A 67,346-nucleotide genomic window follows, 5' to 3' on the forward strand; every position below is an offset into this window, starting at 1 on the left:
CTGAGGTTTGGGAACAGCCAGCCACAGCCGAAGCGCGATTCATTAGCACTCGATACAGACCGTTAAACCCTTGCCGTGGGGCTTGCTGCCTCGGCAGCTCTGCCGGGAGCCAGCTGAGGCTGCGCACGCCTTGCGGGAAGCAAACTGCTGAGTCTGGCTCTGCCAAACCCTTCATCTGGAGCCACGATGCTGGGCAGGCCCACGGGGGCGATGGCTGTGCCCCCAGCAAGGGCTGCTGCCCTCCACCACTCCTTGTCTGCCAGCAACGTGGTAGGAAAACACAATGCAAGAAGCTGACTGTGGGAGAACTACTGCATTGCTCCCACTTGAAGGTCAGGACCCACCGCTTTGCCTTAGCAGGCATCAGACACTCACACTGCCCCCACTCCTTCACCACCCCCACAACAGGACAGGGCAGGCAAGGCTACGTTCACACAAGTCCAGTTTAAGACATTTTTATTCCTCTGCATGTTACATTTAGTGTTTAAGAAAATACAGGATCCCTTTTGACATTCATACATTTTTACAGGGGGAAAAATAGGTTTCTCTACGAGGGTGGTTATTAAGCTTGGGCATTCCCAGGCTGACTTCAGGAGGTCCTCGCCCCCCCCTTGGCTACCAGGCCAACCCCCTCCATTCCCAAGCATCAACTGCCCCAGTGCCCAGAGCCTAGGCCTGCAGAGCAGAGCTCGTGTCATTGCCTCAAGCCAAAAAAAAAAAAAAAAAGTAAAATAAAATAAATACAGTGCCCAGTATTTCCAGTTCCACTTTCCAATAGCTCCTACACTGGATACTGCAACGGAAGAGCTGGGGACAGGGAGTGACTAGACTGCGCACACAAATATCTAAGAGACCCACGTTAGTGTGTGTGACTATCTGTAACAGGGAAACAGGTTAATCCTGTTTGCTAGAAACCTAGAGGAAACATAAATAAGGGTTCCCCACACGTGCGTAGTCACAAACAGCTACTGGACAGCAGGCTGACACTGCCTCTGAGCGCTGCCATGTGGAGAGGGAGGACAGCGAGGCAGAGCTACTATGAAGCTCAAGGCAAGAAATCCACACGCTTCACGAACAGAACGCGCCTGCCCACGTGCAGCCCCTCGGCTCGGGGCAGCACTGCGAGAGAGGTGGCAAGCAGCAGCTTTCACTTGGCAGGACATATCTTTGCACTGTGTCCGGGCCAAAGGCTTCCTAAGGGCAGCGTCGCCCACATGGTCGTTACTTCTAGGCTGCCAGTGTGCAAGAAATTCAGATTTAAATGTTACTATAGAAAGCAGATTGAAAAAAGCAGCTGCTGGGGTAAGACCTCTATGACGCTAGGTGGGCTGCTACCCAGAGGCAAAGCTGAGGGCCAGGAGGGAGCGAAAGGCTCACTAGACGAGGTGTTAGACAGCGAGCGAGCTACCTCCCCTTGGCAGGGCTGCAGCACATTGGCACTAGCAGCAGAAAACAAAACAGATGTTACGAAAGCTTCTTCCAAGCACCAGCAGACTCCACTTGGTCACTGCAGGGAGAGAGACGCACATGGAAAAGAAGTGATACTCTAAGGCAAAGGCCTTTCTCTTCAGGACCTCGGGACACCAGCGCAGCTAAACACCCCCCCCACCCCGGCTGCTAAGTCCCTCACAAGCTCTCTGCCCTTCCCGCTAACAACAGCTGCCTAAAAACCTCCTGCCCGAGTCTTGCAGGCAAAACCACGCGCCAGCGCCCACCCCGCTCCGACTTCCCCCGAGCACCAGGCCCCAGGGGTACCCCACGCCCTTTCTGCTGCTGGCATTTCTAAAGGGCTGGTGAACGCTGTCCCAACCTTAGGCCTCGCACGGAGGGATATAAGGTATGAGCTGTACTGGAAGGGAATGGGGAGAAAGTGTCAACAAGAGACATTGTCGATCCAAGTGGTTCGAACTCCAGTTCAAGCTGAGGGGCGGTTAGCTGGTACCGGGAGAGATTTCTGGGAACTCCTTATAAATCTCCAGGATGATCAGTTTGTCCATCTGGCACTGCTGGCCCTCCTCCTCCTCCCCCAGGATGCGCTGCAAGATGCCCTGCAGGTCGGAGAGGCGGTGCTGGTGCTGCAGATAGGGTGTGGAGCGGATGATGGCGTGCATCAGAGAGAGATACTCCATCCTCAGCTGCCAAGTGGGAGGGGAGACAAAACACAGAGCACAATGAAAGATTTAAAGTGAGATAAACAAGCATGCCAGCCTCCATTACAGCATGAGCACAGGAACAGCTGCTGCTGCACCACCAGCCAGAGAGTGACTCCAGAGGCACCTGCTTTTCCTTAAGGCTCATTAGTAGCTATGGAAAACTCTGCTCTTCCCACAGCAACCCAGCGCTGCTCTTCACCCGCTCTCAAACATGGGCACATCCTCTGCCTTTTGCAATACCAAACCAGAGAGATCCCTCCTACTTCTACTACTCACAGAGGGTCCTTGTTCCCAAAGGCCTCTGGACAGAGGGGTGCAGACCACCAGAAGCCTGGCATATCTTTCTTCAAACGTGCCTTTCTACTGCTGTGTTCCAGGCAGGATAAATGCCTCCTTTCTCCTCAGCCCTCGAGGTTGATTTGAGCACCCAGAAACGTCACACCCACCCCAGGACTCCACTCTTGCCTGCACCAGCAGGCCCCATGGAGGGCCAGGAGAAACACCATTGCTTTGAGACTGTGCTCCCTTGCCAGTGCCTATGGGTTACTGCGAGCACCTTGTCTCCTGGGGAGAGATCAGCAATCTGCCGCACCAGGATGTCTATCAGGACCATCATGTCCGTGTGGTAGAAGATGCTGGCTGTATCCTTGCTGGCAAAGATGTCCTGCAGAAACTTCAGCACTGAGTGCGGTGGCTGAGGCTGATGCTTGAAGATACAAACTGGATCATCTGTGGGAGGCAGAGAGACTGTGCTAAGCCACACACTCCCCATTGCCAGCCCCCCTCCATCTTCAGTGCACATCCCTTCGTTAGATCCTACAGGCTTTGGAGACAAGGCTGCCCCTGGCCTCGGCCAGCCACTCCCTGCCTGTGGCTCGCCTTTGTGCTGGCAGACCTTAGCGCCTTGCACAAAGCTGCGTAATCAGGATGGCAGCTCTGCAGGGTACCAAGCTGGAGACCAAACTCATTAGCATTAGCATTAATCATTGTTTATGTTTCACCTACCATCCCAGGTGAGAGCTCATTAGCACATCACCTCTCAGTGCCTCCCCTTTTTGCTCGTCAGCTACCACTCATTTTCTCCCTGGTTTATCAAGTCTTATCCAATGACCCCTCTGAAAAGCCCATCGGAGCCTGTACCAGAAATGAGCTTTCACCACAGAGACCAGGCTAGTACCGTTTGAGAAGCAAGAAAAGAAACACTTCCATCTTCAAATGAGCCACCATATCCTGTTCTCTTCCAAAACACATCCCTGCAGACCTCAAGAAGGGCTCTGGGACACTGCAGCCCCCTCCCCCCCCAGCAGCTGTCATGAAGGTGGGCAAAAGAGAAGCATCTTCATTAGGTTATGGCCCCCCCTCTCCTTTGTTTCCCCAGCCCTTCGCAGTAAGGTGATCCCTGTGGTGAGTCTGGCAGGGAAAGGGCTAAACAAAGGCTTTGGGAGGAGGCCAGACAGAAGAGCACTGAGATGCTGGCTGCCCTCAAGCTGATATAGTGTGGAGACAGTGATTTGCAACCCCAAAGAGAACTAAAGCCAGAGTAAGATGAGCTGCAAGCATCACAGGGTGAGTTATTTACCAGCAAATCAACAAAATGAATCTCAGGCAGCAAAGCCCCTGTGCTCCAGAAGGTATTAGAAAGCACAATAGTGGCATGCGGCACAGGCAGAAATACCTGGCACTGCTCTTCCCGTGGAGATCTCCAGCTTTCTAGCAATCTGCTTTGCAAAAGCTCTACACGTACAGTGGATTTCACTCTACGCCTGGAGCAGACACAAAGCTAACCCTCTGCCGGCGATTCTGAAATGGGAAGTTCCACTCTAAGCAGCATTTCGGAAGGCAAGACCTCCCTCTGGATCTGTCCCCTGGGGTAGATGACTGCCAGCACGGCTGAGGTTTGTGTGCCAGCGCTGATGGAGTCCTGTCTGTCCAAGGACAGAAGTGGCCCAGGACCAGCTTTCCTCCCAGACAAGAGCTTGCCCACATTGCAGCTGGCCACGCTGTGAGCTGGGGCTGATCTGACCCAGAAGTACATGAAAATGGCAGCTCAGAGGCCTCTCCTCTCTTCCTAGATGCCACCAGCACCACTTTATTCTTTGTGCAGCTCCGTCCTCAGCAACGCAGCCTGTCACCCTCAAAAACTCACCAGGAAGCAGCTCATCCTGCCTGAGCCAACAGCTCCTCAGCTACATGCATCCCCGACACATCCCACCCCTTAATGAGCACCGGGCTCGTCTCCCTGAGTCACCATTAGCTGCACTCCCTGCCAGGCATGTAATAGTGCTGCACACACTCACCTCCCCTGTTCAGCAGCAGCAGCAGCTTCTCTGTGAAAGTCTTGACATTCGAGTGCTTGCTTATTGTAGTCATGATCACACTGTGTTCTGGAACTAAGAAGAAACCTGTTCAACACATCCCTTTGTTTCCTGAAGGCCACAGTAATAAAAAAAATAAAATGGTGGAGGGCTCCTATTTCACACTAGTACTCTAGGGAGCTTTGAGGAACCACAGTCCATCAGGGCTACGAAAAGTTTCAGCCCCACAGAGTGGGTGGGCAGGGAGAGAGAAGGTGAAATAAATCTGGAAACAATGCATGAAACACTCAGGACCTTGTGCTTTTTATGTGCACCTGCCTCACATCACATATGGGCTCCAGTCCTGCCAGCCAAATTCTGTGAAATACGTTGCAAAGGTTTTATGTTATCAAACATTACCTCTGCTCACAACCCTCTGAAGCCAAGGGCTCCACGCTCCAGTATCCTCTTACTTCATATCAGCAGTGCCCCACTGGAATTTATTGCCTTGCAAGCTCTCATCAGAAGGGATGGCCAGGTGCCAGGAGCATGCCAGAAGGGAAAAGTTCTTCCCAGCACTCAGCATCAGGCTGTGCAAGGGTAGAGGATGAAGACTTCTTCTAGGAAGTGTCCCCTAGCCTGTTTTGAGGGTGGTTTGTTGTTGCTAAAATATATTCACCCTGGCAGACTTTACACATGTGTGAGTGTGCACACTCAGAAGCACCCAAGCAGCACAATGTGGCTATTTCTGTGGCATGGGGTTGGCAACCCTATAACATTTTACAGGCTGAAAAGTGCTTTAGGATCCCTTACATTGAAGGGCATCAATATAATATGCTTTTAGGAGAGTTTTTTAACTAATGCTGCACCACTGAACTGTATGATAGATGAATCTTGCAGACAGAGGAATAAAAAATTCAATCCACTAATAAGCAATCTGAACATCATTTAACACATTCTTAGCATGAGAGAACAAGTCACTGCTCTTGGCTACACCCCAGGTGGGCAATAAGCCCCCAGAAACACGCTGCCTCTCATGCATTATTGCCTAATTACTGCGGCCAGGAAGTATATGGGTAAGTGTGAGAAGGGGTAATGAATGAAAGCAGCAGAGACTGTACTTAATCAGTCTCTGTGCAATCAACTTTCACATGAAATTAGAAACTTTCACATAAATTTTAATGAAGCACAACTCAAAGTAACAGGTAAATTACTGGACACGTCCTTGCTGCTTTATTCTCTCCTCTCTCCACAAAGCCAAGGATAAAGCCATGAAGCAGAACAAGACAACTGGAGCAACAGGAGATTTTGGGTTAAGAAGTGTCCTCTCTTAGCAGGACCTGGAACTACTCTCCAGTCCTCTAACCACAGACTTCAAAACTCACAGGCTGTGAGAGGGCAGATGCTCTCTCTAGGGACCAGACGTGTCTGTTCTCATGGAGCTCAGCAGGGGAGGGAGGACAGAGAACGAGGGCAATCAGGAGAGAGTGCAGCTCAGGCCAATGTTGAAGAGCCTGGCCCCAACACATGGGCATTGAATGAGGTTCAGGAGGTGCAGCTGGGTAAGCAGAAGGTTTCTCAAGACCTACCAAAGGCAGAGGACTTTCTTCTGGACTGGTACCAAGAAATGCCCGCTGAAGAATTTTCTCTCCCAAATCAGCTGTGTCTATGAGTTAACCCCACTCATGTTCTGCAAGTAGAGCCCAGCAACTGCTTTGATCCAGGTGGTGTGGAAGTACAGAGAGAAATCTGCCAGGCTTCACAGAGCTGCTGTGCCCCAGAGGGTCGGTTGGTTGGACATAGGCTCTCAGACTGTTTTTTCCTCTAGGGTTTTGCAAAATATTTAAACACAGTGTATTGCCAGAGGCTCGGGGAGCTGGAGAAGTTATCATAGCACCATGAAGACCCAGTGAGATTCTCCCTCCCCTCTTCACACCCTCACTCCAGACTGAAATCCTGCCAAGGCAGAGCAGCACCAAACTGACCTGGAATGTGGAGATTGAAGGCCAGAAGGACATTGACAAATAAGTCAGGCAGCTGGTCAGTGGTGTCTGAGGGCAGCCCGTCCTCAATCACATCTAGCAGGAACTGCACAAACTGAGAGTTGAGATGTTCTGCACAAGGAGAAAGAGGGGCATTTACAACACAGTGAAAATAAACCAAGCCACTTCTCTGTGCTGTTATGCTTAAAAATCCATCAGTGGAGCACCAGTGTCAGCCTCCAGGGAATTAACAACCCTGCAAGTAGACTAGACAGACCACTGAAGTGTCTTTGTGAGAGAGACAAGTGGCTCAGAGAACTATCCACAGTGCAGGGGAACACTGAAAGTTGGTCCCCCACTGGCAATTTTTTTTTGAGTAAATAAAACACCAAATCTTGCTCTAGCTGTTGCTACAGCATCACTGCCGCCAACGAAGGCTTCATGTAGGAAGAGATTTGTATTCTTGACCACTGGTTTAATCCATGTATTTAAAAAAAGTAATCATCCAGATCATTAGTAATAACCCATTTTTCAATTTAGCTATTAGGAAAGCTCAGGAGCTCATGCAAATAAGTCCACCTGCAGGAAATAATTGCCAGGGTTACACGAGGAGAGAAAAGCAGGAGGTGTGGAGGCTCATTCCACAGTCTCTACTGCACCAGCTTAAGCCTTCTATGTGTTTACCAGGGTGTTAAGGTGAAACTGCTGAGGAGATGCTTCTAAAAATCTCTACTGCATTTCTAGGAAAACTGAACCCAGAGTTTCCCAAATATGGGGAACACAACATGGCCTGGGGAAGAAGCAGGCAGGCAGGGCTTCCTGGCTGAAGGTTGGAATGAAAGGGCAGAGGATAAAACAGGCAGATCTGGCACAACGTTTGCAGTTCCTTATTGACTGCAATACCCTTAATCATTTCTACTTTCCCTAAGAGCCTGAAATACGCAGGGCTGCACCACCCTGTTAGAAGGGACACCAGGAAGAGGCCACACTCTGCAGCTGACACCTTTAGTGGGTGTTCACGGAGCGATCTGGGCTCTCAGCCTCATCAGCAGACAGAGCGTCTCTGAGGCAAGCAAGAGGTGCGTGCTTTCACACAGGGCAGAGGTAAAATAAAACGATGCTTAGTCACAGTGATGGGCAAATCCACCTCTTCTGCAGCATGGCATCAGTCCTCCACTGCTCTAACCCAGATTTGTGCTGCGCTCTGGAAATCTGGCATCTCAGCCCAGTGTTTCTGCAGCCAGGCTCTATTGACAAAGACCAGACCCTACTCTCGCCCTGCTCGTGCTGGGCTCTCCCCTAGCTGTCCTTACCTTGGCCACCAGAAAAGGTCCCTTCCCTGTGCCTGCTGGCACACCCCAGATGGCCCACCGTCATGCCTGCTGTCCTACCAAGTCGTAAGCATAAGCTGCTCTTACCGTAGTGATGATATGGCAGGGGCTCCCCCATGGAGAACATCATTGCCAGCACCAGTGCAGAGTAGCACATCTTTTGATGATCTGCAAGGTAAAGGTCCTGCCATTAGTTCTTCTGAGGAAGCAAAACACTGCTCCTCAGCTGCAGCTGGGAAGTCACACATTCAATACAGACATTTAACACTGATTAGATTGCTTCTCATTCCTGTATTTACTGAGCTATAAGGTTGTTTTTCCCCCTGTTTAAACATACCACATGCCTTCTGTGCCATGTGTTTCCAAAGCAATTTAAAAATAATCACAACAAGAATTCTCGATTTTTTCCCCCCCCTTCCACTTAAGAGAATCTGGGCAAACTCGGTCTGAATAATTAAAAACCTCCCCTGCACAGTCCCAGGACACATCCCATAGTTATGCAATTACTGAACCCAGAAAAAGCATCCATCTGGCCACCTTGAAATATTGTCTGTTCCAACCAACACCACCCCCGGACAGTTATGCTGCTTGTTACCATCTCTGCACCGCTCTACTTTCGCTACCTCAGCTCTGCCTGGAGGTGTAAGAGGTCTCTTGGGAGATCACTGCTCATGACTCGGGCTGTGCATCTGCCCACCTCCCAGGCCACATGCGTCTCCTGCATTAACACGTCCCGCAGCCTGCTAGTCCAACACAATTTTTGCTGGCAGCAGCTATACGTGAATATTCCCCAGAACCACAGCCAGTGCCTTTCCTGAATTTTAATTAACAGATACACCTCAACAGATATTTGCAGAAGAAAAGAAAAAAGTCATGGAATAGGATCTGTGTCATCATCAGATGTAGCCTCCATCCAGTTTAGCAAGTCTGAAGACGATCAGAAAAGGAGTATTATTTTTATAAAGTAGGCTACCACACATACTGACTAAATAAAGTTCAACTACATCTGCCAGAAAGAGCCTTGGGGCATTTGTTACAAGGAAACTGAGGGTGTATTTATAAAAAAACTGACCCAAACTACTTTTCCTTAGAGGAGAAAAAAGTCTCTTCAGTGTATGATGCTCCTCCCACAGTACTGCTTCCCTGCACAATACATGCTGGTTCCAGCACCCCCCTCCAAACCCTTTAAGACATTTCACTTTCTCTATACACAAATCGATCCATCTCTAAGCACCTGCACCCTGTAGTTTGGTTTTAATTGTGCAGGCTGATGTCTTCACTATCACTGAATACTCCTGGACTTGGCCAAAGGACTTGCAACACTTGGCAGCTCTCAGATTTACTGTTAATGTGGCAGGGGGAATGCTGGCGAATCAGCCTCATGCTCCTGGAAAGTCAACTCTGTGAGCAAAGCCTCTATAAACAAAGAACAGAGGGACTTTGTCAGAGCTCCACAAGATTTTTGAGTTTTCAAATCACAAATACTTTGAGTAAAAATAGATCATTTGAGGCTTAAGCAGAGATACTACAGCACTGACAAGATTAAGAGTGTAGGAGTGCACTCCAGACCATGTGGCAGCAAAGGAAAGTTGGAAACTGCTGTTTACTTTTGGTAAAGGAGGATATTCAGTGACTTAAATATAATTCATACTTATATAAGCTCTCAGTTATCGGGTATCAGTGATGCCAAAGCTCACGGTAGCAGAAAAAGAATCTGACAAACTGTTCACCACGCGATTTCTTTGTTCTTTCCTCCACGGCTTCAGGAGTTGGGTATCAGAGGCAGGATACTGCAGTAGGCAGACAGAGGAACCTGCCGTTCCCATGTTTCTAGAAAGGCTTTCATGAGCAAAACATTTTCTCTCATCACATCAGGAGCAACGAAATAATGATCTGAGAACCAGAAGCCAGTGATAAACTTGTGGTTGTAGCAAATATGGAGGAAGAGATTAATTAGGGATGAGGGAGGCGGGTAGTTTTACACATCCTTGGCCCATCTACCAAGGACTGCGTCCATTCATCTTGGCTGACAGCAGACTCCACTACTAGGTGGCAAATCTTGTCATATTTCCCTAAGGATGCTGAAACCAGTCAGAAAGCTGATCTCGGGGCAAATCCAGATTAACCCAGTACACTTGCTCAGCACAGACTACAAGTTTTTGGAGTGTCCAGCTGCAGCAAGACCCACCCAAGACTCACCATGCTGAAGAACAGAGTAATTGCCAGTCAAAGCACAGTTTTGGGGTGGGTTTTTTTCCCCCCCTTCCAAAGCAGCACCAGTGGCTGCAAGAAAGTAAATAGCACTAATACAACTCTCCTGAAGCAGAGGGACTCTGCTGACAACAGACTGATAAGCATCACTCAAGTGGCTGTGAAGGGCAGGAGAGATGCGTCTGTTTGCTCACCAGCCTGCATTTCCGAAGCCTGCTGAGGTACTGCTAAGAAAGCTGCTATCACGTATGAAAGGTATTTCTCAGAGGCCTTCAAAGACCTTGCTTCCAACCTCTAAACACAGCAGTGCAAAATCTGGGCACTGGGAGCAGACACAACTGTCTACAACTGAAGTGAAAAGAGCCCGACAGCTGCCTTGCATGTACACTGAGCTGCACCAAGGGAGAAAGTCAAGATTACAGACTGGATTATCCCCGTCTGTTTTCTTTGGAATTGTTCTGGCTAATTCTGCCTCGCTGTGGCTTATTATAAGCTCTTCTAACACTGATAGATGTGCAGGCCAGCCGCAGCAGAGAGAAGTGGCTGTCCAGAAGCAATAAGACCCAAGCATCTGGCAGCAGAACTGGCCAGCAGCCAACACGCCTGCATCAGCCCCAGGGTAAAGTGCCTTCCCATCAAAGGCACCCAGCATCCATGCACAGAGCTTCTGCCTCGGCTGCTCTTCAGTAACAAGCCAGGAGGGATCCCACAGAGCTGCTGCAGCCAGTTCAACGCTCCCCAGTTGCTTAGTGCTGGCATCGATTGCTCTGGCCCCTGCCATCCGCAGAAGGGATTAGCTATTCCACAGTATGTCACGGATCAGCTGCTATTCCCCAGTTTTTAGTACCAAAATAAGCTCAAGTCATTCTAGGATTCAAGGTCATGTTTTCACACAAGGTACGCCTGCCATTTGCTGGCAGGACATGGAGCAGTAAGCACCAGAACAGCAGGAGGGAACTACTAATGCCCTAAAACACCTCTGAAGGACAGACACGTTTGGGTCAAGGATGGTTACTTCTCTGCAGCGCTGCTGCAAAGGCCAAGAGGACTGGATGCCGCACAGATGACATTTGCACAAGCGCCTGCCATAACCTTAGCACAAGACAGGCAGCACAAGATCAGGACACTGATTTGGGAGGCTCCTGTAACCAGAAGTGGTCTGTCAGCAAAGGAAGAGCAGCATTTCACCCTTCGACTGTACTGCCCATGTATTACGGCAAGCAGGGAAAAAACCCCTCGCCTTGAGATGAGGCTAGGGAAAGAAGAGATTCTGCAGGTTGGCAGTTGCAGGACAGAGCAGAGACACTTTTCACCCACTTCCACTGCAAGGCTTTTTAGGTCCCCAAAGCAGAGCTATCACTTGCTGGGAGATAGGCCTGCTTCAACCAGAAGTGCTACATGGAGATCAGCAAAAGTGTGCAGAAGTAACCTAGCTCAGAGCTCGATGCTCTATCACGGCTGAGTTAGCTGTGCTATCTGGGAAGATGCAGCTCCTGGCAAAATGCCCTGGACAGCAATGCTGCCACCAGGCAAGGACTAACAAGAGTGACCAGCCCACCCTGCCTGCACGAGGGCAGCTCGGGGGACAGAGCAGGAGGCTGACGCCTGTTTGGGCATGGTGCAGAAGATACCCAATCTTTATGAATTAGTGATGGATGCACAATAAAGTTTATTTCTGACAGCACAAAATCAGGAGTAATGTTGCCACAGAAGCACAGTCATAGTCCCATAACCAAGTATTATTTGCTTCTTGGACAGTAAAACTGCAGCCTAAAGAAGCAGCTTCTCATGCATAACCAGGTAACACACCAACAGCATAAGAAGTTCATTGCATAGAATTGATAATTACTGGTAGCACAAAGAGAAAGCGTAGCCAACACAGGCGTAACGATCTCAGCCTCGCACCACACCACTAGTGCTTTGCCCTACCCTGAAACACTATTTTCCAGGCACTCTCCACCTTTGAAATGCCTGCACTTCAAAGCATCTAAGCAAAGAGAAGCACAAAGCCTTCTGCAACAGGCTTGATTTTCTCCTCCCATACCCCTTTTCCAGACACCAGATTATCCCCTTAGTCCTGTCCACCACACAGTCAGCTTGGCAGAGCCTGTGGTGGAACACTGGGGACAGGGACATCTATTATGCATGTCCAAGGTGGCCATCTGGGACATTTACTTGGCTCACATGAAATGGATGTGACGGTCCCTGTTCTGTGCAGGCTTGTCAATCCCTACACAGTCTCATCGCCAAATTATACTTCTCCACAGCTCCGTGATGCCCACAGCAAACCAATAGCTACAGATTGCAATCAGGGCAGCAAGGCTCTGAACACTGGGGCTCTTCTGATTTGATCCACATGTTCATCACTCAACATCTACTTTACTTGTGGGTCACAATTAGCACAAAACAATGGATTTTCAATATCCCTTTAAGGGAAAAAAGTAGTATGTGCCACTGCAAGCACTGGTGGCCTACAGGCTAACTGCAAAATGGGGAGCAAAGCTGCGCCTGCCCAGGCCCAGGCACGCATGGGGAGCTGGAAGGTAATGTCAGGGCTGTCTTACTACATGTTCACCTTGTTCTTAGGCTTTTCCTCAGCATCTGCTCCTGGCTGCTGGGAGATAAAGGACAGTGGGCTAAGCAGGAGCTCTGAGGAACAATGCTAGCAAAATCTGACCACACCACCACCAAGCTTTTGAACACATGGAGCTGAAAGGGCAGGAAGGACATTCCTGTTAATAGCAGGGACAGGTCATCCTAACAAATGGAGCAGCAGCATGAAGTAGAAGGAACATGAGGGCAAAGCCTGGGTATGGAAAGCAAAGAGCTAGGAAAAGCAGGGCGGTGGCACTATCCTGCAAAGGACCAGGACCACAACTTTGTTAACAGCATGACCATCTCCCTTGATACAGTGGTGGAGAGAATGTCCTTTCCTTTAGTCAGCACACATGTCATTCACCAGCAAGAAACACTGCAAAGATCTACTGTAAAGTGCTGAGAAAACCTGCATATAAGCAGCTGCAGAAATCTTCCTTGAGATCTGCAGGTGTCTCTTGTCAGCATCATGAAACGAAACTGGAACAGCTCAAAACATGCTTCAAGACATCTACAAGAATGCAGATCACTAATGGCACATTCAAGAGCTAGAGGGCCTTGCATCATTGGACTGAAACATCCCCTCCCGTGCATTCTCCATTTACAGCTGTAATAATCTGAACAACTTTAAAAAACAGACACCCTTCTCCCCAGAGCACTGGGCAGGTAGAGCAGTCAGGGGCTACCAGTGCTGCTGTAAATCATCTAATGGAAAGACACGTCCCTGGGGACCTGGGTACAGCAGCTCTGGCTCACCTTGTGTGTGAGTCTGCATGTCCCGGGCCAGCTCCATCGGCAGCACAGAGTTTACAAGCGTTGAGATGACTGCAGCATCCAAGTTGCACATGGCTCCAAAGCACTTCAACAGCAGCAGCCTTAACGGCACCCTGTGTTCCTGCAAAAACAATTTATTAGATCAAATGACGTCCCAAGCAAGGGCTTGCTCTAACTGGCTAGAAGTTCCTGCTGTTGGGAAGCTACAGACCCTCCCAGGATGATGGTGAACCCTGAAGCTCTACTAGCTTTTAACGACAGCGTAGGAGTCCTTTTACAATAACGTTCATAACTGGGCTGGCTACAGGCTGTTAGCATATGCGGTCAAATGGCAGGTGGCAGCCAGAGCTCAGATCTGAAATGTCCCACTTAATATGATACAAATCAACAACCTGTACCCATGTCCAGCAAACAAATTTAAATTTGCTGGGTAGCCAGGATTCTCTGAGCACACTGAGGTTTTGCAAATGCTGCTCTGAAGGATGTTTCCTGACAACATGGTATTTGCAAACTCTCTTCAGCATGTCATGGTTAACGATCAGGATGGGAGCAGCTCCTCCACTGTGAAGCTGTCAGGTTTGCACTGGGAGCAGAGGGTATAACCAGAAGGTTTTGGGACATACAGGGGTTCCAGCAAAGACGATGCTCAACCTGCAGCTCAGCTCCCACACAGGAGCTCTGGTGCTGGGGTAACCTTCATACTCCAGCCTCAGCCAACAACCCCAGGGTTGAGAGAGGAGTGAGCCAAGCCCTGCCACTGGGCACGACCAGCCAGGACAGGAGACCCAACTGCTTTCCACCTGGCCAGGCTTCCTTGAAATGGCAGTGAAAGCCAGCAGGCTCCATTAAACCTGCCTTCCGCCTTCCCACTGCTCTCAGATATGCAAGCTCTGGTGCCAAGCTCTGAGTTCAGACACACAAGTGCCAGATGAAAGCTAAATGCTGCTTTTAAAAGCCCTGATGTGCTGTAGCTGGGGACTTACGGACAAGATGGGGACAAGTTTCCAACCCCTGCAGAGTCCTACAGCATCAAATTCCAGGAAGGAGAGGGACAAAGCAACACTGCATAGGCATTGAAAGCAAAACTTCCGTTTCTTCCTCTGAATACTGATTTTCTTCCTCACTCCCAGGGCTTCTACTCACAACCTACTTTCCTAAGCAAAACTGTTTACTAATGCACAGGAGTGCATCAATTAAAAGAGGAGCAGTCACAGCCTGTCAGCTTTCCCAAGGCATCCTCGGAAATCCTTCCTCTAGACATTAGCGATGCCGATTCTGTTCCTCAGTGGAGCTAATAAAAGCAGCAAGCTTTACCCTTCACAGTGCTAGCTACCGCTTCGAAGTCTATAGCATCCTCTGCTCTTCCATACAGCTTGCATGCACAGCATTGACATTAGCCAGCATGCAAAAGGGATGAGCTGCAACTCCATTTAGTTCACAGAACTGCCCTATCCAGCAGGAACATCTTACATATATTCATCACAGCAACCCTGCTCTTTTACACCTTCATGGAAACCTCAAAAGAGGAGAGATTTGATGCATTCTGCCACCTTACCATCTGATAATATGCCACAAGGGACAAGACTGATTCAAACTCGTTCTTCTTGCACATTTTCTTGCAAACTTCTGGGTCTGCATCTGTCTGGAAGCAGGAATGAATGGGTCAGCAAGGTGCCTGCTGCAGGGACCTCGAGGGAGGCCAGCTGCTTTCAGATCTCCGTAGCCCCAGCCCAACCATCTCACAAAGAAACTGAAAGCAGAGCACAAAGACAGCTCAAGAACCACTCCCCTGCAGATTCTGCATCAAAGCGAATTATTGAGAAATGTCTCTGCCATACAGCATGTCTTGGGCTGAAAATGTCTAAAAAAACCCCACGACCCGAGCAGCAGCTTGATGAGTGCATCATGCAGTTGCACACAGCAGCTCCAACGCCGTTCCCACCCTGAAAAATATTGTGAGTCTCCTCCCACCCCTAAACTGAGAGGAAATGGTTGCACAAAATCCCCCTCTGCCTTGCCCTGCTGGCCCACAGCGAGGCGGCAGGCCATACATTGGGTGACACAAAGACACTGGCATTTGTTACACAAAAAATATCTGTTCTGCTTATGTCAGAGCTGGAGAGGAATATGAAACGGGTACCAGAGCAAACCCCACACCAGCACTCGTAACAGACCATGTCACTGTGCTGAGCGGCAGCTCCCATACCATCACACTCCCTGTACACGTATGGGATTGTATGTGCTAGTGACAGCACTAGGACAGTACTTCCCACTGCTGCTCACTATGGGGATGTACCTCTCCTATATGCACAGATGTGGTGAGATACTTTATACTTGCTCACAAAAATAGCTTTGAAGCTCACTTTCAAGACAACCAAAGAGTCTTCTTTGCATGTAATGGGCCTCATCCTGCACGTACTTCCCAGCCACAGAATACATTTTAAGTGGAAGACATTTTCTACAGGCCTAGGAGTGCAACAACACCCACAGCAAACTTCTAGGTTTGCTGCGAGACAACAGTTTTTCGTTTTGGAGGTGAGGGTTTATGTTCTCCTGTGATAGGTCAATACCACAGGTACCATGAAGAACAGTCCTATAACTTTTTTCAGAACAGCTTTGTAAGGTGGAGCGGAGGGCAGCTCAAGAGCGCTGCAGACCCCACACAGGAGGGCAGGGCCTCACATCGACGGTAGGGGATGCACAAGAAAACTATGCCCTCCGAAACAGCAGATCTGATGGCAACACAGGAGGTCAGAAAGAGAGAACTTCACTGGGACTGTCTGCTCCATCTATAGAGAAATTTACTCACCAGGATGCGAAGCAGCTCCTCCAGGTAGCAGCAGATGACATTCTCATCCTCGTAGAGCGCCCAGCTGCGCTGCTGAGCATCATCCTTGTGCCTGGCCAAATCTGCAAAGATCACCTCCAGCCGCTGCTCGTCATGGCAGATCTGCCCCGAGGGCAGCCCTGCACTCAGATTCTGCACAATAGCAAAACCACTGGTTAGTGGGGTCCTGACAGCTAGCTGTTGTTTGGGTGCCTGTTTCCTCTAATCTTTGTCTCAGGACTGGCAGCTGACCTCATTCAGTCAAGAGCTGGCAGTAAAAAGCCAACAAGTTTAAGACACATGTGTTATTTCAGCTCTCATACTTTTGGGGCCTCTACCCACCTCCTTGCCTTGCACAGCTAATGCAGTGAATGAATCAAAATAGGTGCCAGAACTGGTACGTGGTCAGAAAGTCTTTAAATCCAAGCTGCCACCATCCTGCTAGAGCATTAGCTGTCCTCTGAGGATGTTGAAGAACCCAAGAAACTTAAACAAAGCTACGCCCTTTTTCTTACTGCTTTTAGTAACCTAAGGCTGACCCAAGCAAACCAACATTCCCGAAGCCGTGGGAATTTGTACCTGAGTCTCTCCTAGACCACATAATTGTAACCTCTTAGCACACATACACACCACAAACTTCCCCACTTCCCCTCACGGCAAGCCACAGGGTGTTTGCAGAGCACCATGGGCTGCCTGCCTGCCCTGGGGAGGGCGAATGCTGCAGTAAGGGCAATGCTCATTTCCTATAAGAGGAGCTTAAGGCAAGAAGCCAACTCAGATGACCACAACCCTCTGCACATTTCACAGCACTTAAAGCTAAACTGGCCAGAGTACTACACTCAGCACCAGCTAAACCCTCACTCTCCCCTCCCAGAGGGCAGCTGGACAACACCGCATCTTTCACAAAAGCAGTCCAGTGCGTGCCAAGAGCATGGGGCAACCCAACCTCAGTGAACTCTATTATGCCCCCACAAAACAAAACACTGGTTTCCTTCTAGGTGCAGGCATCAGGCAGGTGTTCAGAAGCCCTTCAGAGGACACACTGTAGACTCTCAAAATCATCCTGAGAATGGGGAAAGCCAAACCAGTCTGGCACAGGCCAGAAGCGCAGCCAGGCAGCAGCTGAGCACAGCTCCAGGCTCACCCCCAGTAACACAGATGTGTCCTGGACACCAAATCACCACGCTGCACAACTGCCTCCAGGAAGGAGAAGTTCCCTTCACTGCCCCCTCCCTCCAGCCTGACAGGGGCAGATGTTCCTTTAATCCTTGACTCAGGAGCAAGCACTTGCACAGTACTCTACGTGCCAACTGCTCAATACCAGGTCTGCCATCTTCTGCAGCAAGGACAGGAGCCAATTCATCTTGGGCTGCTTTGGTTCTGCTTTCTTCCAAACAGCAGAGCTCAACCACTGCTCACAGCAGCTCTGAAGCTTGTAGCTACGATACAGACGACTCAGCAAATCTTACTGCACATAATCCTTTCTCAAATTGCTATCAACTGCATCCCCACCACTTCTACCTCATACGTAATCCTTGCCACAAAGGCTTCACTCTTCAGTTGTCTTTCCCACACTTTTCCTCTCCTTCGAGAGAGGGGGAGTATTCAGGCAGCAGTTAACCTGCCCCAACTGCTGCTGTGCTCTGTGATTTAGGATAAGCTGCTAGGGCCTAAGTAGATCATATGAACTACCTGGATTCCTGAAAGCAGGGCAAGAAGGGGGGACCAGCACATGGAACTGGGCTGATTACAGGTGACGAGCCCAGGCACCATTAAGAGAGATAAGGACTAATTTGCAGAAGAACTTAAATTATATACACAAGGGTTTGGCAGCAACAACAACAAGCAGCAGGAGACCAGCGAGGTGGAAGAGAACTGAGCCGAGAAATTCAAACAACAGGGAAAACCCACTCACTGAGACCAAACCCTTAACAATTTCTGGATTAAGCTGTCTTGTAGCACGCAGTGACAAGTTACGATCATTCAGTGCAAAAAGGCCTTTGTTGCTGCCAGCCAGGATGCCCTGCTCCTGCACGGTGTCTTCTCCTGGAAGCTTAGAGAAGACTTCGTCCTGCCCTGGTGCAGCTCCTTCCTACAGGCTGGCTGTGCTGCCAGGGGCAGCAAGCCTTTAAGCAGGTTTCACATTGCAAGCAGAGCAGAAGGATTTTGTACGGAGACACGAATCCATGTTTTGTGTCAGCGGCGACACACACAGAGTCTCAAACTCACAACACCAGCACGTGAGATTGCCAAGCGTGGGACTGGCACGCTTCCTGCACACCTTCCACCCTCCAGCCCTTTCTGGGAAAACCACTCCAGGTTTAACGGTAACATCTCGCCTGCTTTATTAGAGACAGGCTTGCTAGTAATTGGCTTTGGGGTATTTGGGGTGTGAACTAATTAGAACTTCAATTTAGTGCTTCAATTATATAATTAAAAAGTATTCTTATTGTTGCTGCTCATTACAGAATTTTTGTCAGGCAGGTTAACACAGGAAGGAGCATGCTGGTTTAACACAAGCCTCTGTATGCTCTTAAAATTTTGGGAAGCTGTGGACAGCCTAGGAGAAAACCAGGTAACTAGCTGTGAGAGAGGATGGCAGCTTTCAGGAGCTGAGCACAAACACAAGAGCATGTCCCACTGAATGGTGACTTGTCACAGAAGCAAATACATTAGTTAAGCAACTCACTTGATCTTGCCATCTCCTCTCCTTAGGAGGGCCTACAACACTGCAGTGTCACCTGCCTGTCCTTGTGTGTCCCAACTGCTTGGGAGAGGGTTCTCCATTTATGTACCTTACTCATATCCTCCTTGCCAGAGCACTGCAGGGCTGTCCTACCCAGTCCACTGCTGGGATGTCTTTTTGGATGAGCATTTTAATGAGTACTCGTTTTAATGATCACTATTCAGCCTCTTATCACTAATCTGCTTCCTCCAATCCTTCATCTGCAACCCTTATAACTCCACCAAGCATCAAGCTCCTAATGGACTTGGATGAGATCAATCCATTAAAAAGCTCTTCAATCCGACTGGTGTAACTACACCATGCACCGTCTCGATGCACTCTCAGCACCATTCTCAGCCCTCCCACCACCGGGGTCAGGTCTCTGCTTATTAAACATCTTGACAGCTACTACAACCTGCAGCCTCGTCATATGGTCATTTCCAGGAATCTGCTGGAGAACTCAATAAGCAGGAGGAGGTTTCGGTATTTCTAACACCACCACTTTGCATTACCTTGCTTCAAATAGTTCCCTCCTGCCAGCCCAGCAGAACAAACTGCTGCAGGGATTTTGTTCTTCCTAAGCAGCCCAAAACCATTTTGGGAACCTCATTGCACCCACGCTGCTCAGAGGCGATTGTGTCTGCCACGCAAGACCAGCTGCCGTCCTGCCGAGCTCTTCCTCACCTCTTCCCATGCCTCCCTCCCCACTAGCAACCAGTGCAGTGGGTACACACATGTACCAGCAGTTTCCTTCCTGATCAGCCCAGACCTGCCTCGGGCAAACCATCTAGCAGGTTTTTAGACACATTTCAGGGGGACTGTGCTGGGAATTCCCCTCTCCTCTGGGCAGCAAACCATTCCTACTACAGCACCATCTATAAAAACCAGGCAGCTACCACTGTTCGACACATGCAGACTGCCAGGCTCCTCAGCAGCCGCTAAACCAGATGAAGCATGGTGCAAGAGAGATGCCCGACTTCAGCTGAGCCAAGCTTCCCAGGGCAGGCTTTTCACATGCATTCTTTCAGCAGCAGCAGGTCCACTCCTGGCTGGACACCCGGGGACACAGCCCCATCGCAGGCTGGCTCTGCAGGGAGGCACTGCCTGCCGCGCACAGGCCTGCGGGGTGTCACGGGGAGAGAGGAACACCCGGCTTTCAACTACCACATTAGCTATGCTTCAGTAAGGTCTCTGCAGCCTTCCCTTTTCAGGTGTCCCGGCCATTTCCAGCCCAATGCGCATTTGCTCTGCAGCGGCTCTCTCTGGATGGGCGTGACCCATCTACAGCCGAACTGAGATGGCTGCACGTGAAGACTCTGGCACAAACCTTCACAAAGGCTCTTCTAGCAATTAGCGAGCAAAGGACTTGCCTAAGCACTAATGCATTCCTTCCACCCTCCAGATTCACTTTTGTTACAGTATTTCACTAAGGAGGAGCCCTACGTAGGCATGCTAACAGCTCAGCCAGAGGAGTCAGCCTTGAAAGCTCTCACCCTGCTGACCTTCCCATTGTCCCAGGCGAGCAGAGGGACAAAGCTCCCGCAGGGAAGAGCTGAGCCCCAGAGCAGCATTTGTGTCTTGTCAAAAGCAATCCTCCTTCAAGCAAAGCCGAATCGATGAATGAACGGGAACTGCAAGGGAGAGGCAGCCCCCGTGAATTTAGGGGAAGCAGAGGGAGCTCGGCCACACACTAGCCACGAGGTCTGTCAGGGCTCATTAGGCAGCCACCAGGCACTGGTGATGGGCAGCTGGGAGCAGGTCACAGCCCAGCACTGCAACGGAAACCTCCTCCAGAAATATGTCACCTCCCAGACCAACTTCCTAACTTGTTCCTCCATCTCCGACATGCAAGAACCATTCGACCCCACCCAGCAGCCTGGGCTGATCTATAAGACCAAACTGAATCATACACCTTTGTCGGCATTTTTCAAGCTTAAATTTGAGGCAACTAGAGATGGGTCTGAGTCACAAGTGCAACACAGCAACACTAATTTAATAAAAAGCAGATAAGTGATTTCTAAGCGCTCCCTCTCAAGGTGTAGCTAGCTTGTGTATTAGGCAATTTTGCTTGCCTCTCACTCAGTTTAATAAATTCTCAAATCGACCTCCCTAGACAAGATGTCTACGGTACTACCTCCTCCTCTCAGATGGGAGGTAATTCAGCAGAGCTGAAGGCAATCACATATCGCCAATACATACTAATCCAAGTGATTCTCTAGATGCTTGAAAACAAAGCAGCATCTGTATGATCTTTAGTTATGTCCAAATTTCAAATGAGTTCCCATGAAAGCCAGCTCCAGTTTAGACGGTCACTGCAGCAATGCCTTTGAAAAGAGGTTTCATTTCCCTCTGCACACCTTGCCCAGTCACTATGCTACTCATCAGGAGCCGGCTCAAGGATAAGAACAGGAACCATTTCCAAGGCCAGGTGAAATTCTGACACAGGGAAACCAATTCAGCACGTTTGCTCCTGCAGATCAGGCTTCCCCAAGTAGTATGGTACCTCTGAAACATTTTTTTTCCTAAGGTGTGAGCACCCCAGCACCCTCCTTGTCTTTGCTGTTCCCCCAGCATAGCCTTATGTTACCTCTTTAAAAGCAGGAGCATGATGCTGTCCCAGCAGAAGGGTCTTTTGTTCTCTTGAAAACACATGCCTGGGCAGACTCCACGCTGGAGGAATGGCAAGGTAAATAAGAGGGAAGTGCCACCACAGTTCAACCTTCAGAAGGCACTGGGGATAGGAGCAAGGTAATAGAGTCTGGAATTGATTTAGTAAACCAGTGATCTGACTTCAAATGAAGACTGGAATAGGAATAGAAAGAATATAACTAATTAAAGAACGTGATAGAAAGGGTTGAAGTAGGCGTATCTACTGTGAGCAGACCAAAGCTTTAAATCAAAGTTGATCTCTTGCTCTGTTTTAGAGGGTGAAAAAAAACCCTTGAAAAATATGCAAAAGAAGAGTCGACCACATATTTGCATGGATTGGACTGTAGAGGGATTTCAGAAGTTACAAATTAAAGAAAAAAAAAGCCCTTGACTTAGAACTGACAACTCAGCAACAATTCTACACAGAAACCCCTGAGATCGTGAAACGATTTGGTATGATGAACAACACAACGTCAACAATAATAATTTGTACCATTAAACCACGCGAGTGAAGTTACGGCAGTACAGCCACCCCACAACTATGGGTGACTGCCCTTTTATAACTGTGAGACCTGGTCTTCTACACCGGGTCAACCACCTCATCTGGAACAAGGCACCTCCATATCAGCAGAGCTACATCTTCCGCGTGGGACATTCAGGAAAAATACATATGCCAGCCACAACACTTACACCTGAGCACTGTGCAAGCCCACCCAGACTCTCCTGCATACCGCTCAAGATAGGTACTGAGATGTTACGAGATGGGTCAGGACCTTCTGCTGTCTCTCCATACAGTACCAGACATTTTAAGTCCCGCAGATGTCCTAGATGACAGATACCATATCAGTAAGAGCAGATCCATACTTGCCCCTGCACCAGCACCAGAATTTCTTCCCATCTTTTCCAGGCTGGTCTGCAACAATGGCCATGAAATTGAGGTTTGCAAATCCCCTCTGCAGAAACCTGGTACTAAATGACTTCTAGCTTATTGTATCCCGAGAACAGGAATTAAAGATAAAAATAATATTCAAATCTTGTCCAAGGTCCAAATAACAGAAAACTGAACTTAGCATGCGAGTCACAGCCAGAACATTTGCTTGAAACAGCTAAATTTTTTTTGCTGAATCTAGATCACACATTGACACCGTATTGTTATTGAAGTAGGAAGCAATTAACTGTTGGTTTATGGCCACAAACTGAGACTTGATGATTGCTTGTAGGACCCTCTATTCAGCGCAGACAGTTAGCCAGATTATGATTTGATCTAAAATTTGAATGCCATTAGTTTTCCATATTCAAATGCCTCTGAACAGTTCATTATAATCTTGCCATTAGCAATGGAACTCCAATCTTAGATCTTTATATGAAATGTACTCCTCGGGGCTGTATTTAGCAAGTGGGAGCTGAAATTTATTATCCCTCCAACTAAAGCGGAGGGCTGCCCAGGTGCACTTCACCATCTCAATGACTGCTGCAAGCAGCATGCTTTTATTTCCTTCCTTGTGTGTCTGTGGCAGAGGAAAGAAGAATACCTGATCATTTTGGTTTATTTAGAACAAGCTCAAGATAACGCTTTTCCTCCAGTGGCTGAAAAGCTACTCTTCTGTGGTTTCTTAAAAAAAAGCAGGGCTGAGGTGTGCGTTATGGAACAACAGAGGGGTTCGCATCTATGGAAAACTAGTTTTCCTCGATTTGATGAAAGACGAGGCCAGACACATAGAAGTTTTGGGTGCTCCATAGTCAGAGACAAGAATCCATAGTATGCATAGGCATGCTGAATCTACACAATGGACGTGCAGCACCATAGAAGAAAACAAGTCTATACAATGTGTTATTTTATAAAAGGTTTCCATAAAGAAGCACTTATTGCGAAGGCTGAGTTTTCCTCAGCTTCTATTTGTCACATTCATAACAGAAAATACCTCTTTAAAAAGTCACTGTTCATTTCTTTCCTCAATTCTATGCTGCCACAGTGGTTCTCCATGAGCCTTCATGATCAGTGGTCAACAACTCATGTCAGAGCTTTCTTGGTGCACCTCCATTCCCACCACTGCTTTGTCACCAGTGCTGTCCCTGGGACCTGGAAGGTTGCCACCTCCACGCAATGTGCTGATATGGTTCAATTCACTGCCGTTCATCTCCTCAAATGAGAGACCCACCCCTCACCACAGCCTACCACTGCTTCCCAGCACCAAGGGCCCTCTCATCTGATTTCACCTCATACCCCCAGCTCCAAACTCAAGGTTATGCCATACATCTGCAGCTCATTTGGGGAATAAACTCACCTGTTTTCCACTTCCCCACTACCAGTACTCAGACCTGGTTTAAAGCCCTGGTTCCCTTGGCTAGGCATTTACTCCATCTAGCACCTCTCTCCTTTCCTTTGGGATCTCACTGCACTTCTCACCCCAAACATTATGAGAGCTCATTAGCTCATAACAACATCTGCCTGATGCTAGGAGGTGGTTTGCAGCAGCCCTCAGCCCAGTCCTGCACGTGTTACCTTACTCTCCACCACGGAGATCAGAATCTGCTCCATGATGCTGCTGGTTGCTGGGACAGAGGTCTGGATGTGGCCGATGACCACGCCGATGGCCACGCGGGAAAGCTCGTAGCTGAGGTGGGTGTTCCTGCGCACCAGCTCGATCAGTTCGGCACCTATTGTCTTGGGCACGGATGCCACCAGACCACTGGGTTCTGCTGGTGCCGGCTCCACCACAGCCGCCTTCTTATCCTCCAGGCAGAGGGAGTTGAAGGCATCCAGGCTGGCAGGGGGGGCCGGGGCAGCTTTCTTCACCTGAGAAGTCTTCTCCCCATCCACAGTGTGGGACCTCTGGGTCCCCCCTTCAGCTGGTGGTGCCGGGGCAGCCCTCTTGGTCTGGGGAGATTTGCTGGCCCCATCCTTTGGGGAAGTCCCGTAGCGGGAGTGGGCCACAGAGCCGGCATCCAAATTACGCGTTATGGTGGTGTGGACACTCCGGCTTGGGACAGGGGGTGGGGTGTTGGCAGGACTGGAGGTGGCTGTCGGGAGAGCGGTCTCTGACGCAGAAGAAGCCGTGTACAAGGTATCCAGGGATGTCGTGCTTATAGAGGAGGCGCTAGAAGCTGACCCAGGGATAATTTCAATAGTGTCTGAAAGGGAACAATTAAAAATGCCTTAGCAACAGCATCAAAGGAAAAAAGAAAAAAGAAAAAAACAAATTGCTACAGTGCAGTCCATTAAAAGGCTCATTGTGCATGCGACCAGAGCAGTTTAACTCCTCTTCCTGCCTCACTTATCTCAAAGCAAAATTGTACCAGTTCTCTCTGGAGCTTTCCTGCACAATCACCTCTTTAGAAAGGGGAAAAACTACTCTATTGAGACGAATACCCTTCAAAGGGCTTAGTGTTTTACACAGGGGAAGGGAGGGAGGAACAGGACTAAGGGACAGAAAAGTCTTTTCCCCCTGGCTTAGTAAGGGCCTTTTTCTGCATTCAGGATCTAAGCCCTCACTTTTGAATGATGGTGCCTGCGAATTGCAAGACACCGAAGGCTTCACACTCCAGCCCATGCCTCCCTCTTGCACGAGCCTTCACCAACTGCACACCACAGTTAGCACCGATGGTGAAGGAAACATTTGGCTGACAGCACCTCTAGTCTCTCCCTTTCAGCACTCTAAAACCTTTGATCACGAGCTCCACAGCCCTGCTAGCATGCACCGCTTTCACAAGCCTCCACGTTATCTGCTCTACTGTATTTCTCCCCCGCCTCTAGTTTTGACTAGCTCTAGCAGTGGTAGCTGCCCCAGGAATATTATTTATTCCAAGGAATAAAATCCACTACAAGCAAAGAGATGTTAAGATTTTTCTCTCCTTTAACCTGGTCTAATATATATTTTTGGTAAACCTTATCCGTTCATTTCTAGGGGGCAGAAATGTATGCAAGTCTTTCCCTGACTATGAAAAGAGTTACTTGGGCAGACACCAGCTACCTTCATCTAGAGCTTCACGAGAGCAGCTGATGTTGGTGCTGGAAGTGGAGCGCACCCCACAGGGAGCCCAGCTCTCAGGGAAGGCAGTTTCCCCCACACTGGAGAAAGGACCAGTGGGACAGATACGCGAAACGCCTTTACTGCACCTCTGCAGGCAACTCCAACCCCTCCTGCTCCATTGGTCCTGGGAGCCCTCCTGGACTCCATCCACAACTCCATCCCAAGGCAAGCACAAGCTAGGCAGAAAACAGGGCCCTTCCCTTCCACAGGGGTTCAGCATCCCTCTTTTCTCCTCCTCCTCCTCACAGAGCAGCATTCACAAAGTCACAGCTCCTACCATTGCTTCATTAAATCAAGATAAGGAGTTGAAGGACAGCAACCTTTGTGACTTTATCAGGGAGTGTAGTGACAGGACAAGGGGGAATGGGTTCAAGCTGAAGGAGGGTCAATTTAGATTAGATGTTAGAACGAAATTCTTTACTGTTAGAGTGGTGAGGCACTGGAACAGGTTGCCCAGAGAGGTTGTGGATGCCCCATCCCTGAAAGTGTTCAAGGCCAGGCTGGATGAGGCTTTGGGCAACGTGGTCTAGTGGAGGGTGTCCCTGCCCACAACATGGGGGTTGGAACTAGATGATCTTTGAGGTCCCTTCCAACCCAAACCATTCTATGATTCTATGATTTCCACTACCGAGTGAAAAATGGCTCAATACCATTAAGTCAGCTGGTGCCAGCCCCAAGTTTCAATTAACTACCTGCAAGTCAACAGCTCTGCCCTGCTCCGCACCAGGGAACACGAGTGGGCTTGAGATGGGCTGTGTGTCACTAATGGTGTGACTGTCACAGCACAGGAGAGCACTTGGGCAAGCTGATAGCAGCTCAGCAGGATGACCGCTGCCTCTGCCAGCTCAACCGTGCTGAAAATGGAGAAGCTCCTGCCTTGGCCCCATGGTCATGACCAGCAGCTCCTCTGCCTGTGGGTGGCATATACACGGCCATGACCTTAGTGTTGTTTCTGCTCCTTACAGACAGCAGCCACCGATTTTATGAAAACCTCATCCGAGCACCGTACAAAGAAAGCACCTGACAGGCTGGGAGCCAAACGCAGACTTGGGCAGGTCCTGAAAGTGCTACCAGTGAGCTCCCCCTGGTGAAATACCAGGCTCCGCACCGCCAGGGAAGACTCCCTCTGCCTTGCTGGGAGACGGCCATGTGTCTGCGGGAGTGAAACACCCGCAAGGGTCTTAAATCACCAAGGTTATGTGCTGGCCTGATTAGCCACATGAGCTGGCAGAGAGTTTGCTCCCAGGAGACCACCACATTTCCCAGGGCCACAGGCACTGGAGGACCAGGAGGACACTGTACCCGGCATCCATCCATCCACAGGTGCCAGGCTGCCCAGACCCTCCTGGATCAAAGAGGTAATGATCATTAGCATTAAAACCTATAGGAAGCCAGGATATATATAAGGATGTCTTCCTACACACAAAGCAAAACCATCCAGGTACCATGACTTATATTGCCCAGTGTCCATTACATGCCTGAGATGTAGACAGCGGTTTGTCCTTACTTTTAACGGGAGCAGCGATCTGTGCGTTCTTGCGTTTCTCTGGAGGTGGAGGGGTGATAGGAGCAGCACGCCGGGGCTGTGGTGGGATCTATAAGGAAAGATTTCAGAGCAGTCAAAGGTTGACAATGAAGACATTCTCTGTTATGAAACCTTTCTCGCGTGCGTGTGTCGATTTGTCCTTATATCTGTCTCATCGTTCGGGGAAGTTTTCTCAGGAGGACGGATATTAATAGGCAGCTTCCTAGAAGAACAAAGCAGGACTCAAGCCTGCTTCATCCCCTCCCTGTGACAGGCAAAGCAGCCCTTGTTTAATTGCTGTGTTCAGCAGCACACAGCACACACGTCGTGTAGACCTGTCAAGCATTTACTCCTCCTTTATTCCAAATGCGATCCCACACACTCGCCGTGACTCCACATTACTCTCAATAGCTCCACAGAGGCTGCAAACAGAGCGCGTATTTAGACACTCTTCTGGAGAGATCCATTACATCAGCTACACGTACCCTTGCAGAAAGACAAAGCCAAGGACTGGAGACATGTAAATGCCTTTTCCATGCTTTCAGAGCTATTTGTGCTCATGCACAGAGGGAGAAAATAGGGCTAGACCCTCTGTGCAATCCTACGCTACCTATAGTAAGACCCACTGGGAAAAGCTTTTGCCAGGGAGTTGCATTAACTCTCAACATCTGGGATCTCTCCTGTAAGTCTCCTCCACTAAGAATGCTGAGCCAGTGGTGTATGAGCTACAGACCCAGATTCCTGCACTCATCTTTTCCCGTCAGATCCAGACATCATGATCACCGACATCACTTTCCACCGAGAATTATGTTGGTGTGGTGTAACCTCAGAGTTAACGCTGCTGAACACAGCGGCCAAGCTAGGTGGGAGCACATTGCATCGATACTCTAATCCTCACATCCCAGCAGCTCAGGGCCAGGAGATTCTTAGGGGTCTCTTAGGACTTCTGCTGCCTGAAATGCACCTCTGTTTTTATGGGATATTGCAATCGCTGCCTGTGGCAAAAGCGCCCAGGGCAGCACAGGAAGGGGAAGGAGATGATGGCCTGAATGTCTCGGGTAGCCCAGGTTGAAGCCAGCTGAAATCTATAGTGACATTCAGGCCATCACCCTGTGCCCATTTTTCAGGTTTGTTTGGCTCTGGAAGAGAAGTTTTTCTGTGACCTGTCAGTGCTGAACAGCCCTGTAATGCTGCACAGAGCGATGCCAGACCCCACAGTGAAAAACAGAGAAGCCCTTGAAAGGTCTCCATTTTAAATAGCTCAGAACAAGGAGAATGAAAAATGTACTTCCCCCCCGCCCCCCCGGATCCAGGAAAGGCAGAAACCTCCTCTGAAATGGGAGCAAAGATATTCCCGGAAATAAGACACCTTCAGGAGCCACCTTCAATCTTCAACACTTGTCTGGTGGGCATCGAGTCAAGACACAGTAGTTTGCACAGCTTACAAAGACTTTTTGAAAGGGATCTCTTGGTCCCTTTCTTCCACCCAGCACTAATATATCCAACCTTTCGCTATGTCACATAACAAGTTGCTGCTTTACAAGTGCCTTTAGCTGGTGGATTAGCATGAAATACTGCTGCAGACTCCCAGCCTGAGCTCTTCTGCTCTTGTCAATCCATCCCACATTGTTCTCTGGATAAAATGCTATATGATACTTGCATACAGCTTCAAAAATGATCTGTGTTGGTCCAAAAAGAGAATGCACAGCTGAGAGAGGCCAAACAGATCAGGAGAGGTCTCTGCATCGCATGGTTGGAAGGCTGGTCCCAAATCCGGAAAGCTCAGCTGTGCTAAAAGCAGAGCCTTCTCTGCAGAGCAACGGAGCTAACAGCACGAGTCGGAGCTGCTTGGCACGGCACGGCCACGATTACAGAAGCAGGGGGATTTAGCAGACAAGCAGGCTCAGAGCAGCAGCATGACATTATTTGGAGACATCTAGGGCTGGGTCATTCTGGAGTATTTCCATGGCTTCACTGGCCCTTCCAAATTTACCATGCAAGTTTAACACAGCTAGTACAGACGAGTGTTTAAATTAATAGATGTACAGCTAATGTTAGCTCAGAGCCCTGCCAGCCTCATTTAGACATGAATTTCCCCGCGCTGATGCCTGCCTGAGCTGTGAGCTGCCACACAGTCATGAGTCATTAGGGGTAATCAATGGCCATCCCCTCCCTCCACCTCACATCCCAGCTGCTGTGTGGGGCTGAGAGGATGTACAACATCAAACCCCCAAGGGAAGGAGAGGAAAGGGGAGAAAACATGTTCTGTCCAGCTGCTGTGGGGAAGGTGACCATGTAGGAGTCCTTGCAGCTCAGATGCCTCCTGTCCAGAGGGGAGAAGAAGAGGGACCTTATCAAGGGTCCAGAGAGAAGCACCTACACACATGTTGAAAGCCTCCCTTGCCCCAGGCCTCTACAAGGGGGCTGTGAAGTTCCCCAAATCCACAGATTTCACAGCGTGCTTCTCTCCTTTTCCATTTTGCAGTGACCGCTAGTAGAGACTCTGCTCCCAGCGCTGCTTGAGACCAGAACTGCCTCAACCACAACACTCCCATCCCCTTCCCAGCCAGGCAGGCAGAGACCACCACAACTTCAACTCTAACTCGTGGGCATTATGCTGGTATAGTAGGAACCTTTAAACAACAATAAAAAAAACCCAAACATAAAAAACCCAATAATCCCGTACCCACCACCTCCTCTAGGCAAACTCTGCCAAGCCAGACACACTGGTCTGCAGCAAAGGCTTCTGGAGACAAGCATCACAAATGCAGCAGGCTGACTAAAATACTCTGAGACCCCAACCTCCTTGCTCGGCAGCTGGTACGTAACTGCCCCAGCTTCACACCTCCTGCTAACTGCAGAGGAGCTGAAGAGAGGCTCAGCACGGGCGTCATCACTGAGTACTTCAGCCAGTTCAGCCCTGGGAGCAAAGCCACCCACAGGAAATTTGCACTTCAAATTTTACTTAAAGTCTTCAGATGCAAACATAGAATACCCCTGAAAATCCCAAGCAGTGAAAAGCACATCCCAAGACTCTGCTTCTCCAGAATTAGTGAGAGAGTTTAGATTTCAGTAGATTTCCTCTTAGGCAGCTGTATAACCAGTGGAAGAAAGCAATGCTGCTTCCTCCATTTCATATTTTCAAAGCAGACAGGAAACCCATTCACTGTTAAAATCTCAAGGAAATCCAAGCTGTTAAAATCTCAAGGAGCCCTTTCAGCAAAGGGCAAAGCTGGAAGCCCTTTGACTGCGTCCTCAGTGCCACCCAGACAGAAACTGTTCTTTGTCAGCCAAGGAATCTGTCTCGCTCCTTACTGGCAAGCAACCAAACCACAGACCAGATAAAGACAGACAGGGCATCGGCATGGAGAAGGGGCCATAAGGTGCTCCATGCTCTTAGCCTGTAAGGCACAGGCTTGAGAGCGCAGCTGGTTTGGCTGCCCAGAAAAGAAAACAAATACCAAAGAGAAAAATGGGGTTTGTAAGGATGCCGTGTCGTGCATGAGCCAGAGCTACCGTTCATCTCTGCAGATTCACAATTCTTCAAGTGTAAAACAAGCCTCATCTCCTAGCCCTAACACCCAGCTATACCCACACAGCGTAATTGGCCCCAACTGCTGCAGCCGTCCTGGGCTGCTGCTTTGAAGCCTGACTGGCGCTGCACAGTAACCTTGGAACTGTATGCCACTGAGATTAAAAAATCTGCTCTAAATAGTATCTCCTGCAATTTACCTTTAATTTATCATGACAAGGAACATTCAGACAAAGCAGGATCTTTGGGGTTTTTTATGTTTTGAGTGGTAAAAATAGGCAGCCGCAGCAGATAAAATGTTTAAGGACCAAAGATCTTTGGCAGATTTAACAAGGGGGAAACATTAAGCAGTGCTGAGTACTTGGAGGGAGTTCTGCTGCTCACGTCAAAATTGTTTTTCAACGTATTCTCTGGGGGAGGCTGCAACTCTTAGAAAGCTGTCAAGAGACAGTCACACAATCTAGAGCAGATCTCACACGTCTCCGTAAAACCACAGACCCTCAAGGATCCCAAAAAGCATCACGAGTGTAAGTGGCAGAGGGACTGTTCCAGACTTCTTAGAGACAGCATCACTTTACGTTGCAGTAATCCTAGGTAAGCAGCACAAACACTTGATTTGTGACCTCAGCTGCAAAGGCATTTTATTAAACAGGATAAGCGATGTCATACCACCAAAGGAGGAATTTAGAAAGCATCCAGCTGCTGTTACCTGATAGAGACCTTCATCCTCCTCCTCAAACTCAGTGTTTGGAAGACTGTGATGTCGCTCGTACCCCGTCCGGCACACCCCATTGGGCTGCCGTGCCACATCCAGATGGTGATCACTGGACGACTGCGTCATAACCATTCCCTGCGGGGTGGGAGAGTGACCTTTGCGGGACACTGTCTCCTTCCGGTGATGGATCAGTTTTCTGAAATAGAATGATGACATCAGGAACAGCAAAGCTAAAGGAAGGGAGTGATCGTGCTGCAACATTTAAATGATATTTTTTAATGATTTATTGCATTTGGGTTATATATACCAGAATGGGTTACATTACTCTGAACACCAACTCCAGTTTCATTAACAACTAAGGAAGCACTTCTGGGGGAGGAAGGAAGAGGCTTTGCAAGAGCCTATGATTTATTCATCAGCTCGCTCGAGAAAAATGCCTCTTCCTCAGGGGAGAGTCATATATTGCATTGCAAGCTTCAGAAATTGCCTGCACTTTAGAATCGCTGTTCAACTGAGATTAAACCAGTGTGCCTCAGCACAGAGCACGAGGTGTGAGAGAAAAACAGAAGTTCTCCTCACACGCAATTATTTGAGAGCATATTAAAGACCTTGTGCCACACGCCAACCACCTCTACAATTCCTGGCTGGTAGAGAGGAGAAAATGCATCCAGAAAGGTTTTGGATTTCTCCTTCAAGCCTACAACGCAGCTGAGAGTTTTCTCTCCTTTACACGCACAGGGATAGAGGGGCAAGACCAAAGCACTACTTTGCTGGACGTGGTTGACAGGAGCAGCCACATTGGCTACCAGCTCAAAGCTGGGAAGCTCTGAGTGCATCAGCACTTTGCAGCACAGGGACTCAAGTCAACAACGTCCAACTTGACTTCCAAGAATAGAAAAAGACCCAAGCATCACACACTGACTACCCTCCATCTGCCGGCTCTCCCAGACATCCATCATACTTACTGAAGGACATCTCTCTGCTCCAGGTTGTACTTTCCCCCATTCTTCATGGCTGCATTGTGCACAGCCTCAATGGCGCGGTCAATAGACTGGAGAACCACATCTTGTTCCAGCACCTGAGGAACACAACATCCCACGTGTTACTGCGCTGCTTCAGCTGCGGGTCTTCTGCACCAGAGCTTATGGCAGAAGAGACCACAGTACAGGAAACCCCCAGAGCAGGCACAAGCCAAATGGCCAAACAGCTCCCAGAGCCAGAACCCCATCTCAGCACCATCTCGCTTTTCCCTCCTTCCTCCAGAGGAAACATATTTGAAGCTGTGCTTCAAACTGAGTCTGCCCATTCAAGGTTTACAGTTGGAAAAGAAAGTCACTGTTACAAGCACTGAAGTCCAACATTCCCTACAGGGAGGCCAGGGACAGAGCTTCAGGGCCACGCAGCAGCCTTGAATATTCAGCCTGCTGCAGGGAGCTTTCGAGATCCCACTGCAAAGCCCAGCTTATCCCAAGCTCAATTATTTCTGGTCTTGCTGCCTTACTATGGAGCAAATACACAGCCATGAATGTTAGAGTTAAAATCTGGTGGCCTTCAGAGTCCATTGGCTCTGGCTTTGCATTTTTGCTCACTTTTTTCTTGATGTTTTTTATACTTGTTTTGCAACTTGAAGTGCCTTTTCCAAATCTCCACCCAAACTGTCATAGCAACATTTATTCCTCCTGCCAACCAGTTTAGCACTCGTTACTGCAGCTGAAATAAACACCAGCCTTGAAACAAGGAATACCAAAGACGTCATTCCCTGGGCTTACACAGGGGGCCGGGAGAGCTGTAGTGAAGGGGCACAGGGAGGTAAAGCAGGTTTCCACGCTTGGGACATTCTTCAAGGCTTTGTTTATCAACAATTGACATGCCTTCAGAAGAAAAGACCTTTACAGGACTAAGGTTGAAGGCAAAGGACATGCTACCGAGCCTTTGCCGTGGATCCGGCAGACTCACAGGTCTCCCACAAGCTGCTGCTGGTGCCTGCACCATCCATTCGTACCACCACTGGCAGCCTCAGCCCGTGCACGCAGGGGAGGAGTGGGAGAGGAAAGGAGAGCTTGGACTCCAGCACTCATTGCAGCTGTTTGAACACTAAAACCCCCTTCATCTTCGCTTGCTTTGCCCCCCTTCCCTGCATCAGGGTAACCATTTATCCAGCCAAGGAGCTGCTGGAATCTCGTCAAGGATGCACCTTAATTGGCCTTAGGGGGCTGCAGAGCAGCAGAAGGCAAGCCCTCCCCGCCGGGGCCCAAAGTGCCTGCTTCCATAGCACTGGCATGCAGTTTTCTGCTAACATGCTATGTATTATTTATATCCTGATTAATTACTAAACCAAATGTGAATTAACAGCTACCACAGACTGTGGGGAAAAAACCAACCTCTGATCAAGGTGGGGATGAGAGGCCCCCTCTGCAATACTCAGCTTCAAAAAGAAAAATTTAGGAGGGTTTTTTTTGTTGTTTTGTTTTCCAAAGAAAAAGAGATAGGAAAGAATGCAACTGGGGAAAACTTTAAAAATAAACCCAGGTACATTAAAATACATCTACCAAGTTTCTTAAAGTATCAGATCAAGGACAAAACCAACACTCGGAATCTAACTTTGCGATGAAGCCTCCAAGCAGCCCCACACGGCCTGGGGAACATTTCACCTCTAACTACAGATCTAAGTAAGGAAATGGAGCAAAGTGCATTTGAACACATTGAAAGGAGTGTTGGAAGGAGAAGGAAAGGCAAATTATTTCACAGAATGCAACTCATTTTCTGAGAAGAGAAAATTATGGCAAACTACGTGCTTTCTCCGGGAACGGGGAGCGGTGCAGAATCCCCAAGGGAATGCCAGTGCTGCTCTGAGCGCCGAAAGCCCTCCCCTCTGCACAGCCCATCCACCCTCGTGCTGCTCCCACATGAGCTCCCACCTCAAAATTCAACACAACTCCTGCTACATCCTCCAAACACCCACCCTGGTGCACTCCCTGGTCCCCCGCTTGTAGACCATCCACATTCACCAGCACCCCCTGCAAAACCACCACGAGATGCACCCCTTCGTGCTGCCTTCCCTCACCCTCCCCAGCGCACCAGGCTTTCACCCACACAGGTTTCAGCCCTTTCTCAGTCTGATCTTCCCAGGAAAGACCACAGTACACAGCGCTGAATCCCACTGAACAGCTCAGCATCTCTGCCCTCTTCCAGAGGGCACCTCGACATCGTCCACAGCCCACAGGAATCCACAGGCTGGAGCTGCTACTCGCTGTGCTATGTCATTTGTTACGGAGAGGGTGATTCTTTCCACACTAATGCAGCAGCATTGTGACAACCAGCTTTTAGCTGCTGTGCTCTTTCCTTTGTTTCCACTCCCCAACCCTCTATTAACAGGGCCCTGTCAAAAGGGCTGGAATAAAAAAGCAGCATTAACTTGCCACTTGCACTTTATGACATTGTTGATGCTGCTCATAAATCACCTCCTCCTCCCTTGCTCAGCTGAGCTGGTCAGGGCACAGGGTCTTCAGCACGGGGGCTGCCTGGCATTTAGGGTTTGTAGGACACCCAGCATTGGGGTTGCCCTGCACTATAGTCATGAATTTAAATAGAAATCAGTATCTTGGATAAATGATGCAATTAGAAGGAATCCACACGCTCCTTGGGTTAACCGAAATGGCATCACTTTGAGGATGACGGACAAAAAGCACATTGCAGTTAAAAGGAGCATGGGTTGCATGGGGACGAAAGTCAGGTTTGCCAGTGTCTCACCTACAACCTCCTCCCCCCCAGGACTCAAGGGATTACCTGCTCACAGCAATTCAGGATAACGCACACGCCTCGCCATTCGCCCCATGCAGTTTAGGGAGACCAGTCACTCTGCAGCACTGACAGGGGATTCCTGCCAGCATCCAGCACCGGCTCCTGAGGATGCTCACGGCTGGGACGCAGGCAGGCAGAGATCCTGAGCAGTATGGCCAGGCAGCGTATGCCCCCACTTTCTCACACGTTTGCAGGCAATCCTGGCAACGCATGGCTCTACAGCCTGCAAAAAGAGAGGTCACAAACCGGCACCAAGGTAACGGAGCAGAGCCTTTGAGCTCAGGCAGGAGAGATCCATGCTCAGAAGTCTGCTCTCGCCCCCGCAGGGCCCTGCACAGAGATCCAGCCCCTGCCCCCTCCCACGCTCCAGAATACAGAGATGAAACCCTGCTCATCACAGGCTAAGCTGAGGTTCACACGGAAGCAGGGATGCGCACGAAAAGGGCATCACTGTATGGCGTGCTGTCAGAGGAGACGTACCAAGTAAAGCCCAGGAATTCAGCTGGATTTACTGAGCCGTGCTGGTAACCGCATGGGTGGGGGCTGGCAGAGCCGCTGCAGCACGCTGGCTGTTAACTATATCCTTCACCAGTTACCAGCGGCACAGCCATGCCAGTGTCTCCCAAAAGGCGTGGAAGGCAGCAGGGACAGTGCAATGATGGTGCTGGAAGGTCCTGGCCGTGTGTGCCCGCCCTTACGGGGTGAGTGCAGGGGTCTCCTCGGTCGGCGTGGGGTGGCAAAGCTACCAGGCTGTGGCCCAGAGGCATCAAAAGGACACCAATTCTGCCCAACGTACTGTGAAAACAGAGGGATATTTTAGTGTGGTATTGATCCACATTCACATGGCCCCTCACCCCAGAAAGGAGTGGCCGCCACCCTCTCTATCAGATATTTCTGGTTTGATCAAATAAAACGCTGCATCAGAGAAACGCTGGGCTCTATAAACAGCCTGTCACAACCAGGCTGGCTACAGGGAGAGGCAGGGGAAGAGCAGAGCAGTGACCCCTGACGATCACCGACTAGACTGGCTGATGGGCCGCTATCAGAGAACCGGGGGCACTGTCGGCACCTTGCAGGCGAGCTGCCCTGCAGGAACAAGTTACAGCTCAATTAGAGCCACGAATATCAGCCAGGAAAAAGAACTTCTTCCTTTATAGCCCAGCGTAGGAGAATCACAGAAGCATCAATAAATCATTACTTCCTCTCTCCTTGCTAATAACATGAGCAAACAAAGAGTTTCCCCAGAGCCTGCTGCCAGCTTCCTCCTACCCCCATTCGCAGGAGGGGGGTCCCCACCTCAGCAAGGATAGAGCCAGACCTCAGCACTGCCCTGGGGTGCTCTGCACGCCCCCCACTTCCCAAGGCAGGTGGGGAAGGATGTCTTTCCCAAGGCCAAAGCCAGGCTTTCAAAAAGCATCCTTCCAGGATGTCTCAGGGGTAACTGAGCACGGCCAACACGAGGCACGGCTGTGCCCAGGCAGGGATGCGGTCACCCCCGTGGCTCACATTACTCTCATCTTCACTGCCCCAAGAGCAGCCTCCCCAAAGAGAGCACACGTGCACAGGACGTGTCGCACACCTCTGCTTCCCCCACATGCAGGCTGATGAGAGACACGAGCGTTTCGGAAAACGCTATCAGTGTCCTGGCTGCGCATGCAGCACGACCTCCTCTCCCGGGGCTATTGAAAATGTCATACCCCTCCCTCTTTGTTTTGAGTTCTTCCACACGTACCACCAGCGTTGTTTAAACGCACTCACACAGAAGAACCTGCTCAACAGTCTAGAATAATCATACCTTTCAGAAAAGCATTTTCTACACAAACAGGCTGACAGCTGCATCAGCACAGACAGGCTGAGCCACCCTGCGTGTGCGAGACTCCCACATTTATGAAAGTGGCCCATTAATGTATGGCAGGCTTTTCTTTGCCTCCGCAGGGGGCTGATCCAAGAAAACATGAGGTTTTTTTCTTCCTGCCTCCCCAGTTTTTAGTGATCAAAGGCGTTTGCTCTCCTGCATGTGCAGGAATCAGTGCCCTCGCTCCTGCGGCTGTTTTTGCAGCCGTGGGGGTGCCCAGGCAGGGCTGCTGATTTTCACCCTCATGCCATTGCTCCAACTCTCACGACACAACAACAAAAGACAGACAAAGTTTTTTGTCTCCAGTGACAGCTCAGTTTTCACACAGCTGCACTGACACGGACCACGGCTGAAATTAGGATATTTCTCCCACTGCCGTACACAGGCACAGGCTGGTTCTTTGTTACTCAAATCGTAGACAAACGTCACCTCTTAGGTCACATGCCATTCGTCCCCAGTCACCACCAGACTGTCTGCATGCTGTATTCCTTCCAGATTTAAATGATCACTGCAGCAATTTGCAAAAAATCAACTAGCCTTTGTCCATGGCAGAGTGATGTACCAGATATGAGTTCCCCCTTCTGAACCACACAGTTCAAACAAATGGGCTGAGTTTTGGGTTTTGCATTGCTGTGGGAAATTCAGCTCTTTTCTCTTCCCCTTTTTGCAGCTCCAATCAGAAATTTTTAGTCCCCAAGCTGTTGGCTAAGAGCTATGCATTAACTTATTCTTGTAGGCATCAAGATACTGTGCCTTGCAGCACTTAAAAACGCATGATAAAAACCCAAGTGAAACAATGGGCAACTGTCCTGGTTATTGAGCAAATACGATGAGAAAAGCTCCAAACAAATCTGCAGCATCTCTGACTCGCTAGCAAGCAAACAAAGACATGGCTGAGCTATTCTGACAAAGAGGCAGCCCAGAAACAGATCTGGAATTCCTGCTGATATGCTATAGTGGGTTTCTAATAGATCAGTGTGTTTCTGCTGTGTGCTGACAGCAGCCACTCGAGCGGACAGCCTGCACAAATGAGAAATGAAGAGAAAGGACAGCCGGGGAAAGGGTTTAAGTTGTGCAAATCGTGCTAAAGCAAAAGACAGACTTCCTGGCAAAAGAGATGTACTAACTAGGGACAGTACAGGCACGAGTGGCATTTGGAATAAACAAAACCCTGAAGGCAGAGGGATGCACAGCAACCAAACTTCAAACGATTTCTCTCCCAGCAGCAGGCAGCTTCGGAGTCAGAGACACACTGAGGGAACAAGGAAACGCATGCAACCCACCACTGCACGCTTGTACTTCCCAAGGTGGAAATGCTTCATCCTGCGTCTCTCCAGCCACGCTCAGACCCTGTTTACTGGCCACGATGATCAGAATCAGCCACCGATTCCTTCCCCTTGCAATCCTGCGCCCTCCAGTAACCAGAACACGTCTCTTAAGCCAAAACATGCTAAGAGGATAAAAGCAGAGACAGAAGTTTTTAAAATAAAGCAGTCAACACATACTTACATATCTTGCCGTTCTCTGCTGCCTTAATTCTTACTGCTCTCAGTGCTTCAGGGGACTTCTCTGGCTCAGGCTGTCCAGGTGAACAGCCACCAGACAACAGAGCTGCCCCTCGCTTTCGGGTTTACCTGTTCAGCATCCCTTTGGCACATAATTGTCAAGCCAAGTCAATATCAGACACGATCAATGCTGTGTCTGTGCAGGGGAAACATATGTTTCTACTTACATATATGTATACATAAATTATACACACACATCTACATTAGAGCTACCATCTACGCTGAATAAGAAAACTGCAGATAGCCTCTACTTTGATGAAAGCTCAGGGTTATGAACGAGGACATATAAAGGCGGAAGGAAAGATGCCGCAGTGAAGTGCTAGCGGTTATTCTAGCACTTTTAACACATTAGTATTAAAGTTGCCCAAAAAAGCCCAACAGAAGGGGTTGTGCCAGTCTTTGCACAGTCATCCTCAGTCTTCAGTCTGGTAGCCGAAAAAAATCGCTACAGATGCCTCTCTCAGCTCAGTGAGATTCAGTACAGCTCCCAGATCACTTGCATGCAATTAGCACAAGTGCAGAAGATATTAAGCATGATCATGTATTAAGCATGATCAAAAATACAACTAATTTCTAATTTCCCAGAGTGCTAGTCTCAACCCATCTTTGTTTTGATCCAATGAGCAAAAACATGGATGTGGGCTGAAGACCCAGCCACAGAAGCACTTTGCAGTTAATCAGGTTTGCCAAGCACTGCCAGGACAAAGGACAAGGACAGAGCCCAGAGGAAGAAACAAGCCTGGGAAACCATGCAAGTTCTGGCTCCTCTTCTGGCATTCAAGGAAGAAGGTTCAGTTTTCCCCAAAAATTTATTTCCATAGCAGAGATTATAGCAAAATGCTGGAAAGGTGACAGTTATATGAGAGGCAGGACCAAGAAATTAAAATTTCTGCCACATTCAAGAGAACTGCTGTCCCCTCCCATTCACCTCTGCACCGGCGTACGTTTCCAGCACGTGAGGATCAAGTAAGTAAAGTCTCCGGCAGTCAAGCAGAAAAAACTGCAAGTTGGCAATTCAGCTGATGCACAGACAGATGCAAGAGAAGAGCACATATGAACATGTCAACTGAAAGGGACTTTCCTCTTGCACACCACAGACTGGAACAGATTTAACAGCAGACAATTACGTGTTTGATAGAGAAGTAGTAACTTATGATTCATCTTGCAAGGGAATTTATGATTTATCAGCTTTTCTTCTAAAATCCTCCCTCTCCCATGGCCAACTTTCTGGCAAGGGACAGAAGGTGAAAAACTGCAGCTACGATGCTCGTTGGGCATAATTACCACATTGCCCAAACCCAAACAGGGAGAAATTGTAAAGCATCTCTTACTGACTTAACGGGAAAGGGGAGTGCTGGTGCCCCTTCCTGCAAAGCTGTCCCTGCGAAGATGAAAACCTGCCTTGTGTTACCATGAGCAAACCTGAGAACGCCTTGGAAAGTTCCTCCCAAACAAAGATGATTCCAGTCGGAAGGAACAAAGGCAGCTTGCTTGCTGCAGGATCACTTAACACTCTGGCACTAACAGACACACTAATTTTCCTGTGTCCTAGACTCTGCATGTGGAGTAAACACTGCCTCTTCTGCCATAAAGGGATACAAACCCCTCTGCACACCCCAAAATAAAAAGAAAGCCAGCAGGGCAGGAACAGAGACCACATTAACTCATACAGAAAACCCAGCGCTTTCCTCTGTAATGAGGATTTCTCTTTTTCAAGTTACTTGCGCATCCTATCCAAAATGCAGCGATGGGATCAGATCATACCTGCAACCTACTCCAAAATAAAGTGACCCCCAGACTGCCATATGGAAAAACCTGAGTATTTGTTACCAGGAGCAGATCGCTCCAAGCAACTGAGGAGTAACAGCAACCAGCAAGGCTGTCCCTCTGTTCAAAGAGAGCAGCTCCACACCTTTCCACGGAGCAAAGCTTGTTCCAAGGTGAAGGGATCACATACAAACAGTCCTTTTACCATCATCCCTTCATGCAACTCCCAAGCACGGCAGGTAGACCAAGATCCTTGAGGACTTCTGCCGCTAATGGTATTTCAGGCCAGGGACCCAAGAGAGCAAGCACACTTAAAGTTTCTCCAAAGTAGGCGCCCAAACCCAAAAAACCTAATTTCTATATGTTCCCATAATACGGATCTCACCGGCAATTTCTCTTCTGTCCACAGCCCCCTTGGGTCACAGACACAGGTATTTGAAATATCAGTACTAGAAAACCCCAAGATACGCAACCACCTCCTCCCCAGCATTTCCAGGCTGTGCAGACCAGCTCCCACCACTGCAGAGGAAACAGTTTCCCTGTGCTGGGCAGGTACTTCCCAACATGGGAAACCCAAACAAGTCTTCCACCCAAGCAGAACGGCATGTGCAGTCCCAGCAGCTTCCCTCCGGCTGCCAGCAGCCTTTGTGACTTTAATCTGGGTACAAAATACGCATTAAGGGATTTAAACAAGAAGTATGACAGCCAGGCTCCCAATAAAAGATAACCCTTGAATGCTCATTTGCTTTCAGGTGGGCCATTGTAAAGCTAACACAAGATGGAACACCTCCTTCTGAAAGAAAACAGGCATCTCCCTCCCCTACCACAGATTTTGGTAGCTATATATTTCAACACGTTCAGAGTAGCACTATCGAACAGGGGATGCTATTTAGGCTTTTGGCTTATTAGTGCTATACACAAAAGTTCAATGAAGTTTGGTGTGCTGGCTAATTATAGCAAAGCTGTTTAAAGACTGTTGAAGGTGCAGGGCAGCAGGGGAGGGTGTAGCAGAGGGGCTGAAATACTCCACGCGGGCCATGCTGTCAAGAGGTAGATCACGCTAATTGGCCATAGACAAAATACCCAAGTATGCCAATGTGCTTGTTAGCTGAGAGCTGCTCCTGCAAGCACATCTATTCCTGGTAAAGCAGATGTTTCTGCTGAAGCAGTCAGCACCCAGGCACTCATCGTGCTCAGGAAGTCAACACAATTGAGCTTTACTGGGACAACGATTAAAGCTAATGCTAACTCATGCCCAAAAATAAATGAAGATACTATTGCGATCTGTAGTGGTGTCTTACAAGTACAACTATTGTATGTGTGACAATAAAGACAGAGCAAAAAAAACCCCAAACCTCAGAAAATTGTGAACTAGAGACCCTGAGGCCTCCCGAGTTGCTTTTTGACTGGCAGACAGCGGAAGTGGACAGCACATGATTTTTCTGTACTGCAAAACTTAAGACTGACAGTTTCCATTGACCTACAAAATTACCTTGAGAATTGCAAGTTTAGCTATGTTTATCAGAGAAATGAGGCTAACTTGCTGTTATCTCTAGATTCAGTTCAAGAACAAATCCAGGGGTTTGTTTAGTGGGATTTTTTACCTTAAAAAAAGATTAAAGGGTTCAACTGGATTTGCTGACATTTCACCTACAAGGCAGTAAGAGGTGGGTCACAGAAGAAAAGCAATTCATTAGTGTCCCACACTATCTGCAGGGGAAAAATAGCCTACTGCTCAAGCTGCAAGTTTTAATCCCATCTCCTTTTGCAGCTTAGAGTGGCACAGGCTCTCCGGAAACATGAAGAAATGGGAACAGGAGGGGAACGTTCTCTTAGGACATTGTGCTACAGGCAGCAGAACAGCCATAATCCTGTTTTCCTCACTTCCCGAGGCAGCGAACAAAAAAGTGCATTGGTTGGACTGTTCACTCCTCATGCACAAAACTTTCAGCCCAACTCACGTACCTTATTACAGTATTGATTTCTCATGTCCACCTTTTCACATACCACATTCACCCATGTCAGCATCCACCTTGCTCAGCGGGATTGGCGAGAGTGAATTACTGTAGTTTAGGAAATCTTCCCAGCCCACCTCTAGTGGGACAAATCCCACAGGAGAGGATATGGCCAGGACTCAGCTCACCTTCACTTGACCCAGCTGGTGGCCCTTCCACAAAGGGGGTCCAGAGGAGGAACCTTCTGGTGCACAAGGCCGCCACGGGGCAGAGAAGGTGGTGGAAGCTGCCCGACAGCAAGTAAGGGGCTACAGCAACTCTCAAGCTGTGTGGTTTGCAATCCCTGTGCGTGCTCTCTGCCCCACTCACCAAACCCCTCCAGGTCAAGGATAATCATTCTTCACTGCTCCTAACTCCCCATGGCCCAGCTATCAGAGGTTCGGGTGGACCTCCACATCTGAGGAGTCACACAAGACCAAACATTGCCAACTGTGGTTTTGCTGGAAGATTTTTTTTCCTCACCCATTAATAGTACATTAATAGTGTTTAAAAGCTTTTAAAGTGACCAGAGCTTGATATCAGTTTGAGATCTTAAGCTTCTGAACGAGAGCTCAAAAATACAGGCAGTTCACCACGTGTTCATGCATGTAAAAATCTCAGATGTCAGCCTGTATCACTGGGCAACGCTTCTAAGAGAGCCCAAGACTACAGCCAAGATGATGCTTACCAAAACTGTACGCTGGAGGTGTTTCTTTCCATCCCTGATGTAAAGAATTATACTGTACGGGCCCCTTGATAAAGTTGCGCAATTATTTCAATGCTGCTGCTATCTCTTGTCATGAAGCTAATGGAAGACAGACACACAAAATCAATTCAAAAAACAAATTAAAGGGGACACATTTTTCAGTTTAAGTCAATAAAGGCGATTCTGAGGCAGACAAAAACTTCATTACTTAGAACCCAGCACTTCAAGAGATGCTGATTTTTTTATGTCAAATGGAAAAAGTCTTCAGCTACAAACACTTCGATTCAGCCAGGCTCAGGGAAATCCCTAAGCTTCTGCATTAAGTAGGTAATGAATTTTTATGATCATCATTCTTACTTGAGCTACTGGGTTTTCACGCAATTATTCTTTTTACATGCTGAAAAATGTGGGCTTCCCTGATACTTGAGCTTCTACCCACATATTCCTCAGGGACAGCTAAGCCTGGGCACAGAGTGAAAGGGACTGTAGACCTGCCTTCTGCTCTGTCACTCGGGTGTGATTTATGACCTGGGCATAGCCCGCTACGTTCAAACTGCGGTGGCCCTCCACCCCCTGCAAAGACACATCCTTTCCTCAGGAACGGAGGGAAAAAGGGCACCATCAAGCAGCCCGGAAAACCACAAATTCACTGAGTTTACCCAAAAAGGAATTGTCACTGCATCAGACTGAAAGGCCATGGAGGTTTGCATTTGTCTGCTTGGTGGAGAGCTTCAACTTGATCTCTTTAGGCAGCCATCTGGTTTTTACAGGAGCTGCCACGGTTCTTTGTACAACCATCACAGCACACAGACACCGCACTGAACTCGACTGATGGAGAGCCCTCCACCCTGAAAACCTGTCCACTACCGTTTCCATCTTCCACATGCGAGTGGGTGAAAGTCACCTGCGTGGTCCATCAAGGCTTTCTTCCCCCCTTTGCCGAGGACGCAATTTGGAGGCTGAGCCGTCGCTGGCAGGACAGGCAGAGGAGCTCAAGGGCAGAGGAGCTGGAGCAGGCAGCAGGAACAGCAGGAGATAACCCGACCACATTAGCAGCTGTGGATGTATCGCCCCACGCGCAAACCCCATGGACAAGAATTCAAGACCTTTTCATTGAGACTTCATCCCAGCTTCCAGACAATCCCCTCCTCCTTGTGGGCGAGTGCCTATTTTTACAGCTCTTGCCTCATTTTCTCTCTCATCCCTTTGTTTTTATTCAGTATAATAGAAGGTTTGGAGCTGGGGCATGCCCTCAGGTTTCCACACTGCAAGGCACTGTCCCCACTTGTACTAGAAAAACCAAGAAATAATTAATATCTATTACTTAGAAGAGATCTAATCTGAACCCCAAACCAGTCATTTAGCAAGAAGAGATCCACAGCCTGGAATTATCTAGCAGGCTTAGCCTGACAGCTTCATTTATTTATTTATTTTAATTTAAATCTCTTGAGCAGCTGAACAAACTAAAACATCAGCCTACACTGGCATTTCCAGACCAAAGGCACAAAAATCACCGTCTCACAGGCACACCGCCTCAGCAGGAAAGGGGGATGAAATGGCGTAGGTGGGACCCCATCAGCAGGACAGCATGGAGAGACACCTATTCAAAAGCACACCTCCTTGGCATGAAAGGCAGCCTGAGCCCGAGGAATGGGCTCAGTGTTCTCGCAGCTGGGGGACGCTACCCCTTCAGCTGTACCAGGCGGACAGGAGGAAGCTTTGCAACTCAGTAATCAAGAAGTAAGTGGCTTCCAAGGAGGAAGGGAGCAACAACTGCTTCTAAACAACTTCAACAGGCAAACAAATAACCAGGAAAAACCCATGAACTTCCCACTTCATTCTAAAAAGCCCACACTGCCAAAATTTTACTTCCCCTTCTTGCTTAAGCCTTATGCTGAAAGAGGCCAAGTGTTAGCGCTTTGTTCCCTTGCAAGGAACACAGACAGCTCTGCATTGCACATGTTAGTGTCAACAGAGCTTTGCCCAGAATAGTGCTCAACATCCCCATGGCAAGAAAATGATGGGGGGAGTGACGGGGAGCAGAGAGAAACAGATGCAGTCATGAATCGTGTCCTCTGTTCCACTTCTCACATCACAAGTTCAAAACACTTTTTTTTAAAATCAAGAGTTGTGCCCTCTGATAAATGTCAAGACAAACTAGGCTTGACAAGCCCCTCTCGTAAAGGTCCAAACTTTGTTCGTGAGCCATTGGCTGGGGAAGCAAAGCAATGCTCCTCCAGAAGCAGAACCAGGACCCACCACAATTCCTGCTGCAACTCAAGATTGGAGGCAATGAGGATGGTCAGGGTCCACAGAAACAATTTCCAGTGGACCTAAACGGACTCTAATTTCTAATGAGAATTTTTCCCTTAAATACAAGCATTTTGCAGCTCCAGATGCCAACTCACAGAGAAAACACCAACTGGGGTCCTCCCATAGTGCTGGCTTCCATTTCTCTCTGCTGCAGCGCAGGGACCAAATTGCTTCTCGCGCCCTATTACAGGAGCACTCAGGAGCGGCCCCAGCATCAAGCTCAATTATTTCTCCTGGGCCTTGTGACACAGATTTGTCACCCCCACTCACCAAGCCAGCTCTGGAAATGGCAGCTCCGTCCCCACCAGAAATTAGCACCCATTAGCAAAGCAGCCTGTATGCACAGCCTCAGCGAAGACAACAACAGCACGTCCGAGTGGCAGCGTATCTCCAGCCCAGCTGGACCAGTGGCTCTCCCTGATGGCACCGCAGCAGCCTCCACCACATTTACTCATCACCGAACACCGCCCGGTGCAGGCAGCCCTGCCCCGTCCTCCTTGGCAAGGCACCAGGCAGCATGCCATTAGAAAGATCAGACGTGAAAAACTGGGGCAAGTCTGCAAGAGCCCGTGAACCAGGGCTGATCTGGTCCAACAGCAAATGCTTCCAGCCCTCACAGCCCTTGCAAGTCCACATACAAATGCGCCTCTTTCGTGAAATAAATTGAAGCAACTGTTACTGCCATGGCCAAGAAGAAAGCCTCAATTCAAGTTTTTTTCTCTGGAACAAATGCAGTGCGCATGCATTTGAATTTAAAAACCTCCGCACACAGAGCTCTATTAGAATCTGTAGTCTGTAAAATTTTGGTTATAGCATTGACCACGTAGGATATCAGCATCTGTGAAGTCTAATTTTCTTGCAGACTATCTAATGCTATAGTTGCATGCTAAGGCTGCCTATACTTCCCTGCTTATAACCCCCTTCTGGAATTTATCTTTTTTCCAGCGCCCAGACTGACAGCTCATATGCTGAATACATAATCCTGGCTGGGAATGACAAAGTTTAAATCCTTCATGAGGGAGTGAAGCCTGGATGCTCTTAAAAATTCTGTTTGTGTTTATGTACATCTGAGCTATACAAGTCAGGGAAGAGAAAAAAAAAGAGAAGGCTGCCTTCTGTTCCAGAACCAGAGCTCTCCTAAGAACAGCCCCAACAGGCAGGTTCAGCTGTTTTCCATGCTTCAGCCACTGACAGATGTAAATACGCATTTTACACCATGGGATTTGACCTTTCCCCACAGGCATTAATATGCCCCAGACCTTGCAAGGGATCTTCTTAGGTCCACAATATAGTCTGCTTTTTGTGTACAGTCTACTCTGAGCACAGAGGTTACTCTTCTCTTGCAAGGAGAGTTCTTCACGTTGTTTTCCCATCATCACTAACATCAGCACATTTTTCTCCAAGGACAACCAATATGAATTCCTTTTCCCGGCCCTTCAGAGCCTTGTTCCCTCTGTACTTCACACAGAGCAACAATCACAAAAAAATAACCAATTTCCATAAACTTTCTGGTTTATTGGTTTCAATACAATCTCTCATCCTGCTTTTTGTTAAGAGTTCACCTGATGGGATGCTGGCAATCCTGCAAGGACATGCAAGAATGGGATCATGAGAAGAGGTACACAATTGCAAGCACAGAGCAGGTGCAGCTCAGCAAGCCAGAGATGTTCAAACATCACGTTTGAAGACATCTGCTAATCCCCTTCGGCTCAAAAAGTGCAGTTGAGGCTGAGCTGTTGGTGCCCTGCTCAAGGTGAGGATGGCACAAGACTGATCTTCTGAAACATCAGAAGACAGCAATGGCTGAAGGTGGGACACCATTCAGCATATCTGTTGCGTAGCACATCCACCAGCTTGACTTGATGTTAGCACTGTTATTTTAGAGGGACATACCTACTCTGCTGGGCAGTCATCAACAACTTACTTTCCCATGAGCTGACAGCAGTGTTGATCAGCTTAAATTTGCAGCAACTGAATTTCAATATTAATGAGAAATTCAGGTGAGCCACAACCCTCCTGGGTGGCCTCTTGCCCGTATCCTCACTTACAGGCGGGGAAGCAAGGTCTGGCGAAGAAAGCCACTTGCATGGAGTCGCATTGCAAGCTGGTTGCAGATTTGAACAGAATCCAGATCCCCATATGTGAATCACAGAAGCACCTTGCACAACAAATATACGCAATTCAGTCATTACTAAAGACTTTTTCCTGCAAATGGGGCGAGAAGGGTGTCTGTTTGCTGTCCTCCAGCATCAGCATCTTGCCAGCTATTTTGAACAGATGCTCCTAGTTCAAAACTGGCAGTTCTTCCTTTTGCAACGAGAAGTTGATCATCTTCCAGATGAAAACCAGGGAAGGAAGTCCAGCCCTCTCCTCCTGATGAAAAGCGCTTAAACCATACAGCAGGCAGCCCAAAAAAAAAATCACAAATTTGATCAGTAAAATTGCAAGGAAACAGCGGGTGTCACCTGTGCACCACAGTGAAATGCTCATGGCAAGACCAGTGCTAGGAAGCACGGGTGCAAATGACCTGGCAGACACTGCAACTCCACAGGGAGGCTGAAAACCAGATTCTGTCCACTGGCTCCGGGCAAGTGCCTCTCCAAAGGCCTAGAAGAAAATGGCACATTTCTTCTTGCTAGTCTGCTCCTTCACATCGCCCTTCCTCCAAGGCGGACAGAGCCACAGCCACATCGTTCAGGAGCAGACGTGGGCTCTCAGACATCTCCCTACTACTTGTTCACTTCTAACCAAGACAGCCTTCATGATGTTCAACCCTGAAACAGGCTTAGCATTGCCAGCCCAAGCAAACCCCCCAGGACCGCCCAAGCATCCACCAGTGCCACCCCACCCATGCTCAGCCATTACGCAGCTGCAGGAGCGATAAGCTCAGACCTCCAATATCGCTCATATGTGGGCGTCCGGGTCACAAAGGCAACTTTTATCTCATATCAAAAAGCCTAATTATTTTTAATCAGAGTAAAAGTGAGAAGAACGTATCTTCCCAGCCAAGCAAAAATAGAGGCTAGAGATCATTAATGTATTTCTACTTTAATCATTCTGAACCATGAAAGATTGCAGAACTTCTGGCTAAAATGTCAAGTCTTTAGCTACAGTAATTACAAATGTCTATAATTCCACTAACTGTGATTTAGTCTCAAGAATAAAACTTCATCTCAAAGCATTAGCAGCTCTGACATGATAGCAGCTCTGTTACTGCGACAGCCCAGAGAAAAATGCTTCATTCTTTCAGCTTCTTGCATGTGTCAAGAAACGCAGCCTCAGCTGCAAAGCGCTACCAGCTGCTTATTCTCCAAAATAAAACTTTATTTTTAGCCTAAGCGCTTATTCAGGATCTGTGCAAGTATTGCGATTAAGCTCTCACGCCCATTGTAAGCTCCATCAAATCTGCAGCAAATGACAAATAACGATGCAGGCTCCAGCGCAAGAGATGGTCTGTACAACAGTCTGCACGATCATCATCTTGTGTTCAGGAGCAACGAGAGGAACTCTGCCAGGGGTCAGGAGCACTGAGTTTAAAGCTGGATTTTATGTAGACAGAGAAGCTCTTACAGCAAAGCATAATTGCCAAAGCTCCATTTCCAGTGACTGGGGATTTGCTCTCAGAGCATCTGATCGTTTGATTGACACCGTACAACCAACTCCATGCTCCACAACCATCATTGTCTCCACACTAGCGTGAAAGGTTTGACAGTTCCTGAGCTACCACAGCTTGCTGCTTCCCCAACAGCCCTACGCTGGCACCAGCCACAGCGCATGCTGCTCCGTCACCAAACCAAGGCATTTGCTATCCTGGCAGAAAAGCAACCAGATTAGAAACAAAGATTTTTCTAGCATGCCAGTGAACTGAATTGAGAGGGGGGCCAACAGCGCAGGGGAATGCTGGACCGTGGGGCTGGGCGCAGGATGTGGGATCAAGCTCAAGGAGCAGCCGCGAGCTGTTAGACCCGTGCTTTGAGCCCTGGCGTGCCCCGGTCTGCAAGGAAAGCAGCTCCTACACTACCTCACTCTGCACGACACGCCTCCAATCCTGAACCACTGTCAATGCTACAGCCTGAGCTGGGATGAAGAGGTTTCCTGCAAACAGAGATTCACTCCTTTGCAGAGAACTCTCTTCTCTTTGCAGCTTGGGAGATGAAACACCATTCCTGTACCTGCTCAGCTAGGACTACCTGTATCCTGGCGCTGTGCATCTGCTCAGGCTGCAGGAGAATTTTTAAGTTGTTGCTAGGCTGCATGAAGGAGTCTCTTTATTTTTATCACATGCCTGTTTACTCTTGTGGAAAAAGATACAGCAAATAGCAATCCAAGGCATCCTCAAAATGCCCATTATGCTCTTGGCTGGGTCTGTTTTCTCAACAGAGGGTCCAAAGCTTCTTGGCCATCAGCACCTTCCCACCCAGACACCCCCCTTCTTGCTCCTCCAGAGGTGCAACACGAAAGTGTGGCAGACCAGAGAAGGGCTCAGTTGAACAGAGAATCTAAACCCACATTTCAAACAATTTTTCAGTTATTCCAAATAAATTTCAAGTCATTTTGAAAAGGCTATTAATAGTAACTTCAAAGCTGTTTCCTAACAGCTTAACAAAGCTGAGCAGCTGATTTGCCTCTTTAGTGCAGAAGTCAGCATGCTAAACCATTCCCACTTCACCAAGTGGGTTCCCCTGCAACTTAACACTTATTTTTGCACCCCCGACATTTATCAATACAGCATTTTACAGCTGCCATTCCCCTCCTCGACACGTACTATTAACACTTCCATTGATGGAGAATACTGCCTGGATCAGTACAGACAAGAAATGAGGCAAGACCAGTGATGAGAGCTGGAGCAGACTGCTGCTCCTGTACGTGGGTCCCAAAGCGAGCAGCAGACCACCGGGGCCAGTCCCTGCCTGGCTCCTGCACCGCTGGGAGCAGAGCAAACAAGCCTTCCTGGCAGGCCAAGCGTCACACGTAGTTTGGCATTCTCAAGGACAACAGCTCACTTCACGCTCCCTGTGCTGCTGTGGTACAGTCTGAAGCCTTCAGCCGAACCTGGAATAACTCCAGACTCCTGTTACAAAATCACACATTCCCTCATAACGATAGCAACATACAGGCTATTTAACCCAAAGGAAGGACCCTTATTATTTGCTAGACTCAGCATTTGTCCCTTCCTGGTGCCAAGTGAACCTCCTGCTCCTAAGGAAGCTTTCTAAATTGAATCTTTTACAGCTGCACATAAAGCTTTGAAAGGCCTGCTTTCTGGAGTGACTGACTCCAGAGGACACCCTAAGCTCCAGTTTAACCTCCACATTTTTCTGCCACTCATACATTGCTTAAGCATCAGCACGCAGCTGGAGACAAAAGACCAACCTTGTGCCGACAGGCACCTTTCCGTTCAATCAGAAGCCACAGCACTCCTGCCGACAGCTTTGCTGCAGCAGTGTTTGCCTGGCATTAGATATTAGCATTTGTCTCTTGCTCTGTCAATAGCTGGAGGCAATTATCCTATGTGATGTTACCGGCCAGCGCAACACTGGGTACGTGTTCTCACTTGTCTCGGCAGCAGCACCTGTCAGCCCCCTGAGTTTGTTACGGCTTTGCTCGCTATCACTGTGCCTGCCAGCATCACCGCTCGAGATCTCCGCTGTGCGTGTGCAGGGCTGGGGGTCAGCCGGGTGAGAGGCCGGCATCTTGGCAAGCAGCTCACTCTGCTTGCGGTTCACGAGCTGCCCCTGTTCAGCAGCACATGGCTCGATCCTTCCCTCTTGCTGCTCAAATGCTTCAGCTTCTATCCCCAGAATGGCACTCGACTTGAAATGACTCTTAATAACCCACAACGGAGCTAAAAGGGAAGTCAGAAGAGTAAAATCAGCAGGAATGTCAGCTGAAGTTGAGCATTTCTAATTGACCCAAATTAACTTCACATCATCTGCACCTTCTGGTGCCCTGGCTTGGTCCTAATTTGTTTCTTAGAGGCATTACGTGTTTCTAAGAAGGATTTGTTGGTTGGGTTCCCTCCCCACCTAACCCTCTTTTAATAGCAACACTGAGCCACAAGGATTTCAGTAAAAAATTCTGCCATATTTGCAACAAAAAGGCATCAGCCAAGAATAAGCTTTAAATAATAAATGGGAATATTTTTTTTCCTCTAGAGAAGCTAAGGTATGAATTTCCCCCATCTATGAAAGCTGAGCAAAACCAAATGAAAATAGAGAAGAGCTCAGAAGAACGCTAATGCTCCTAATAGCGGATGGCAGCAGCAACAGCAGCCCGAGCCTCTCCCATGAGCATCCTCTCAGCAGCCTGCTGCAAGGGGCTTTCAGGAGATTTGCTGCTGTTGGCTTCAACTGTTGTGCAGCCTATTGCTCACCTGGAACCTGACTGCACTGCTAACGAAGCCCAAGCCTTACCTTTACAATGGTGACTCCTGTTGGCCACTCTCTCTCCCTGCTAAACACACTAGAACTAATCATTAGCCATGCTTTTTTTTCCCCAGTTGTGGTTGGGGCAGCATTAATTGTCACCCAAATCGCTGTCACTAATTAGTCTCAGTGCCCTTATTAAATTGAGACTGGGTGGCAAATTGTTTGCACTCTCATCCTGGACATTCGCCACACGGTCCCAAGCAAGCCTTCAGCGAGCAGATGTCTTCTCCCATGAATAAAAGCAGATTTTTTACTTCAGATCAGCTCTTTGGAGCTGGCAGGATGCAACAGCAGAAAGTCACAGACACAGAGCATTACTGCAGCTGCAGAGCAGCAAATTAGATCCTGCTGCCTCATGCATCATCAGGCAAGTTCTGGTGCCGGAAATTTAATGGCCAAAAAAAGATGAGCGGATGCAGGAAGGGATCTTCTGTTTCCTGCTACCAGGTCTAAGAGCATTTGGGAAAGTTACATCTGAACTAGAGGAGAGCACTCACAAAGTCACCAGCAATGCTGCTTTAATATTAGTGCATTACCAGTGGACTGTGAGCAGTCAGCCTGACAGGCTGCAAGCTGTCTTAAGGCTGTAGCAAAATATAACCTGAGAAATGTAAAGTCAGAAAAGAAATTATTTTTCTGGAAGATTTTGAAACTGGTATGACTGAGGTAGAGAGAAGCAGGAAGGCTGCTCCAGAAAGCAGCCTGGGAGAAGGCTCCCACACCCATGGCAGCAAGAAGACGTCATGCCACACAAGCAAATGAAGCAGGCGACTGCAGAGGGGAAACTCATGAGCAGCAGCCTGGAGCTATGCCACCATGGGGTTTTAGAATCTAGTAGTTTAATAAGGTCTTTGCTTGGTAACTAAATGGCTCCTGTAAATAGCTTAAGGGCTTATTGATACACAAGATGTTCCCTCTCTTGTCAGGCCATTCTGCCAGGCTGCAGAAGAGCTCCAGCCTTGCAGGGAGGCTGGCTCCTGAACCAAGCAGCCGGCAGAGAGCCCCGGCATTGCCCTAACACACATACACACTCCCCAGGTAACGCTCATCTCACTAAATGTTCTGTGAAGTGCACACCCACACTTACTTACAGGCTGAGTTACTGCTAATCAGAAATTCAATGTCATCTGAAGGAGCATCAGCAGCACACTGAAATAAAGGGGTTTGTCACCACTTTCAGCCAGACATTAAAAGGCCCATTTGTAACATTCACGTGCGTTCGTATGCAGTTACCCATTCAGTGATGCAAAGAGTTGTCAGCATGCAGTTCCCACAGCTACCCCCTCAGACCCCGAAGTATAAAAACCCCATGAACTAGCCTTCTATGAAATGCCTATTTTAATTTCAGAAGACATGTTGTCCCTCAGAAGCCTCCACTAAACAGCCCCCTGCGCTGCACGAGCCATAAGCAACCTCTCTCCCATGACACCTGCATGGGCACAGGGCTCACACCCACAGCTGCGGCAGCCGAAAGGAGCCCTCCCTCCCCTCCCCGACCCCAGTTACAGCCACAGCAGCCCACTTGGACTTTCTGTAATTACCAGTATCACCCACTTTGCTGTAATTACTGTCATCACAGGCAGCTGCTGTGGCTTCTCCTGGTGGTGTGTGGGTGGAAGGAGGAGGACAATCACCCCCCTGCCACTGCCCTCACGGTGTTGGGGTGCTGTGCAAGCAGAAACCCCACGGCTGAACAGCTAACACAGAGATGGCCACACAAGTACTGCTTACTTACACCAACTGGGGCGGCCAGTTGGCAGATTCCAGAGTTATCGAGTCATCATGTATGCTCCTGGGAAGAGGATGCCCCTCACTATCTCCCCAGGGCATCACCTAGGCGTTTTCCTCTCACACTTCTGCAGGAGGGAAGCCAGCCCTCCAGCCCCATAGCTCCTAACCTGCGACTCAGTGCCCAGGGAACCCTTACCTAGCCCGCTGCCTTCGGATGAGGCTGCCGAGCTTCGTTTTGTCCCTGACCTGCAGAGCTCCCTGGACCTTATCTCCAAACATGACGCCCAGAGAAGATGTCTCCTGCCTCCTTTTAATCTCCCAGTTCTCACCCCCACCAGGAACACGATGTCCCAAAAGGCTCCTGTGGGCTGGACCCCGCTGCAGCGGGTGACCACGTCCACAAGAACCACACACCCCACTTCTCCCCACCGAGGCCAGCAGCTCCCAGAAGCACCAGAGCAGGGACCGTGCGGAGCCAAGGCAGCGCACTGGGCTGCTCCAGCCCACCCAGCTGCTCCTCCACCACCCACCCCAGCACAAACCCAGACTGGGGCCGGGCTTTAGCAGGAAAGCCCCGCTGCCCGCCTGTGAGGTGGCGGAGGGAAGAGGTGCCCCCGCGACCCCCAGCCCCCAGCGGTGCACACGACAGCCGGCACAGCCGCCTCCCCGCCAGCCCGCACGCTGCCGGTCCAGGCCCCGCGGCCCGCCCGGCCCGGCCCACCTGCAGCCGCTGGAGGTAGGAGGCCGGCGCGTAGCCCGTCTCGCCGGAGCCGGCGCGGGTGACGAGCCACCAGTGCTGGTTGCTGCGCTCCAGCAGCAGGAACGTCTCCCCGGCGGCGAAGGGCAGCGAGTTGGGCTCTGCCGAGCGGAAACTGTACAGGGCCCGGTACATGGCGGCGGCGGCACCGGCACCTCCAACCGCCGCGGCCCGGCTCGGCCCGGCACGCCCCGCCCCCGCCGCCACGCCCCCGCCGCCGCCACACCCCCGTACGTCACCGCCGCGCCACGCCCCCGCAGAGCACCGCACCGTACCGCCCCCTGGCGGCGCGGCGGCGCCGCTCCCACCGCCTCCGGCCGTCCCGGCAGAGCGGCCCCGCCCCGCCCCCCGGTGCGCCCCGCCCCCCCGGTGCGCCCCGCCCCCCCGGTGCGCCCCGCCCCCCCGCCGCCGCCCGGGCGTGCGGGTGTCGCGCGGCAGGGGGCAGCAGCCGCTCGCGGAGCACCGGCGGGGGCAGCGGCGGCGGCGGGGGGGAGGCCTGGCCCGGGATGGAGCCCCGGGATGGAGAGCCCCGGGATGGAGCCCCGGGACGGCCGTCGGCAGGATCCTTAGGCGCTGATGCCTCCCCAGCACCGGCCCGTTTGTGTCCTGGGGTGTGTGTGTCCCCATCACATCTTTGCCTGGGTCACTGCCGGCCCCTGGGGTCCATCACCCATCGCCCGCCCCTGCGCCGGCCCATCTAACCACCATGTCCATGACCGCAAGTGAACGCATCACTTCCTCACCCCAAACTCCTCCCAGCCCAGCCGGGTACCCCCCAGAACCAACCAGTGCCAGTAAAACCTCCAAGTCCCGTGTGTCAGTGAGCCCCCTCCCTGGCACCACACTCTGCTCCTGGCATACGGGGGGCTTCACCCTGGGTGAGGTCCCCAGGGACAGTCCCACCTCCTGCAGAGAATGGCCGTGCCCCGCTCCCCCTGCAGCGTGGAAATAGGGCACAGCCAGAGCAGGCGCCTGGTCCCACACTGCGCCCTGCGGCGGACATGGTGACCTGGCGTGTGGCCATGGGGACGTGGGTGCAGTGGCCACCAGGCCAGGAGCTCTCAGAGAGGACACAGCCACCGCCGGCTCTGTGCATCGCTACGCCTTGATGCCCCACTCTAGGAGAACAATGTTTTGGGCCACCACCCCAAGCGGCCCAAGACCCCTGCTCCCCCTCCCAGACATCAGCAGCTCCCCCCAGGCCCTGGCTGCGCTTGCCAGGGCTCCGAGCCCCTCCTGCTGCCCTGGGGAGGTGGGTGGCAGCCCTGCATGGCTTTCTCCATGCTCCCCTAGGGACAAGAGGAATTTGCAGGCCTGAGAGCCCTGCATGGGGCTGACGGCAGCGAGGAGGGGGGGATCTGGTTACAGCAGGTACATGTGCTCCTGCAGCCAAGCCCACCCCAGAGGTGCCCCTCGCCTGTCCTGCCCACCCCTGCCATCCCACCTGGATACGAGGATGCAGGGATGCAGAGATGGAATGGTCCACAGACACCCCCCCACACACACACCCCAGCACCAGGGGAGTTTAATTTATCCAGAAACTATCAACAATCAAATCTGGCCAGCAGTTATACAATAAAAGCCAGGCTTGCGGCTGCCACAGCCCCCTGCCTGCTCCTAGCACGGCCCCCCCCGGTTTTCCCAGCACTGCCGGTTAGGTAATTCTGGCTGAGCCTGGTTATGGCGGTGAGGATGGAGGATGGACCAGGAGTGAGCGGTTGCCTAGGTACCCCTGCTGCAGGCGGCGTAATGGGAATCGCCGCGGTGAGCTGACACTGGGCACATTCAGGCTGGAAAGGTGATGGGGCGCTTTGAATGGGAACTGTGGGATGCAGCTGGGGCTGAATCCTTCAGGAGCCTTTAAGGGTCTGGGCTTTGTGCCTGGTCATGATCCTTTCCAGATGCCCAGCAGGTCACGGCGTGATGGTGGGCAGCCAGGGAGGGCAAACCTTCCCGCTTGTGGGTTATTACTCTTGGTATTACCTGGAGCCCGAGGCGTCCTGCCCATCCCCTGCCTCTGGCGCCGCAGCCTGCCCCAGTTTTGGCTGCAGCGTTTGCCCTGCCTCAGGGTCTGCTCGCAGCCATGTCCCCGCTCCAGGTGAGTCCCGGGTGCTCCCTGGCACGAGCCCAGCTCCTGTTTTCACTGGGGTCATGGCGCTTTATTTCCATAAAGTTGGCAGCACAGGCTGTGCCGAAAGGCAAAGGCAGCTGAGGGGGATGCAGGCACCCACCTCCCACACACACAGTGGCAGCACCCCGGCCTCTCCCTCCGCTCCGCACAGTGTGCCGGCTCTGCCAGCCGGTGGCCGGGAGGGGGCCCGGATTTCCTCTGCAAGGGCTCCTGCAAACCGTCCTGCACCCGGGTACGATGCACCGAGGGCAAAGAGCCTCCGAGGGCGTTGGGAGCCCAGGACAGATCCCTGCTGCTGAGGAATCAGCTCCAAATTGCAAGTGCCAGGTGATTTATCTTGGACAGGGAGGGTAACGAGCAAGGATATCACTGCGTCATTTGCAGGTGCCTTTTAAAGCCGAACTTGAGACCTCAGATAATAACGCTTGCATCCCTCGCCCTCAGAGCTGCGAGGACCAGGATCACCACAAGCACTTGAAAGGTTTGGTGTGTGTGCACGGCAGCCTCTGCCGAAGCACCGGCATCCCCCACACATCCACTTTCTTCCGGGGCCGCGGAGGGGAAGCGTTGCACAACAGCACTCATATGATTCAAACACAAACTTGCCAGCTCCACGAACACTTATATAATTCTGCACCGCCTGGTCGTCAACACATTGCAAAACAGCAGCGGGATCAATCGTTCTACTTTTAGGTATACAAATACTATTGTACTCCCGCCAGCCCTCTCTGGGCGAAAAGTCATACGGGGAGGGAGGTGCTGCAGGGACCCCAGGCCCACGGCTCTGGGGACAACGCCGTCAGCGCATCCCACAGGGACTAGGGGTGTCCATGAGCGGGACAGGGAAGCACTGGGATGTTTCTTGGGCATGCCCTTATTTCTCGATGTCCTGGCAGCCCGCCCTCCTGGAAAACCTCATTAAAAGGCCGTAGATGGGACCCTCCAACTGTATGTCTTGAGATTCCCCCCACCAGCATCAGCCCTGCCACCCTGCTGAGTGGAGCGGGGCCAACTGGGGAGGGGATGGTGCCCTGCCTGCGTTACGGGCAGGAGGGGCAGCCGTCTCCCACTCCTGCAATCCCATGGCACAACAGGCAGGGTGGGAGCAGCCTCAGCCCCTCAGCAGGCAGTGCCACGTGCCCCTGCCTGCTCCAGGGATGTTGTCGGCAGCTCCCACAGCTCTGCTGGAAGCTGGTCCGGCCACGTCCTCTCGGGAAGGTTTGCAGGTGGGAGAGCTGCCAGGGCTGCCACGGACCAGAGGCACCTCCGCAGCGGAGCAGGAGGGTGAGCCGCGCGAGGCACGGGGCTGCGCTCTGCCTGGTCCCCCACGGCCGGGCCGGCCCGGGCTGCGGCACACATGGCAGCTGGGTGCTGCACGGGGTTGGGCAGCTGTGCCAGGGTGGCTGATGTGCAGGATGTGCCCACGTCCCTGCTCCTGAGACAGGGAGCCGGGCACACACATGGAAGGTGGGGACAGGTTTGGGCAGCTCTGCACCCCGTGCCATGTGCATGGTCCTGAGCAAGCCAGAGCAGCTCATGGCCAGGAGCATGGCCCCCACATCCAGCCTGCACCATGCACACACCAGCATCGCTTACAGGGGATCTCGCCCCTCCAGCTACATCTGCTCCCTCACAGGAGAAGCCCCAAAACAAACGCTGGCTGCCAGCAGCAGGGAAGGGTGCTCTGCCAGGCAGGAGCAAACCCCACTGCCGCCTCTTGCCAGGGACATGATGCTCTGTGTCGAGCCTGAAAACACCAGCCCTTCTGGAGCCCAAAGCGTGGAGGAGCCGAAGCTGTCCGGGTGGTGGGTGGCTCTGGGACCCGCTCTGCTCCGCCTGCCCGCAGGGCCAGGGCATCCGCAGGGCTCCTTGCACAATTCATCCTGCACAAAGCCCGCAGTGGGGCTGGCGGGGGCCCCGGCTCCTCCTGCAGCCGGGAGGAAGGAGCGGCCAGCCGCTGCCAACAGCTGCGCTTCCTGGAAACGAAGAAGACAGAAGGTCAGGAGAGTTGAGGGATGGCGGCGGGGGGGACTGGGGGGGATGCGGCAGGAAGGATTGAGGCACCGCAGGTTGCAAGACGAGCAGCACACAGCCCGGCCCACCCAGCAGCTCTGCTTCAAGAAAACAAGCTCTTTGGCTTTGCACAGCAGTGCCCTGTTCTTTGTGAAGCTCTCCGCTCACGTCCTGACCTGGCGAGCCCCTCGTCGGCCTGCGTGCTGGCATGGCCAGCAGCCACAGGACAGCCCCTGCCCAGGGGCCCAGGGCAGCTCTGGAGGCTGCAATGCCACGTTGTGAGAACGGCTGTCTCAGGGGAATAATGCTTTTTCTGCCATCAGCTCAGCAGCCAAACGTCTTACCTGCGGTGTAAAACCTGGGGGCAGGCAGAAGGCATTTGCATGGTGAGAGAGAGCGGGGGGGACCTGGGGTAAGGTGCTTGGTAGCGAAACCAGAGTGCTTCCCTTTCAAAGAGACATTGAAAACACCCTGTGGGGCTAGCGCAGCCCGTGGACCCCCACCCTAGGCCGGTGGGGACATTGCTATGGTGCAAATCCAAGAAAGGAAGATAGAGCCCGTGGCCCCATCCAGAGCTGGCAGCCTAGCATGGCAGACACCAGCCTGCATCACGTGAGGCTGCCTGCCAACGTTGCCCTTTGCTGCCCACACTGTCCATGGGGTAGGGGGGCAAGGACCCTCGCTCGTCCCTGCTTGCACCCCTCGCCTGAGGCGTTGCCCTGGGCAGGTGGGTGAGTGCAGCAGGCCCCGGTGGGCAGGCAGGGGGTGCCGAGGTGGGGATCCCTGCCGGGGGATCAGGGTGCTCAGCATGGCGGGGGCTGATGCTGGGTGCCCCGCTGGGGTTTGCTCTGCCCTCGTGCAGGTGGCCGAGTCGCAGGCTGCAAGCAAAGGCTGGACTAGAGGCGGCTGCGGGATGCCCCTTAGCCAAACCTCATTTCCATACAATTCAGGGAAGGCAGCTTCGCCCCTGGCAGCTCCCAGCTGGGAACACAAGCCATTCCCAGTCCTCTCTGCCCTGCCCTGCGTGGCTCCAGGCTGCAGCACTGCTGGCAGCTGGCCAAGTGGCAGCACAGGACCCTCGTCTCCTCGCACCAGGGATGGACCCATGTGTGGGATAGATGCCCTCATTCCCATTATGGCATCACCATAAAAACAGCTTAACCTCAGTTTTATTAGTGTACAGTTACACAGACTTGAACCCAGCACCGTTAGAAACAGCAAAGACACAGCTGCTCAGCTACACGCAGCACCCGCCATCCCTGGGGCAGCGGGCACCACAGAGCCACAAGGGCACAGGGTGCCTCTGCCTCTGTGCACTGGGAGCCACTGTGTCCCCAGCAAGGCTCGGGGCAGGAGGATGTGTCTGTGTCTTGCTGGGGCTGAGCACTTTGCAGCCCCAGGGCCGTGGGGTGAGCAGGGCAGACCGCTCTCCCTTGGACAGGGGTCACAGTGACATTGGGCTGCTGCCCTGCAGGGGTGCTGCTGCCCGGCCATGAGGAAGTATTTTGCTCTTGCTCCACAAAAGCCATTTATGTGTCTCTCCCCGCTGGCAGGGACCCAGCTCAGGGGAAGAAGTTCAGTGGCTACTCAAGAGGCAGCATCACACGATGGGGACAGCATGATAATGGACATGACCGCTCCTCTGGAGAGGGACCATGGGCTGTCCTTTGCCTCTTCTTGCTTCTGCCCTGCCCAACCCCAGTGCCGGGAAACCACCTGCCAAAAGGCCTTGGCAGGTCCACAGAACCCCGCTCAGCCCCCTGTCCCCGTCCTCAGCACCTTGCCATCAAAGCAGAGCTCAATTCACCGGAGGAGCTGGCACCAGCCACAGGAATGTGTTTCATCTCTGGCCAGCTGACCCGTAGTGATTCCCAGCAGCCACCCCAGTTTTGGGCTAGAAGTGACCTATTTACATAAGGCGAGCTCCCCGTAAGCCCAGGGCCAGTGCAGCAGCACACAGGGGAGGCGCTGGGGAAGCAGGGCTGAGGGTGCTCAGGTCCAGCCAGGCTGGAACATGTGCTGCTGCTCGCCCAGCCCCTGCAAAGCTCCCGGTGCAGGGTCAGGCCCAGCACATCACAGCCGCCCTGGACAGCACGGTGATGGTCTTGTTCAGGCTGAGCTGACAGGAAAAGGTGGGTCCTCTCCGAGCATCAGGAAGCAGTGGCCAGGGAGGGGACCAGACACAGGGGAACTGCAGGGAAGGCAGACGTGCGCTCAGCATCGTCCTCCACAGAGCAGAGGCTGCAGTGACCACAGAGCAAGACATCCCTGCAGACTGCCCCAGCTCCCCGCCCGACTGTGGGGCTGCCCCTCGGAGGTGCCTCTACCCAGGACAGAGCACGGACCCAGCTCTGCTGCCCCTTCCCAGTGCTGCTGGGGGCACAGCCAGTGCCCAGCCAGGAGCTTACTGCCCAGAGAGGGCCAGAGCTGTGAGGGGCTGTGCTTGGAGCATGTGCAGCAAGGGCAGGATTTGTCCTCGGAGGGGAAAGCGGTTTCTGCAGAAGCACCAGTTCCCATGGCATGCACAGCCCAGAGCCTGCTGGAGGGTTTCTCACAGGGGCACAGAGGCCAGGCTGCTTCATCGCCATCCCGCTGTCAGCCCTGCCCAGGAGGGATGTCCCCAGAGCATCTGCCTCCCCTGTCAGCCTAGCACCATCTGCCAGCAGCAGCCTGGCACCGATGGAGGAAAAAGGGGAACAGAAAACCCCCCAAGTCTCTTCCCCAGCCCGGCTGCTGCTCTCCCGTTATTCCATCACTCCATGCTCTGCCATGTCTTGACAGGCAGGCAACCCCTGGGCCCCTCGGGAACCACCCCCTAGACCCATAACCTGCTCTGAGCAGCCCTGTCCTCCGGGCAGCCCAGGTGCAGGGCTGAGGGGCAGCAGGAGCCCCACTCCCAGCCCAGCATGTCTCAGGCTGGCAGTTACGCAATTGCCTTTCCACAAACACAAGGAACTGCTCGGAGGAATTTGTGCAGAACAGCATGGAAGGAAAACAAACCTGCTCTTGAACTTTGCAAGATAATATGTCATTCAGAGGAACTTGCCTTCTGGGTCACCCCCTCTTTAACCCTCGAGGACATGGTCTGGGCCAGGATGCCTGCGGTTTAGATCAAGGTGCAAGGGAGGGAGATTTTTCCTCCTGACATTTTGCTCTTGCAGCTTTAAAAGCAACTAAGAAAAAAGGTCATCTCTGCCCCACTCCCCCCCGCCCACTGCTGCAGGCCCAGGAAGCTCCCAACCACCTTGTTGTTGCTTTGTGGCGCTGGCACAGCCTCTGCTAATCCTCAGACAATATGCGGAAAAGGATTTTAGCAGCACAGGCCAGGGCTCAAGGTTTGTCCTTCTGCCTTCCTACAGCAGCACCCATTCCACCAGGAGTTTTATTATCCTCCTAATCTATTCAGCTCCAAGTGCTCCAGGTCTGGCTGCTGACACAGCACTGGTCTTAGACCAGGTCTAGACCCAAGCTTACATTGCTGGCAGCATTACTGAGAGGGCAGCTCCCTGCCTGTACCCAGGGCCCTGGCCGCAGGCAGCCAAACAAAGAGGACTTGTTCTGGAGGCAGCTTGCATCAGAGCAAATGCGATTGTTCTCATCGGATTTTATGAATTCCCTCCAGAGTTCCTACGTAACACAAGTACATTAGAGGACTTTATCCCTGCTAATTTCAGGCTACAAAGTCAAACTGTGTATCAGATGAATCTGCACAGGCAGGCTTACTCATACGCAGCGCCAGTGATCAGCAGCCGTGGGGCCTGCCAAGAGGCTCGTCATTAGCTCATTAGCAGAGGGCATCACATCCTAAGCAAAACCGAAAAGGAAACCTCACGTTGCAGCCGCGGCCCCTCTGTGTTCCGGGCACACTGACTCACACGCGGCACATCTCAGGGACAGCAAGCTGGAAACCTGGCTGATTGCAGCCTGAAGCATTTTGCAATCGAAAGTGCCAAGCTTAAACAGCCCCATCCTCCTGCCCAAGGCTTTTTACAGCCAGTGCCGGGAGCAGCTCATGTCAGCTACACCCTGCACCACAGACTCATGAAGCAGCAATAAACAGCAAGGTAAGGATGGACAAACCTACCTCACGAGGAAGTTGCACACGTGCAGACATAAAATAGCAAGGTGGCTGCAAGATGTAAAAATACCTATTTAATACCAACATCAGTTTGTGCCCGAACACTATGGAAGAAAGGAAAAAAAAGCAATCACAAACTAATGTTGTAAGACCAAAGATAAAAAAAAAAACCTGTTCAAAAAGTACAAAAGAGCACAGGACAGACAGACTTTGATCAGTAGAACTTGATAGCAACAGCCGGGGAACATGAAACTAAAGCTGCAACTAAAGCCGCAGGGCTATAGCCGATGGAGGAGGGTGACATTCCACCAGCAGATCCGCAGCCTTCCGGTAACATCCCACCTGTTCGACACACCTGTGGAAAGCCAAAGGATGGGCTGGGGAGATGATCCCAGCATCTCCCAGCTCCCCAAACTCTCCATTTCTACATTAACTTGCTGCTTTAACCCGGGCAACTGTAACAAGCAATGGCATCCCCACACTTACGTCAGCACTTCCACACCCAGTTCTCTTTCACACTATCACAGTGACTTACGTGCTTTACAAGGGGAGAAATCATTTATCTACAAATGGTTAGATAAACAAATGTTCCTCTCGAAAGAAGAGCCAGTGGTTTGGAGTTACTCTGTTATCTTTATTTCAGTTACTGTCCTCTCACTTTCTGATGCTTCCTTCCTATCCATTTGTCCCAAGCAAGATTTTAAGCCGCTTAGGATACCTTTCAGGCTCTGTAGCTCTCCCCGGTCACTGCCACTGCAGCTAATCCTGTAGGAGTTTTACGCATGTTTTGGCTCAGCTTAGATTAAAAAAGTGTCAGTAGCTCTCTAGAAATGGGTTACACAGCATGAGATCTAGTTTATAAGATCCTGAAACAGGAAAAAGGTTGTTGGGAGATTGAGAGACAAGGTCTCGCTTATCAAAGTCACATCATTCTGGCTGAAGGGACCTCTGGAGGTCTCTCACCCAGCCTGCTGCCATCTTTTCCCCTGTCCATGCAGGCCCTGTTGCCTTGGCCTCTCCTCAAAGGGCTGGCGCTCCAGCCCCTGGCCGGCTCGGTGGCTGTTGGAGTTGCTCATGGCTGACAGGAGGCCCAGGACAGATGTGCTGTTCCACACGCAGTCTCAGAAGCCAGGTAAGCCTTACTGGCTTTTGCATGACACCACCAGAAAGATCACCTCTTCCTCAGTCACCAGCAACAACAGAAGCCTCACTTACAATGAACAAAAAGAATTTTATTGGAACGTATACACACAGGTATAACAGAGGTATCTGAGTAATCAAATATGGAATGTTTAAGAAAGTTAAAATAAATAAGGATACCAAGTTTTGCCAGTGCTAGGTCCAGCACCAATATAAGTAAATGCCCTCTGAACAAGTCTGACTCTGACAGGACCATCCCTGCAGAGCCTGTAAAGATTCCTACCACCAGAAAGTGGCCAATAATTGTGGAATACAAAGAGTCACAATAGTGCTTTCTACTGATGTGCATTCACACTGTTTATTCGCTACTTTCGTCTCTTATTTCTTTAATAATATCTATTAAATTCTGAAGTCCAAAAACATAACCCGTGTCTTGGCCCTCATGCACCACGCTATCTTCTCCATAGTACTTGCAGGTTGTGTGGGCAAAGTCTATCATACGGACATCAACAGTACTACCAGTTGGTTTGTAGGCATATGCTCCTGCTGACTCATCTGAAGATTCCTCTGAAAGGTCCTCTAAGTCCTCTGGGTCTGAGTCGACAGCAACTTCCTGCCTTTCCTTTCCATCATAAATGATCAGCAAGGAGCTTGAATAGAAGCGGTAAGACTCCTGTTTCTCTAGGACAGACTTGAGTTCAGTCAGTTTTTTAATAACAGATTCAAAGAGTTCCCTGCGCAGGTATTTGCCATTATGAAAGAACTGGTAAAGTGCTTCTTTAAATCCTTGGACTGAGAGCTTTCTTCCGTGGTATTTATTCATGAACATTAGCTGGCCGGTGCCTGCCTGGTACACCTGCATATACAAACACAGGACAAAAGGAATAGTTAAAAATTGCTGGTAATACTGACTCAAAGCCTTCAGAAAAAAAAAAGAAAAAATCATGCTACGGAAAGCTTTTACAAGATGACATACTACTCTTAAAATTGCTCTTGCACAGTTACAGAAACTGCTAACAACAACAGATGCAGCAGTGTCTATGGAACTTGGAGGAAATGGAAAATTCCTTCAGTTTAGATTTGAGCTTTTCCACTGGGAATGTAAGAATGAAAAGTTTAAGTGAGATTAGGAAAGCTGCAGCCAACATCTCCAAAGTCAAGCTACAACTTGTACCACAGCCACTCGTTCAGCGCATTCCATGCCTCTGCTCACAGGCCTACCAGTTGATTCCCAGAAGGCTGAGCTCTGAGCAACAGCAAATGCTCCTATTTAAAACTAAGGTGTGCCCCATAATCCTCTGCATTGAAAGAAGTCGGAGATGCTCCTGCAGGAAGATTCCTTCCTATAGGAGAGTAGTCTATACACCACACAGCTCAATAATGCCTAAACATTTGGGGCAAGTAAGGATTGCAGCTGCCTCTAAACTTCGTCATTTTCCAGCACAGGTCTACACTGGAAGGTGAACAAATCCCAGCACACTGGGGTTAGGAATGCAGCTCCCACACTTCCATTTCTGCCTCGTGCTTTTCTCCGAAGTTAAACAGTGAGCCGAACACCAAACATGCTGATAGTCATGCTGTGGAACAAGTCCTAGCAAACACTGCTGGCATTCCTGGAATCTACTGGATGGGAGGAGAAAGGCTTCGGAAAAAGCCCCAAATACAAAACAAGTTGTTTCCCATTTGTCACTCTAGGAATACAGAAACAAGTAAATAAAAACTTCAGGTGAAAGTCCACACAACTCTATCTCCTTATTTGACCACGAGTCTTATCACATTTACCAAGCCACTTCTTGTCTGCACTTTGCAACAAATCTACTTTACGCAGTGAAAGACCTGTGGCTTTTCAAAGTCTACACGACAGAACTGATTGCTTCTTAATATTCTGGCAGATTTCCACATGCCTTATTCAAAATGCACGTACTGGCAGCCCCTCCTTTCAAATGTTTCCTACGCTACCCTGAAATGTTTATCAAATCAGTAATTTTACTACACAGTTTTGAATTGCTGCTATGGTGCCGGAGACTGTTCTTGTGCTCAGAGAACGCATTCACTGATGCGGAGCACATGCTGCAGGTTGCTCCTGCAGATGCTGCCACCTTCAACCAGTGATAACCCCCTCACTGAAGGAAATGAAGCACAGCACCTGAAGGATAGCAACACATGGGATGACTACATAAGCCCAAAACCCCACTAACAGAAATGGGTGCAAGTCTGTTGCCCTACAGATAATTAGTTTTCCTCTCACCTGCATGCCACAAACTCTGACTCCAATAACAGCTGATGTACTCTGCTGACACTTGCGAATCTGATTAGCCTTCTTCTCTTCTGAAGCATCATCTCCATGCTGTCGGGTTCCCATCTTAAGGTCCAACACACATGGTACTTCGTATCGAGATGTTAGATTTTCCAGCAAAATGAATTCTGATTAGTTAAGGAACAACCCTCACAATGAGGAATACAGGTTTTAAAACCATTGTCACAGATTTTACAGTCCCACAGTCTTAACTTCAAGCATACCCAAAACATGCCCAGTATATAGCAGCCTATCAAAAAATTAGTTACATAAGCTCAGCATAAAGCAGAGTGAATATCTAGTTCCGGTTCCACTGGTCTCTAGAGCTAAAGATAGGTGAATTTCCACATTAAGTGAAAAAAGTAACATATAAAAATATAATCTGGCAGCTGAGGCACAGACTTGGAAGTATGATGTATTTCCTGTCTAGCAAGAGACAACTTTTTGTGCGGAATGAAGATTTTGAGTGTGTCAGTTACCATTCAAAAAACAGTGAAGCATTTTCACACCACCTCTGAAACACAAAAGTTAAAAAGCACTTCAGAACACCTGTAGTAATACTATTCCAGAGATATCACACACTTCTACTTAGGTAATTTAATAATCATCTACAGTGAAATGGTGGAGATATCAGCCTTGAAATGCTTTCTATTGTTTTGAACAGTTTATTAGTCAGAGGTGTTCTAATAATCCATTCAATGAAACTCTTCACACAATGAATTTGTTTACCTAAATATATAGATAATATTTTTGCAGGATTTATCTGTTGCATTCAAGCCTGCATATAGCAAGACTTCTTTAAATTTTTTCCCCACAGAATGCACAAGGCAGAGATGTTTGTCTACAGTTCCAGAGGACAAAAACAATATGTGCTTCAGCTTTCATGGACTGAGTCACCAGTTTTGTGTTTCTCATGCTCCAATCCTACATGACAATTTATATTAATCTTTTCTTTATCAAAAAGACTCACCAAAAAGAGACTAGTAGAAGTAGACAACTCCAGGCATTGGAAAATCCTCTATATTTAAAAAGGTGCTGAAAGGGAAAGATGATGCTAGCTTTTATGATCACCAATATCAAAACAGTAACGAAAGGTGACAGAAGTCTTCTTTGAAAGCTTTCATTAGTAAACTGTTTTTGTGGAAGACCCCAAACACAGCTTGTTGTAAAACCTTTCCACTAACTAATCCACTACTTGTAAATTTGAATTAAGTTATCTGAATTTCCTAGCCTAGCTTCTTTATTACATGCTGGAAAAGCCCATGTTCTGGAAAATGCTGGCAATCCCTTCAAAGTCACCAAATAAATCATGGCTTCAGAGAGTGTCTCTGGATGAAGCCCGTCCTATACTTTTACCTGGCACATTGAAGAAATAAAAAGCAGAGCCCTACTCATTCCATTGTTATAAGGTACTTTCAGGAAAGGAT

General features: G+C 50.1%; 2 protein-coding genes across 14 annotated transcripts in view; both read right to left on the reverse strand.

Moving 5' to 3' along the window:
• Positions 1-439: 439 nt before the first annotated feature.
• NCKIPSD (NCK interacting protein with SH3 domain) lies at positions 440-54,460 on the reverse strand. Of its 8 annotated transcripts, XM_054837972.1 has the most exons (15): positions 54,226-54,358; positions 52,865-52,922; positions 38,284-38,450; positions 32,310-32,422; positions 31,339-31,540; positions 27,080-27,167; positions 24,045-24,673; positions 16,150-16,320; positions 14,896-14,982; positions 13,323-13,461; positions 7,848-7,928; positions 6,433-6,561; positions 4,451-4,543; positions 2,710-2,882; positions 440-2,135 (listed from the first exon to the last, which is right to left on the reverse strand). In XM_054837972.1, the coding sequence occupies exons 3-15, from the start codon at positions 38,320-38,322 to the stop codon at positions 1,932-1,934; spliced, it is 2,148 nt and encodes a 715-aa protein (XP_054693947.1). In that variant the 5' UTR covers positions 38,323-38,450; positions 52,865-52,922; positions 54,226-54,358; the 3' UTR covers positions 440-1,931. The 8 variants fall into 8 exon arrangements, with proteins under 8 accessions (XP_054693947.1, XP_054693951.1, XP_054693950.1 ...); XM_054837976.1 differs by lacking the exons at positions 38,284-38,450; positions 52,865-52,922 and adding an exon at positions 43,015-43,131 and having other exon boundaries at positions 54,226-54,363; XM_054837975.1 differs by lacking the exon at positions 38,284-38,450.
• Positions 54,461-63,694: 9,234 nt separating this feature from the next.
• The window catches only part of IP6K2 (inositol hexakisphosphate kinase 2), a 22,801-nt gene continuing 19,149 nt past the window's right edge, over positions 63,695-67,346 (reverse strand). For all 6 annotated transcript variants that reach the window (XM_054838138.1, XM_054838134.1, XM_054838135.1 and 3 more), the window contains 2 exons: positions 65,872-66,047; positions 63,695-64,479 (listed from right to left, as the gene is read on the reverse strand). In XM_054838138.1, the coding sequence (XP_054694113.1) occupies positions 63,982-64,479; positions 65,872-66,047 (674 nt within the window). In that variant the 3' untranslated portion in view covers positions 63,695-63,981. The remainder of the gene's footprint in view (positions 64,480-65,871; positions 66,048-67,346) is intronic.

Source organism: Grus americana, chromosome 11, assembly GCF_028858705.1.
Source record: "Grus americana isolate bGruAme1 chromosome 11, bGruAme1.mat, whole genome shotgun sequence".
In the NCBI taxonomy this organism is placed as follows: Eukaryota; Metazoa; Chordata; class Aves; order Gruiformes; family Gruidae; genus Grus; species Grus americana.

Coding starts and splice junctions, on each gene's coding strand:
- NCKIPSD (XM_054837971.1), bottom strand. CDS start 54,396: ATGTACCGGGCCCTGTACAGTTTCCGCTCGGCAGAGCCCAACTCGCTG. Junction 31,541..32,309: donor GAGCAGAGAGATGTCCTTCA/GTAAGTATGATG, acceptor ATTCTATTTCAG/AAAACTGATCCATCACCGGA. Junction 24,674..27,079: donor GATCGCTGCTCCCGTTAAAA/GTAAGGACAAAC, acceptor GTTCCCTTTCAG/ACACTATTGAAATTATCCCT.